Source organism: Triticum aestivum, chromosome 1B (assembly GCF_018294505.1).
Source record: "Triticum aestivum cultivar Chinese Spring chromosome 1B, IWGSC CS RefSeq v2.1, whole genome shotgun sequence".
In the NCBI taxonomy this organism is placed as follows: Eukaryota; Viridiplantae; Streptophyta; class Magnoliopsida; order Poales; family Poaceae; genus Triticum; species Triticum aestivum.
In genome coordinates, this window is record NC_057795.1 from 43887443 (window position 1) to 43957720 (window position 70278).

General features: G+C 45.4%; 6 protein-coding genes, 1 long non-coding RNA gene and 2 other non-coding genes across 10 annotated transcripts in view; 5 read left to right on the plus strand and 4 right to left on the minus strand.

Moving 5' to 3' along the window:
* The window catches only part of LOC123085986 (uncharacterized), a 1751-nt gene extending 1506 nt beyond the window's left edge, over positions 1-245 (minus strand). The window contains exon 1 of the mRNA XM_044507690.1: positions 1-245. This exon is cut by the window's left edge and continues 933 nt beyond it. Coding sequence (XP_044363625.1) covers positions 1-209 — 209 coding nt within the window. The 5' untranslated portion in view covers positions 210-245.
* A 22233-nt stretch (positions 246-22478) lies between these two features.
* On the plus strand, positions 22479-24450 carry LOC123105763 (uncharacterized). Its single transcript, XM_044527911.1, has 2 exons — positions 22479-23287; positions 23423-24450. The coding sequence occupies exons 1-2, from the start codon at positions 22865-22867 to the stop codon at positions 24242-24244; spliced, it is 1245 nt and encodes a 414-aa protein (XP_044383846.1). The 5' UTR covers positions 22479-22864; the 3' UTR covers positions 24245-24450.
* A 2882-nt stretch (positions 24451-27332) lies between these two features.
* On the minus strand, positions 27333-28583 carry LOC123105775 (uncharacterized). Its single transcript, XR_006451003.1, has 2 exons — positions 28356-28583; positions 27333-27772 (listed from the first exon to the last, which is right to left on the minus strand). It is a non-coding gene; the product is annotated as an uncharacterized lncRNA (long non-coding RNA).
* TRNAE-UUC (transfer RNA glutamic acid (anticodon UUC)) lies at positions 28574-28647 on the plus strand. Its single transcript has one exon. It is a non-coding gene; the product is annotated as a tRNA-Glu (tRNA).
* A 3843-nt stretch (positions 28648-32490) lies between these two features.
* Positions 32491-32564, plus strand: TRNAE-UUC (transfer RNA glutamic acid (anticodon UUC)). The gene has a single exon. It is a non-coding gene; the product is annotated as a tRNA-Glu (tRNA).
* Positions 32565-46924: 14360 nt separating this feature from the next.
* LOC123076683 (metacaspase-9-like) lies at positions 46925-49839 on the plus strand. Its single transcript, XM_044498808.1, has 3 exons — positions 46925-47468; positions 48319-48893; positions 49627-49839. Exons 1-2 carry the CDS (start codon positions 46925-46927, stop codon positions 48366-48368), a joined length of 594 nt encoding a protein of 197 aa, XP_044354743.1. The 3' UTR covers positions 48369-48893; positions 49627-49839.
* Positions 49840-59784: 9945 nt separating this feature from the next.
* On the plus strand, positions 59785-62158 carry LOC123105781 (uncharacterized). Its single transcript, XM_044527926.1, has 8 exons — positions 59785-59952; positions 60444-60617; positions 60708-60842; positions 60949-61027; positions 61225-61293; positions 61387-61462; positions 61539-61583; positions 61715-62158. Exons 2-8 carry the CDS (start codon positions 60450-60452, stop codon positions 61860-61862), a joined length of 720 nt encoding a protein of 239 aa, XP_044383861.1. The 5' UTR covers positions 59785-59952; positions 60444-60449; the 3' UTR covers positions 61863-62158.
* Positions 62159-63750: 1592 nt separating this feature from the next.
* On the minus strand, positions 63751-68996 carry LOC123085994 (uncharacterized). Of its 2 annotated transcripts, none has more exons than XM_044507699.1 (9): positions 68686-68996; positions 67314-67544; positions 67133-67207; positions 66438-66953; positions 65735-66082; positions 65390-65481; positions 65256-65305; positions 65106-65167; positions 63751-64872 (listed from the first exon to the last, which is right to left on the minus strand). In XM_044507699.1, the coding sequence occupies exons 2-9, from the start codon at positions 67473-67475 to the stop codon at positions 64261-64263; spliced, it is 1917 nt and encodes a 638-aa protein (XP_044363634.1). In that variant the 5' UTR covers positions 67476-67544; positions 68686-68996; the 3' UTR covers positions 63751-64260. The 2 variants fall into 2 exon arrangements, with proteins under 2 accessions (XP_044363634.1, XP_044363630.1); XM_044507695.1 differs by having other exon boundaries at positions 67314-67584.
* A 779-nt stretch (positions 68997-69775) lies between these two features.
* Positions 69776-70278, minus strand: part of LOC123086005 (laccase-25) — a 3973-nt gene continuing 3470 nt past the window's right edge. Inside the window, exons 4-5 of the mRNA XM_044507706.1 lie at positions 70166-70278; positions 69776-69949 (exon numbers count right to left, since the gene is read on the minus strand). The exon at positions 70166-70278 is cut by the window's right edge and continues 847 nt beyond it. Coding sequence (XP_044363641.1) covers positions 69819-69949; positions 70166-70278 — 244 coding nt within the window. The 3' untranslated portion in view covers positions 69776-69818. The remainder of the gene's footprint in view (positions 69950-70165) is intronic.

Below are 70278 nucleotides of genomic sequence, written 5' to 3' on the forward strand. Positions count from 1 at the left end.
CCCAGCACGGGGGGCGCTCCATGGAACTCGCCGTAGCGACGGCGGAAGCGAGGGCCGGAGAGGAGGCCGAGCCAGAACTTGCTGGCGAAGGAGGCGCGCGCGAGGAGCGCGGGCTCCTCCGGCGGGAGGCGGAGGAAGACCTCCTCGAGGAGCTCGTACGGCAGAGACGGTGCCGTCGCCGATGTCATCGTCGTCGGCGGCGGCGGCATGGTCGATGGAGGCGAGTGTTTCGGGTGGTGTGGGGAAATTTGGGGAGGAAGGAAGGAGCCTCACTCACGGTCACGGATTCGGTTCATCCAGCGAACGCTCCGACGGTGGGACCACAGTGGCAGTGAGAGTGGGCTGCGCCTGCCGTTGCTCAGTGTTTGGTAGATCAGCTATTCTTCGTGGCTCAGTTTTCAGTTTTTTTTTTCTTTTTTGCAACACATACATAATTCTATTATTTATCTGCCAACATATTACAATTGTTTTGGATACATCTTGCAAGGAAAGGAGGAGCAGTTCCATCCCACAAGGTACACACCTTCTCACTACTACCCTCTTGCGCGCATAAGTGGGCAACAAAGTTAGCCTCACGTCTTACAAAGATCAAATTACAATGTAGTAGCAATTGTGAAGTGATCTCTTCGAGTCTGACGGAGGATTCCCATAATTTCAAACCAGTGATGTTGATGGGCCTCCTAAAGCTGCACCATATTATGACAGCCAGTTTCGACCATTACTCGCTGGAAGTTCAAAGTATTTGCAAGATCAACACCATCGCGGTATGCGAGCACTTCCACCGACAGGGCATTGGCCACAAAACTGCACCAACGACCTCTTGCGGCAAGGAGACGACCCATACTATCTGGCGCGACACATCCAGTAGCCCCAGTACCAGATATAGGAATGAACTCATGAAGTACTCTCCACCAAAAATGATTTATCTTTGGGAGAACTTTAAGTTTCCAACATAGCCTCCACATGGGATGATTAGAACCTCGTGATGATGTTGGATCAATGTGCCGGCGTGCAGCTGCATTATTCGATAGACAGTATAAGATGAGTGCACTAAATACATACCATGTTTCTCGAATTCCTAGGTTAAAGTGTCACATTCCAAACTGCCTAGAGGAATGGAGAGGATTGCATCAGCATCAGGAGGGAGAAAAAAGTTTCTTATGAGATGATCATCCCATGTTCCATCTTCCCTAATGTGGTTAGACACTAGATTTAGGTGAGTATTATCAGGTTTCCACATGGCGCGTAGTGATGGATTAGACAGGATTCATTTGTCTTCCCAAATATTGATCTTTGTGCCCGTTCCCACCCTTTTGATGAGGCCCATGTTTTTTATCTCAGTTTTCAGATTTTGGCATGTTTCACACACACGCGCGCGTAGCAACATAAACATTACACGATTCTTCCACCTGCTCGTGACTTGAGATGATTTCCCAAAGATGGAGTCTATCATTTTTAATGAAACAACTCCATACAGTGAAGTTTCATTCATCACATACAATAATACACTACCTTCAAACTGCAAAAACATCTTATATTTAGGAACAGAGGGTGTACTAGATTAGAGGCGCAACACATATAATATACTCGAGCTTGCCCTCGCCAAGTGCCAGGTCACCGCCCCTCCTCCTTCATGGCGCCACGCCAGGCCATCCACTAATGGCCCTATGTCGGCAGGGATCTCTCATCTCTGGGTGGCCGATGTGGCTTCGGGGCTGATGAATTGGCCATGGGCCGTTGAGTGGGAGAACGACCGTTGCTTTTGGGGTGGACTTGTAGACATGCAGGACCGTGTGTCTCAATAGTCGGCGGTCACGTGGGTCCCCATGTTGTTGTGACGTCCTAGGACAGGCTGCTGCCACGAGGTAGGTGAGCGTCAAAGTGTAGGTTGTGGCAGTGAAGATTTCGTGATACGATGGAGAGGCTAATGTCACAGGTGAGGACAAGGAAGGTGGCAACGACCGTTTTCTTTTTCCAGGTGCTTGTGTAAAGGGCGAACATTGTTGAATTCTGCTCAAAAGTCGAGGAGGGGGAGGCTTTGAATTGGGGCGAGTGAGGCTGGGGAGGGGGGAGCGCAAGTCGTCGAATATCTTGTTTAGTTTTCCATGCATCAAATAACCACCCAATCAACGGTACTTGGACCACCCGAATATCGTCGCCCATCCCCAATATCAGCATCCAGGTGGCGCTCGAGGGAAATCATAGTATCTGCAAATCATCCATTAAGTCTCTTATTATAAAGATCCGCCGATGCGACAACCTGGATGCCGCAGCTAGTAGTTCATGTCCGTGATGATCAATTTATGGAAGCTACGGAAGAGGATGTGCTCGATCTCATGACAATGACCTCCAGGCGACAATATTAGATTCCTGTGTGAATCTACGGGCAAGAGTTGTCGGAGACAATGAGGGAACAACGGGGAAGTGGAAGGGATACGTGAGAGGGACAAGGCAGACGGCAACCAATGTATGTTGTGGTGAAACTTTATAAAGTTGGACTAAGTTCATAGAAACCAATATGAACATTTACAACAAGCAGCGTATATGATGTGAAAATATAATGATGAATCTGCGATTATTGATTTGGTACCGTAGATGTTAACATTTTTTCTTAAACTTGATCAAATTTAACGAAGTTTGACTTAAAGCAGAGAGAAAATGCAGAGTAGACAAAAGCGAAAGGCGTATTAGGAACTTGGAACAACGTGGATCCAATTACACTCATAAGATTAAGGACTCCTAAGGGCATCTCTAATCCTTACCTTAATTTTTAACTCCCTAAAAACTTAACTCCTAAGGGCATTCCTTTATTTTACTCCCTTGTTTTCTATTTTTCTTAGTTACTTTTTGTTGCTTGTTATTTTGCTTTTCTGCATTTTCAAATACTCAAACAAAAAAATATTTAAATTTGAGCAAATAGTGTTGGAAATATGCCCTAGAGGCAATAATAAAATGGTTATTATTATATTTCTTTGTTCATGATAATTGTCTATTGTTCATGCTATGATTGTATTAACTGGAAACCGTAATACATGTGTGAATACATAGACCATAACATGTCCCTAGTGAGCCTCTAGTTCACTAGCTCGTTGATCAATAGATGATTATGGTTTCCTGACCATGGATATTGGATGTCATTGATAACGGGATCACATCATTAGGAGAATGATGTGATGGACAAGACCCAATCCTAAGCATAGCACAAGATCATGTAGTTCGTTTTGCTAGAGCTTTTCTAATGTCAAGTATCATTTCCTTAGACCACGAGATTGTGCAACTCTCGGATACCGTAGGAATGCTTTGGGTGTACCAAACGTCACAAAGTAACTGAGTGGCTATAAAGGTGCACTATAGGTATCTCCAAAAGTGTCTGTTGGGTTGGCACGAATCGAGACTGGGATTTATCACTCCGTGTGACAGAGAGGTATCTCTGGGCCCACTCGGTAATGCATCATCATAATGAGCTCAATGTGACTAAGTAGTTAGTCACGGGATCATGCATTAAGGAACAGTAAAGTGACTTGTCGGTAACGAGATTGAACGAGGTATTGGGATACCGACGATCGAATCTCGGGAAAGTAGCATACCGATTGACAAAGGGAATTGTATACGGGATTGATTGAATCCCCGACATCGTGGTTCATCCGATGAGATCATCGTGGAACATGTGGGAGCCAATATGGGTATCCAGATCCCGCTATTGGTTATTGGCCAGAGAGGTGTCTCGGTCATGTCTTCATGGTTCCCGGACCCGTAGGGTCTACACACTTAAGGTTCGGTGACACTAGAGTTGTTATGGGAAATAGTATGTGGTTACCGAAGGTAGTTCGGAGTCCCGGACGTGATCCCGAACATCACCAGGAGTTCCGAAATGGTCCGGCAGTGAAGATCGATATTTTGGACGAAGGGTATTGGAGTGTGAAAGTGTTCCGGGGGTACCAGGCTATGGCCAGCATGACCGAAAGGTGTTTCGGGAGCCCCGACAAGTGTTGGAGGACCTCATGGGCCAAAGGGGAAGGAGCAAACCAGCCCATTAAGGGGTGGTGCGCCCCCCACACCCTTTCCCACGTTATTTGGGGAGGTGGGGTGCCTCCACCTGGCTTGGGAGGCAATCCTCCACCTGCTTGGCTTGGGGGGCAAGTCTCCCTAGGATTTTCCCTAGGGAGATCCAATCTGCTTGGCCGCCGCCCCCTAGGGGAAACCCTAGGGCGCCTCCCCCTCTCCCCTTGCCCCTATATATAGTGGAGGGGTGGGAGGGCAGCCGCACCTCTTCCCTGGCGCAGCCCTCTCCCTCCTCCAACACCTCCTCCTCCTCCTCCGTAGTGCTTGGCGAAGCCCTGCTGGAGAACCACGAGCTCCACCACCACAACGTCATCGTGTTGTCGGAGTTCTCCCTCAACTTCTCCTCTCCCCTTGCTGGATCAAGAAGGAGGAGATGTCCCCGGGCTATACGTGTGTTGAACGCGGAGGCGCCGTCCGTTCGGCGCTTAGAACGGAATCGGCCGCGATCTGAATCGCTGCGTGTACGACTCCACCAACCGTGTTCTTGTAACGCTTCCGCATCACGATCTTGAAGGGTATGAAGATGCACTCCCCTCTCTCTTGTTGCTAGTCTCTCCATAGATTGATCTTGGTGATGCGTAGAAAATTTTGAATTTCTGCTATGTTCCCCAACAGTGGCATCATGAGCCAAGTCTTTGCGTAGATTCTATGCACGAGTAGAACACAAGTAGTTGTGGGCGTTGGTTTTTTCAATATGCTTACCGTTACTAGTCTTATCTTGATTTGGCGGCATCGTGGGATGAAGCGGCCCGGACCGACCTTACACGTACGCTTACGCGAGACAGGTTCCACCGACTAACATGCACTTGTTGCATAAGGTGGCTAGCGGGTGCCAGTCTCTCCCACTTTAGTCGGATCGGATTCGATGAAAAGGGTCCTTATGAAGGGTAAAAAGCAATTGGCATATCACCGTTGTGGCTTTTGTGTAGGTAAGAAACGTTCTTGCTAGAAACCCATAGCAGCCACGTAAAACATGCAACAACAATTAGAGGACGTCTAACATGTTTTTGCAGGGTATGCTATGTGATGTGATATGGCCAAAAGAATGTGATGAATGATATATGTGATGTATGAGATTGATCATGTTCTTGTAATAGGAATCATGACTTGCATGTCGATGAGTATGACAACCAGCAGGAGCCATAGGAGTTGTCTTAATTTATTGTATGACCTGCATGTCATTGAAAACGCCATGTAATTACTTTACTTTATTGCTAACCGTTAGCCATAGTAGTAGAAGTAATAGTTGGCGAGACAACTTCATGAAGACACGATGATGGAGATCATGGTGTCATGCCGCGCCTCAAAGATGAGGATCAAAGGCGCGAGATGATATTGGCCATATCATGTCACTCTATGATTTGCATGTGATGTTTGTCATGTTTACATCTTATTTGCTTAGAACGACGGTAGCATAAATAAGATGATCCCTCATAAAATTTCAAGAAAATGTTCCCCCTAACTGTGTACCGTTGCGAAGGTTCGTTGTTTCGAAGCACCACGTGATGATCGGGTGTGATAGATTCTAACGTTCGCATACAACGGGTGTAAGCCAGATTTACACATGCAAAACACTTAGGTTGACTTGACGAGCCTAGCATGTACAGACATGGCCTCGGAACATAAGAGACCGAAAGGTCGAACATGAGTCGTATAGCAGATACGATCAACATGAAGATGTTCACCGATGATGACTAGTCTGTCTCACGTGATGATCAAACACAGCCTAGTTGACTCGGATCATATATCACTTAGATGGCTAGAGGGATGTCTATCTAAGTGGGAGTTCATTAAATAATTAGATGAACTTAATTATCATGAACATAGTCAAAAGGTCTTTGCAAATTATGTCGCAACTTGCGCTTTAGTTCTACTATTTTAGATATGTTCCTAGAGAAAATTTAGTTGAAAGTTGATAGTAGCAATTATGCGGACTAGGTTCGTAAACTGAGGATTGTCCTCGTTGCTATGCAGAAGGCTTATGTCCTTAATGCACCGCTCGGTGTGCTGAACCTCGAACGTCGTCTGTGGATGTTGCGAACATCTGACATACACGTTTTGATAACTACGTGATAGTTCAGTGCATAATGTTAAACGGTTTAGAATTGAGGCACCGAAGACATTTTGAAACATCGTGGAACATATGAGATGTTCCAAGAGCTGAAATTGGGATTTCAGGCTCATGCCCACGTCAAGAGGGATGAGACCTCCGACGATTTTCTTAGCCTACAAACTAAGGGAGAAAAGCTCAACTGTTGAGCGTGTGCTCAGATTGTCTGAGTACTACAATCGCTTGAATTGAGTGGGAGTTAATCTTCCATATGGCATAGTGATAGTTCTCCAAAGTCACTGCCACCAAGCTACTAGAGCTTCATGATGAACTATAACATATCAGAGATAAATATGATGATCCTTGAGCTGTTCGCGATGTTTGACACCGCGAAAGTAGAAATCAAGTAGGAGCATCAATTGTTGATGGTTAGTAAAACCACTAGTTTCAAGAAGGGCAAGGGCAAGAAGGGATACCTCATGAATGGAAAATCAGTTGCTAGTCTAGTGAAGAAACCCAAGGTGGAATCCAAACCCGAGACTAAGTGCTTCTATAATGAGGGGAACGGTCACTGAAGCAAAACTACCCTAGATACTGGATAGATGAGAAGGCTGGCAAGGTCGACAGAAGTATATTGTATATACATTATATTAATGTGTACTTTACTAGTACTCCTAGTAGCACTAGGGTATTACATACCGGTTCGGTTGCTAAGTGTTAGTAACTCGAGCTAAAAGGGCTACATAATAAACGGAGACTAGCTAAAGGCGAGGTGACAGTAAGTGTTGGAAGTGTTTCCAAGGTTGATGTGATCAAACATCACACGCTCCCTCTACCATCGAGATTGGTGTTAAACCTAAATAATTGTTATTTGGTGTTTGCGTTGAGCATAAACATGATTGGATTATGTTTATCGCAATACGGTTATTCATTTAAGGAGAATAATGGTTACTCTGTTTATTTGAATAATACCTCCAATGGTCTTGCACCTAAAATGAATGGTTTATTGAATCTCGATCGTAGTGATACACATGTTCATGCCAAAAGATATAAGATAGTAATGATAGTACCACATACTTGTGGCACTGCCATTTGAGTCATATTGGTATAAAACACATGAAGAAGCTCCATGTTGATGGATCTTTGGACTCACTCATTTTTGAAAAAATTGAGACATGCGAACCACGTCTATTGGTATATACGCATGAAGAAACTCCATGCAGATGGATCGTTTGGACTCACTTGATTTTGAATCACTTGAGACATGCAAATCATACCACATGGGCAAGATGACTGAAAGGCCTCGTTTTCAGTGAGATGGAACAAGAAAGCAACTTGTTGGAAGTAATACATTTTGATGTGTGCAGTCCAATGAGTGCTGAGGCACGCAGTGGATATCGTTATGTTCTTACTTCACAGATGATTTGAGTAGATGCTAAGTATATTTACTTGATGAAACACAAGTCTGAATTATTGAAAGGTTCAAGTAATTTCAGAGTGAAGTTGAAGATCGTCGTGACAAGAGGATAAAATGTCTATGATATGATCATAGAGATGAATATCCGAGTTATGAGTTTGGCACACAATTAAGACATTATGGAAATTGTTTCACAACTAATACCGCCTGGAACACCATAGTGTGATGGTGTGTCCGAACATCATAACTGCACCCTATTGGATATGGTGCATACCATGATGTATCTTATCGAATTACCACTATCGTTTATGGGTTAGGCATTAGAGACAACCGCATTCACTTTAAATAGGGTACCACGCAATTCCGTTGAGACAACATTGTATGAACTGTGGTTTGGAGAAACCTAAGTTGTCGTTTCTTAAAAGTTTGGGGCTGCGACGCTTATGTGAAAAAGTTTCAGGCTGATAAGCTCAAACCCAAAGCTGATAAATGCATCTTCATAGGACACCCTAAAACAGTTGGGTATACCTCCTATCTCAGATCCGGAAGCAAAAGGGATTGTTTCTAGAATCGGGTCCTTTCTCGAGGAAAGTTTTCTCTTGAAAGAATTGAGTGGGAGGATGGTGGAGACTTGATGAGGTTATTGAACCATCACTTCAACTAGTGTGTAGCAGGGCACAAGAAGTTGTTCCTATGGCGCCTACACCAATTGTAGTGGAAGCTGATGATAGTGATCATGAAACTTCAGATCAAGTCACTACCAAACCTCGTAGGTCGACGAGGATGCGTACTACTTCGGAGTGGTACGTAATCCTGTCTTAGAGGTCATGTTGCTAGACAACAATGAACCTACGAGCTATGGAGAAGCGATGGTGGGCCCAGATTCCGACAAATGGCTCGAGGCCATAAAATCCGAGAAAGGATCCATGTATGAAAACAAATCATAGACTTTGGAGGAACCACTTGATGGTCGTAAGGCTGTTGGGTGCAGATGGATTTTAATAGGAAGACGGACAATGATGGTAAGTATCATCATTAAGAAAGCTCAACTTGTCGTTAAGATATTTTCCGACAAGTTCAAGGAGTTGACTACGATGAGAGTTTCTCACTTGTAGCGATGCTAAGAGTCTGTTAGAATTATATTAGCAATTACTGCATTATTTATGAAATCTTGCAGATAGGATGTCAAAACATTGTTTCCTCAATGATTTTCTTGAGGAAAGGTTGTATGTGATACAACCAGAAGGTTTTGACAATCCTGAAAGATGCTAACAAGTATGCAAAGCTCCAGCAATCCTTCTAAGGACTGGAGTAAGCATCTCGGAGTTTGAATATACGCTTTGATGAGATGATCAAAGATTTTGGGTTTATACAAAGTTTATGAGAAACTTGTATTTCCAAAGAAGTGAGTGGGAGCAATATAGAATTTCTGATGAGTATATGTTGTTGACATATTGTTGATCAGAAATGATGTAGAGTTTCTAGAAAGCATATAGGGTTATTTGAAAAGTATTTTTCAATGGAAAACCTGTATTAAGCTACTTGAACATTGAGCATCAAGATCTATAAGGATAGATCAAAACACTTAATAGTACTTTCAAATGAATACATACCGTGACAAGATTTTGAAGGAGTTTAAAACAGATCGACAAAGAAGGAGTTCCTGGCTGTGTTATGAGGTGTGAGTATTGAGTAAGACTCAAGACCTGACCACGGCAGAAGAGAGAGAAAGGACGAAGGTCGTCCCTTATGCTTTAGACGTAGGCTCTACAATATGCTATGCTGAGTACCGCACCTCAAGTGTGCCTTGCCATGAGTCAGTCAAGGGGTACAAGAGTGATCCAGGAATGGATCACATGACAGCGGTCAAACTTAATCTTAGTAACTAGTGGACTAAGGAATTTTCTCGATTATGGAGGTGGTAAAAGAGTTTGTCGTAAAGGGTTACGTTGATGCAAACTTTGACACTAATTCGGATGACTCTGAGTAGTAAACCGGATTCGTATAGTAGAGCAGTTATTTGGAATAGCTCCAAGTAACGCCTGGTAGCTGCATCTACAAGATGACATAGATATTTGTAAAGCACACACGGATCTGAAAGGTTCAGACCCGTTGACTAATAAACCTCTCTCACAAGCGAGATATGATCAAACACCATGGGTGTTGGATTCAATACAATCACATAATGATGTGAACTAGATTATTGACTCTAGTGCAAGTGGGAGACAGTTGGAAATATGCCCTAGAGGCAATAATAAAATGGTTATTATTATATTTCCTTGTTCATGATAATTGTCTATTGTTCATGCTATAATTGTATTAACTGGAAACCGTAATACATGTGTGAATACATAGACCACAACATGTCCCTAGTGAGCCTCTAGTTGACTAGCTCGTTGATCAATAGATGGTTATGGTTTCCTGACCATGGACATTGGATGTCATTGATAACGGGATCACATCATTAGGAGAATGATGTGATGGACAAGACCCAATCCTAAGCATAGCACAAGATCGTGTAGTTCGTTTTGCTAGAGCTTTTCTAATGTCAAGTATCATTTCCTTAGACCATGAGATTGTGCAACTCCCGGATACCGTAGGAATGCTTTGGTTGTACCAAATGTCACAACGTAACTGGCTGGCTATAAAGGTGCACTACAGGTATCTCCAAAAGTGTCTGTTGGGTTGGCACGAATAGAGACTGGGATTTGTCACTCCGTGTGACAGAGAGGTATCTCTGGGCCCACTCGGTAATGCATCATCATAATGAGCTCAATGTGACTAAGTAGTTAGTCACGGGATCATGCATTAAGGAACGAGTAAAGTGACTTGCCGGTAACGAGATTGAACGAGGTATTGGGATACCGACGATCGAATCTCGGGCAAGTAACATACCGATTGACAAAGGGAATTGTATACGGGATTGATTGAATCCCCGACATCGTGGTTCATCCGATGAGATCATCGTGGAACATGTGGGAGCCAATAGGGGTATCCAGATCCCGCTATTGGTTATTGGCCGGAGAGGTGTCTCGGTCATGTCTTCATGGTTCCCGAACCCGTAGGGTCTACACACTTAAGGTTCGGTGACACTAGAGTTGTTATGGGAAATAGTATGTGGTTACCGAAGGTAGTTCGGAGTCCCGAATGTGATCCCGAACATCACGAGGAGTTCCGAAATGGTCCGACGGTGAAGATCGATATATTGGACGAAGGGTATTGGAGTCCGAAAGTGATCCGGGGGTACCAGACTATGGCCAGCATGACCGAAAGGTGTTTCCGGAGCCCCTGTTGGAAATATGCCCTAGAGGCAATAATAAAAGCATTATTATTATATTTCCTTGTTCATGATAATTGTCTTTTATTCATGCTATAATTGTATTATCCGGAAATCGTAATACACGTGTGAATACATAGACCATAACATGTCCCTAGTGAGCCTCTAGTTGACTAGCTCGTTGGTCAACAGATAGTCATGGTTTCCTGACTATGGACATTAGATGTCATTGACAATGGGATCACATCATTAGGAGAATGATGTGATGGACAAGACCCAATCCTAAGCATAGCACAAGATCGTGTAGTTCGTTTTGCTAGAGCTTTTTCAATGTCAAGTATCTCTTCCTTAGACCATGAGATCGTGTAACTCCCGGATACCGTAGGAGTGCTTTGGGTGTACCAAACGTGACAACGTAACTGGGTGACTGTAAAGGTGCACTACAGGTATCTCCGAAAGTGTCTGTTGGGTTGACATGGATCAAGACTGGGATTTGTCACTCCGTATGACGGAGAGGTATCTCTGGGCCCACTCGGTAATGCATCATCATAATGAGCTCAAAGTGACCAAGTGTTTGGTCACGGGATCATGCATTACAGTACAAGTAAAGTGATTTGCCGGTAACGAGACTGAACGAGGTATTGGGATACCGACAATCGAGTCTTGGGCATGTAACGTACCGAATGACAAAGGGAATTGTATACGGGGTTGTTCGAATCCTCGACATCGTGGTTCATCTGATGAGATCATCGAGGAGCATGTGGGAGCCAACATGGGTATCCAGACCCCGCTGTTGGTTATTGCCCGAGAGCCGTCTCGGTCATGTCTACGTGTCTCCCGAACCCGTAGGGTCTACACACTTAAGGTTCGGTGACACTAGGGTTGTATGAATATGAGTATGCAGTATACCGAATGTTGTTCGGAGTCCTAGATGAGATACCGGACGTCACGAGGAGTTTCGGAATGGTCTGGAGGTAAAGAATTATATATAGGAAGTGGTATTTCGGCCATCGGGAAAGTTTCTAGGTCACCCGGTATTGTACCGGGACCACCGGAAGGGTCCCGGGGGTCCACTGGGTGGGGCCACCCATCCCGGAGGGCCCCATGGGCTGAAGTGGGAGGGGAGCCAGCCCATAGTGGGCTGGTGCGCCCCCCTAGGCCCACCCCCTGCGCCTAGGGTTGAAACCCTAGGGTGGGGGGGCGCACCACATGCCTTGGGGGGCACTCCTCCCCCCTTGGCCGCCGCCCCCTTGGGAGATTGAATCTCCTAGGGCCGGCGCGCCCCCTGGGGGCCTATATAAAGGGAGGGGGAGAGGGGCAGCCGCACCCTGAAGTCCTGGCGCCCCCTCCCCCTGCTACACCTCTTCCTCCTCCGTCGCGTGCTTGGCGAAGCCCTGCCGGAGTGCTGCTGTTCCACCACCACCACGCCGTTGTGCTGCTGCTGGAGCCATCATCATCAACCTCTCCTTCCCCCTTGCTGGATCAAGAAGGAGGAGACGTCACACGCACCGTACGTGTGTTGAACGCGGAGGTGCCGTCCGTTCGGCGCTAGGATCTCCAGTGATCTGAATCACGGCGAGTACGACTCCATCATCACCGCTCCATCTAACGCTTCCGTACGCGATCTACAAGTGGTATGTAGATGCAAACTCACTCCCTTGACTCGTTGCTTAGATGAACTCATAGATGGATCTTGGTGAAACCGTAGGAAAATTTTAATTTTCTGCAACGTTTCCCAACAGTGGCATCATGAGCTAGGTCTATGCGTAGTTCTCTATTGCACGAGTAGAACACAATTTTATTGTGGGCGTAGATTTTGTCAACTTGCTTGCCGCTACTAGTCTTATCTTGCTTCAGCGGTATTGTGGGATGAAGCGGCCCGGACCAACCTTACACGTACGCTTACGTGAGACCGGTTCCACCGACTAACATGCACTAGTTGCATAAGGTGGCTGGCGGGTGTCTGTCTCTCCCACTTTAGTTGAAGCGGATTCGATGAAAAGGGTCCTTATGAAGAGTAAATAGAAGTTGACAAGATCACGTTGTGGTTATTCGTAGGTAAGAAAACGTTCTTGCTAGAACCCAATTGCAGCCACGTAAAAGATGCAACAACAATTAGAGGACGTCTAACTTGTTTTTGCAGCAATTGTCATGTGATGTGATATGGCCAGAAGTTGTGATGAATGATGAATGATATATTGTGATGTATGAGATCATGTTCTTGTAATAGGAATCACGACTTGCATGTCGATGAGTATGACAACCGGCAGGAGCCATAGGAGTTGTCTTTATTTTTTGTATGCCCTGCGTGTCATTGAAGAACGCCATGTAAATTACTTTACTTTATTGCTAAACGCGTTAGCCATAGAAGTAGAAGTAGTCGTTGGCGTGACAACTTCATGAAGACACGATGATGGAGATCATGGTGTCATGCCGGTGACGAAGATGATCATGGAGCCCCGAAGATGGAGATCGAAGGAGCTATATGATATTGGCCATATCATGTCACTATTATATAATTGCATGTGATGTTTATTATGTTTATGCATCTTGTTTACTTAGAACGACGGTAGTAAATAAGATGATCCCTTACAAAAATTTCAAGAAGTGTTCTCCCCTAACTGTGCACCGTTGCTAAAGTTCGTCGTTTCGAAGCACCACGTGATGATCGGGTGTGATAGATCCTTACGTTCACATACAACGGGTGTAAGACAGTTTTACACATGCAAAACACTTAGGGTTAACTTGACGAGCCTAGCATGTACAGACATGGCCTCGGAGCACGGAGACCGAAAGGTCAAACACGAGTCGTATGGAAGATACGATCAACATGAGAATGTTCACCGACGATGACTAGTCCGTCTCACGTGATGATCGGACACGGCCTAGTCGACTCGGATCGTGTAACACTCAGATGACTAGAGGGATGTCTAATCTGAGTGGGAGTTCATTAAAATAATTTGATTAGATGAACTTAATTATCATGAACTTAGTCTAAAACTTTTTGCATAATATGTCTTGTAGATCAAATGGCCAACGCTCATGTCAACATGAACTTCAACGCGTTCCTAGAGAAAACCAAGCTGAAAGATGATGGCAGCAACTATACGGACTGGGTCCGGAACCTGAGGATCATCCTCATAGCTGCCAGGAAACAATATGTCCTAGAAGGACCGCTAGGTGACGCTCCCGTCCCAGAGAACCAAGACATTATGAATGCTTGGCAGTCTCGTGCTGATGATTACTCCCTCGTTCAGTGCGGCATGCTTTACAGCTTAGAACCGGGGCTCCAAAAGCGTTTTGAGCAACACGGAGCATATGAGATGTTCGAGGAGCTGAAACTAGTTTTCCAAGCTCATGCCCGGGTCGAGAGATATGAAGTCTCCGACAAGTTCTATAGTTGTAAGATGGAGGAAAATAGTTCTGTCAGTGAGCACATACTCAAAATGTCTGGGTTGCACAACCGCCTGTCCCAGCTGGACATTAACCTCCCGGATGAGGCGGTCATTGACAGAATCCTTCAGTCGCTCCCACCAAGCTACAAGAGCTTTGTGATGAACTACAATATGCAGGGGATGGTGAAGACCATTCCTGAAGTATTTTCAATGCTGAAGTCAGCAGAGGTTGAAATCAAGAAAGAACATCAAGTGTTGATGGTCAATAAGACCACTAAGTTCAAGAAGGGCAAGGGTAAGAAGAACTTCAAGAAGGACGGCAGAGATGTTGCCGCGCCCGGTAAGCCAGTTGCCGGGAAGAAGTCAAAGAATGGACCCAAGCCTGAGACTGAGTGCTTTTATTGCAAGGGGAAGGGTCACTGGAAGCGGAACTGCCCCAAATACTTAGCGGATAAGAAGGCCGGCAACACCAAAGGTATATTTGATATACATGTAATTGATGTGTACCTTACCAGTACTCGTAGTAACTCCTGGGTATTTGATACCGGTGCCGTTGCTCATATTTGTAACTCACAGCAGGAGCTGCGGAATAAGCGGAGACTGGCGAAGGACGAGGTGACGATGCGCGTCGGGAATGGTTCCAGAGTCGATGTGATCGCCGTCGGCACGCTACCTCTACATTTACCTACGGGATTAGTTTTGAACCTTAATAATTGTTATTTGGTGCCAAGTTTGAGCATGAACATTGTATCTGGATCTCGTTTGATACGAGATGGCTACTCATTTAAATCCGAGAATAATGGTTGTTCTATTTATATGAGAGATATGTTTTATGGTCATGCCCCGATGGTCAATGGTTTATTCTTAATGAATCTCGAACGTAGTGTTACACATATTCATAGCGTGAATACCAAAAGATGTAAAGTTGATAACGATAGTCCCACATACTTGTGGCACTGCCGCCTTGGTCACATTGGTGTCAAGCGCATGAAGAAGCTCCATGCTGATGGACTTTTAGAGTCTCTCGATTATGAATCATTTGACACATGCGAACCATGCCTCATGGGCAAAATGACCAAGACTCCGTTCTCCGGAACAATGGAGCGAGCAACCAACTTGTTGGAAATCATACATACCGATGTGTGCGGTCCAATGAGTGTTGAGGCTCGCGGAGGATATCGTTATGTTCTCACTCTCACAGATGACTTGAGTAGATATGGGTATGTCTACTTGATGAAACACAAGTCTGAGACCTTTGATAAGTTCAAGGAATTTCAGAATGAAGTAGAGAATCAACGTGACCGAAAGATAAAATTCTTACGATCAGATCGTGGAGGAGAATATTTAAGTCACGAATTTGGTACACACTTAAGAAAATGTGGAATCGTTTCACAACTCATGCCGCCTGGAACACCTCAGCGAAACGGTGTGTTCGAACGTCGTAATCGCACTCTATTGGATATGGTGCGATCTATGATGTCTCTTACCAATTTACCACTATCATTTTGGGGATACGCTCTAGAGACAGCTACATTCACTTTAAATAGGGCACCGTCTAAATCCGTTGTGACGACACCGTATGAATTATGTTTGGGAAGAAACCTAAGCTGTCATTTCTAAAAGTTTGGGGATGCGATGCTTATGTCAAGAAACTTCAACCTGAAAAGCTCGAACCCAAGTCGGAAAAATGCGTCTTCATAGGATACCCTAAAGAAACCATTGGGTATACCTTCTACTTAAGATCCGAGGGCAAGATCTTTGTTGCCAAGAACGGATCCTTTCTGGAAAGGGAGTTTCTCTCGAAAGAAGTGGGAGGAAATTAGAACTCGATGAAGTACTACCTCTTGAACGGGAAAGTAGTGCAGCTCAGGAAAATGTTCCTGTGATGCCTACACCAACTGAAGAGGAAAATAATGATGATGATCAAGGTACTTCGGATCAAGTTGCTACTGAACTTCGTAGGTCCACAAGGACACGTTCCGCACCAGAGTGGTACGGCAACCCTGTCCTGGAAATCATGTTGTTAGACAACGGTGAACCTTCGAACTATGAAGAAGCGATGGCGGGCCCAGATTCCAACAAATGGCTAGAAGCCATGAAATCCGAGATAGAATCCATGTATGAAAACAAAGTATGGACTTTGACTGACTTGCCCGATGATCGGCGAGCGATAGAAAACAAATGGATCTTTAAGAAGAAGACGGACGCGGATGGTAATGTCACCATCTATAAAGCTCGACTTGTCGCTAAGGGTTATCGGCAAGTTCAAGGGATTGACTACGATGAGACTTTCTCTCCCGTAGCGAAGCTTAAGTCCGTCCGAATCATGTTAGCAATTGCCGCATACTATGATTATGAGATATGGCAGATGGACGTCAAAACGGCATTCCTTAACGGGCATCTTAAGGAAGAACTGTATATGATGCAGCCGGAGGGTTTTGTCGATCCTAAGAATGCTAACAAAGTATGCAAGCTCCAGCGATCCATTTATGGGCTGGTGCAAGCATCTCGGAGTTGGAACATTCGCTTTGATGAAATGATCAAAGCGTTTGGGTTTATGCAGACTTATGGAGAAGCCTGCGTTTACAAGAAAGTGAGTGGGAGCTCTGTAGCATTTCTCATATTATATGTAGATGACATACTTTTGATGGGAAATGATATAGAATTCTTGGACAGCATTAAGGCCTACTTGAATAAGTGTTTTTCAATGAAGGACCTTGGAGAAGCTGCTTATATATTAGGCATCAAGATCTATAGAGATAGATCGAGACGCCTCATAGGTCTTTCACAAAGCACATACCTTGATAAGATTTTGAAGAAGTTCAAAATGGATCAGTCCAAGAAGGGGTTCTTGCCTGTATTGCAAGGTGTGAGATTGAGCTCGGCTCAATGCCCGACCACGACAAAAGATAAAGAAGAGATGAGCGTCATCCCCTATGCCTCAGCCATAGGATCTATTATGTATGCCATGTTGTGTACCAGACCTGATGTAAACCTTGCCGTAAGTTTGGTAGGAAGGTACCAAAGTAATCCCGGCAAGGAACACTGGACAGCGGTCAAGAATATCCTAAAGTACCTGAAAAGGACGAAGGACATGTTTCTCGTTTATGGAGGTGACGAAGAGCTCGTCATAAAGGGTTACGTCGACGCTAGCTTCGACACAGATCTGGATGACTCTAAGTCACAAACCGGATACGTGTATATGTTGAATGGTGGAGCGGTAAGCTGGTGCAGCTGCAAGCAGAGCGTCGTGGCGAGATCTACATGTGAAGCAGAATACATGGCAGCCTCGGAGGCAGCACATGAAGCAATTTGGGTGAAGGAGTTCATCACCGACCTAGGAGTCATACCCAATGCGTCGGGGCCGATCAAACTCTTCTGTGACAACACTGGAGCTATTGCCCTTGCCAAGGAGCCCAGGTTTCACAAGAAGACCAGGCACATCAAGCGTCGTTTCAACTCCATCCGTGAAAATGTTCAAGATGGAGACATAGATATTTGCAAAGTACATACGGATCTGAATGTCGCAGATCCATTGACTAAACCTCTCTCGCGAGCAAAACATGATCAACACCAGAACTCTATGGGTGTTCGATTCATCACAATGTAACTAGATTATTGACTCTAGTGCAAGTGGGAGACTGTTGGAAATATGCCCTAGAGGCAATAATAAAAGCATTATTATTATATTTCCTTGTTCATGATAATTGTCTTTTATTCATGCTATAATTGTATTATCCGGAAATCGTAATACACGTGTGAATACATAGACCATAACATGTCCCTAGTGAGCCTCTAGTTGACTAGCTCATTGGTCAACAGATAGTCATGGTTTCCTGACTATGGACATTAGATGTCATTGACAACGGGATCACATCATTAGGAGAATGATGTGATGGACAAGACCCAATCCTAAGCATAGCACAAGATCGTGTAGTTCGTTTTGCTAGAGCTTTTTCAATGTCAAGTATCTCTTCCTTAGACCATGAGATCGTGTAACTCCCGGATACCGTAGGAGTGCTTTGGGTGTACCAAACGTCACAACGTAACTGGGTGACTATAAAGGTGCACTACAGGTATCTCCGAAAGTGTCTGTTGGGTTGACACGGATCGAGACTGGGATTTGTCACTCCGTATGACGGAGAGGTATCTCTGGGCCCACTCGGTAATGCATCATCATAATGAGCTCAAAGTGACCAAGTGTTTGGTCACGGGATCATGCATTACAGTACGAGTAAAGTGACTTGCCGGTAACGAGACTGAACGAGGTATTGGGATACCGACGATCGAGTCTTGGGCATGTAACGTACCGAATGACAAAGGGAATTGTATACGGGGTTGTTCGAATCCTCGACATCGTGGTTCATCCGATGAGATCATCGAGGAGCATGTGGGAGCCAACATGGGTATCCAGATCCCGCTGTTGGTTATTGCCCGAGAGCCGTCTCGGTCATGTCTACGTGTCTCCCGAACCCGTAGGGTCTACACACTTAAGGTTCGGTGACGCTAGGGTTGTATGAATATGAGTATGCAGTATACCGAATGTTGTTCGGAGTCCCGTATGAGATCCCGGACGTCACGAGGAGTTTCAGAATGGTCCGGAGGTAAAGAATTATATATAGGAAGTGGTATTTCGGCCATCGGGAAAGTTTCGGGGTCACCCGGTATTGTACCGGGACCACCGGAAGGGTCCGGGGGTCCACCGGGTGGGGCCACCCATCCTGAAGGGCCCCATGGGCTTAAGTGGGAGAGGAGCCAGCCCATAGTGGGCTGGTGCGCCCCCCTAGGCCCACCCCCTGCGCCTAGGGTTGAAACCCTAGGGTGGGGGGGCGCACCACATGCCTTGGGGGGCACTCCTCCCCCCTTGGCCGTCGCCCCCTTGGGAGATTGAATCTCCCAGGGCCGGCGCCCCCCCTGGGGGCCTATATAAAGGGAGGGGGAGAGGGGCAGCCGCACCCTGAAGTCCTGGCGCCCCCTCCCCCTGCTACACCTCTTCCTCCTCCGTCGCGTGCTTGGCGAAGCCCTGCCGGAGTGCTGCTGTTCCACCACCACCACACCGTTGTGTTGCTGCTGGAGCCATCATCATCAACCTCTCCTTCCCCCTTGCTGGATCAAGAAGGAGGAGACGTCACACGCACCGTACGTGTGTTGAATGCGGAGGTGCCGTCCGTTCGACGCTAGGATCTCCGGTGATCTGAATCACGGCGAGTACGACTCCATCATCACCGCTCCATCTAACGCTTCCGTACGCGATCTACAAGTGGTATGTAGATGCAAACTCACTCCCTTGACTCGTTGCTTAGACGAACTCATAGATGGATCTTGGTGAAACCGTAGGAAAATTTTTAATTTTCTGCAACGTTCCCCAACAGCCCCGACAAGTGTTGGAGGACCTCATGGGCCAAAGGTGAAGGAGCAAACCAGCCCACTAAGGGGTGGTGCTCCCCCCACACCCTTTCCCACGTTATTTGAGGAGGTGGGGCGCCTCCACCTGGCTTGGAAGGCAATCCTCCACCTGCTTGGCTTGGGGGGCAAGTCTCCCTAGGATTTTCCCTAGGGAGATCCAATCTGCTTGGCCGCCGCCCCCTAGGGGAAACCCTAGGGCACCTACCCCTCTCCCCTTGCCCCTATATATAGTGGAGGGGTGGGAGGGCAGCCGCACCTCTTCCCTGGCACAGCCCTCTCCCTCCTCCAACACCCCCTCCTCCTCCGTAGTGCTTGGCAAAGCCCTCCTGGAGAACCACGAGCTCCACCACCACCACGCCGTCGTGTTGTCGGAGTTCTCCCTCAACTTCTCCTCTCCCCTTGCTGGATCAAGAAGGAGGAGACATCCCCGGGCTGTACGTGTGTTGAACGCGGAGGCGCCGTCCGTTCGGCGCTTAGATCGAAATCGACCGCGATCTGAATCGCTGCGTGTACGACTCCACCAACCGCGTTCTTGTAACGCTTCCGCATCACGATCTTCAAGGGTATGAAGATGCACTCCCCTCTCTCTCGTTGCTAGTCTCTCCATAGATTGATCTTGGTGATGCGTAGAAAATTTTGAATTTCTGCTACATTTCCCAACAAGTAGTTACTTTTGTTTTAACATGAAAATATGTATACCACACCTAAAAATACCAAACTTTGTGGTTTCATGAGTGCTAATAACAATGATTATATTAGTACACCAATTGCTCCATCAACCACTAGTGTTGAATCTTAGGAAATCAAACCTGCTTCGTTTAACTTGATAATGGAAGAACAATTTTTTGGTTCTTATATTGAGGATGATGATTCTTATCTCAATGATTTTGTTGATCTATGTGATATGCAAAAATATAAATAAGTGGAAGCTCATGTGGTTAAGTTAAAACCCTCCCCTTTTTTATTATGAGAAAAATCAAAAGAATGGTTTCCATCATTGCCTACAAATAACATTGATTCTTGGACTAAATGTCAGAATGGGTTTATCGGTAAATATTATCTTCCTGCTAAAATCATAAAATTAAGTAATCTTATCATGAACTTTTAACAATTTGAGCATGAGCATGTGGCTCAAGCTTGGGAAATGTGAAAAATCTATGACTAAGAATTTTCCCACTCATGATTTAAGCAAGTGGATGATTATACAAAATATCTAGACTGTCATTAAGTATATGCCCAGAAATCTTCTAGACTTCGCTACATGTGGTATTTTTATGGCTACTAATTTGCGGAGTGCCATCAGACTTTTGATGAAATTACTTCAAACTGCACCCAATGGTATACTGAAAGAGCTCCAACTTGTAAGAAGGTCAAATTTGTGGGGAGATCTCGAGTTTGAATGATAAAATACATATGATTGTTTTATGCTTGCTTCTAAACATGCTCCTAGTGATGTCAAGGATGTTTCTCTTCTTGCACTTGTTGAACAAAGTACTCCCCGCGATTCAGTTCAAAACCATGTCACTTATTATGGGTCGGAGGTAGGAATGAACAATTGGATGTTAAACAACTTTGCTAATAATGCTTATAGAAACAATTTTGATGGTAATAATAATTATGCTAGACTATTCTCAAAACAATTTTAGAATTTTTTATGGTAATAAAAGTGTGCCTTATGAACTAGAAAGTGTTATGAAGGACTTTATTGATAGTCAAAAGGATTTCAGAAATGTTTTAGCAATAAATTGGATAATCTAGAAAATGGGATGCTTAAGATTGATACTTTGATCCTAATGCTGAAATACTTGAGATTAAAGCTTTGCCCAAATATGATATGTCTAAATCTCTTAAAGTTATTCAAGTTATTTTTGATAATAAATTAATAATGATAGGATGATTGCCATTCTTACAGCTAGACGTGAGAGAGAGAGAGAACAACAAGAAGAGATGCTACATATTTTGAAAATTCTGAAAGTAGGGGTATTGAAATGGTAAAACTTGAAGTAGCATTGAAACCCCTTCGGTGGACGAACTCACAAACTTGCGGCTAAACCAACAACAATAGTAGCCTATCAAGTATACTGGGATGCACCTTTGCATCTAAACCAACAATTATAGTACCATATAGAGTTTTTTTATGAGGATGAGAAGCTCCAATCTGCGCGAGGGCGATGCTCCCCGACACCATGGGTCGCGTGCGAACCATGGCCTCACCTTGCGAGAGAGCTCGTGTGGTGGCAAGCAACGTGGAGGCACGTTGGCGATTGGGGGAGGGGAGGGGGATGGGCCGCAACCAGCTCGAGCTAGGGTTTGGGGGAAGGGGATGGGCCTCGACCGGTTCAGGTTAGGGTTTTGTGGGGGGAGGGGAGGATGGGCCGCGACCGGCTCAGGTTAGGGTTTTGTGTGTGTGTGTGGGGGGGGGGATGGGCCGCGACCGACTCGGGTTAGGGTCTTGTGTGTGTGGGGGGGGGGGGGGGCGACCGGCTCGGGTTAGGGTCTTGTGTGTGTGGGGGGGGGCGACCGGCTCGGGTTAGGGTCTTGTCGGGGGGGGGGGTGGGGGGCCGCGACCGGCTCGGGTTAGGGTTTTGTGGTGGTGGTGGTGGTGGGAGGGATGGGCGGCGGCCGGCTTGTGGTGGCGGGAGGGAGGGGGCGTCGACGCCGAGGATTTATACCGGGTCCAATCGGGCATCGTCGTCCATTGCACCATTAATTTTGGGGAGAGGAGGGGAAATAGGATTTAGGGAGGACTCGAGTGATTGTCCGAATTGGAGCAGAAAAGGGCATCTTTTGAGGCTTAACCCCTCAATTTTTTGAGAAGTTTCTTTAGGGGTGGTTTAGTCAGGGTACAACTCCTCAAAAGGTTCCTTATTGAGAAGTTAAACGATTGGTTTCCAGGGATAGAGACTAGAGATGCCCTAAGTTTGGGCCGCCGCCGGCGGTTCCTTCCGCCGAACCCTACTCCGCTCCTTCCCAACACCATCCCGCCGGCGCGAGCAGGTTAATCCATGGTCGGTTAATTAGATTCCGCGTGAGGTTTTCGTCGGGGGTCGTGTTGGATTCCGCGTCGGTTCCGAGTCGATCGAGGAGCCCTTTCCATATCGAACACGCCGCAACTCGATCGGCCGAGTTCGCGTCGCCCAAGAACTCGGCGCCCCGACTCGCATCGGATCGATCCCTCTCGCCGAGATTATATATACGGCCGCGAGCTCCAGGAAATCCCCCGTGATTGCGGCGGCGCACAAATCCAGAGAGAACTCATGAGAGGGGATCGATCGGCCATGAGGGTCACCCGAGGTATGCACCTGGAGGCGAAGATCTTCATCGACGCGGCGGGTGAGGTGTACGCGTGGCGTGCCGGCGAGGTGATCTGGGGCAACGGACACTCGTACGTGCTGCGGTGGTTCGATGGCGGCCCAGACTCCGAGCGCATCCGGAGGACGGACGTCCGGCCGCTTCCGGATCCATCCGTCAAGCTGCCGGCGGACCTTGCCGCCGGCGACTCCGTTGAGGTGTTGCACAGCAACCTGTGGAAGCGCGCCAAGGTCGTGGGCGCCGCCGGCCACGGTCAGTTCGAGGTCAAGATCGCCGGCTCGACCGAGGTCCTTGCGGCGGACCTGAGCGTGCTACGCCCCCGTATGGCATACGAGGGAGGGGAGAAAGGCTGGGTTGTCATTCAGAAGGTAACGCCATCGTCGTCCCCTTCATCTTCTCCACACGCGCGCGCGGCCTCCTCTCTTAGATTCAGTTACGTACGTCTGCAGATTCTTGTTTTCACTGACGGCGTCTTGCCCTCTTCTTCTTTCTCTTCGCTCCAGGGTGAGAAAATCCCCGTCGAGAGCGCCCAGCCATGGCGCCCCGTCGCCGGCAAGAACATCAAAAGCAAAGCCAATATCAATGGAGGCGGCAAGTTCGCCGCGCATGCCACCAATCTCAATCTGGGCAAGACAAAGAGGAGCAACTACGCGGTGGACGCCGACATAGTCAGGGACGTCAAGAGATTTCAGGGCAACGTCTTCTTGGCCAAGAGAGAGCCCGCAGCAAGGTACCATGACAACAACATAGAGGTGATGGATGAACACCCAAGCCATTACCTCAAGAAACGGGAGCAGGAGACTAGCAATCATGATAAACCCAACAATGAAGAAATTGACGTGGTCGGAGGAGGAACGGACAGCGACAGCGACGACGATTCCAACAGTAGCAAGTCTGATCCGTCGTCGTCGTCGGACGGAGACAGCAGCAGCAGTGGGGGAAGCAACAGCAACAGCAACGGCGGCGCTCGTGCAGTTCCCCCGACCGCCGAGCATTGCCAAGAAAATCAAGAAGTGCAGTCGCCGCCGAGCTGCAAGGAAGAGGAGCAAGATTCCGAGGAGAGGACCGAGTCCCGTGGCAGCGCGGGAATGCGCCACCGCCCGGCGGCGGACGAGGAAGAGGAGCAGAATGAGCAAGTGGAGGAGCATGATCACCGCGTCCATGGCCTGGAGCTGGAGGCCTACGTGAGCGTCATGAAGGCCTTCTACTTCACGGGGCCGCTGACCTGGGCCAAGGAGGAGCTGCTGTCCGACCTCCGCCTGCAGCTCCACGTCTCCAGCGACGAGCACCTGCAGGCGATTTGGCGTCTCAAGGGGAAGAAGTAAAAAAAACTGCAGGCGTTTCAATTCAACGGCGGCTATTGCTGATTGCTGTAGTTTGTAACCTGTCAATCTGTGATAGATTACTACTGTACGTAGTTGTGAGTGTCAAGTCAGTCATCAGTTGACTGAATTTGATTTGGATCTCAGTCAAAGTTTGATTTTGATTCAGTCAAATTTTGATTCTGAATTTGGGTCCCAGCCATCGATCAGTTCCAGCTTAATTTCAAACTTATTGCCGATTGCTATATAATTTGTCACCGGTGATATATAGATCATTGTAGTTGGGAGTGTCTAATGATCATTAGACTGAAATTGATTTGGGTCTCAGTCAAATTGTGATTTTGATTGCTAGTTTGTCACCCGTGAATCTGTGATAGATTACTATAGTTGGGAGTGTCAGTCATCAGTTGACTGAATTTGATTTGGATCTCAGTCATATTTTGACTTTGATTTTGGGTCTCTGTCATGTTTTAACTTCCAAACTTATTATTGATTGCTAGTTTGTCACCGGTGATAGATCATTGTAGTTGGGAGTGTCTAATGTAAACTTATTAGACCAAGTTAGATTTGGGTCTCAATAAAATTTTGATTTTGATTTGGATCTCAGCCAAATTTTGATTTTGAATTTGGCTCTCACTCATCAGTTCCAACTTCCAAACTTATATCTTAGATTCTGTGGCGTTTGGGATAGCCCTGACGGTGGACTCAACCACTGAGATCTTTATATTAGCAGCTCACCAAATTGGAAGGCTCCAAATAATAGACAAAATCCAAAAGTCTCCACAAAAATGTATGGAAAACTAAAGAAAAGATTAGTAGAGCAGCAAGAAAATAGTGAAAAAATAGTGGAAACTGAAGATTCATCTGCTGATGGAGAAGATAGTTGACATATATTGTGATGTGAGTATGTGACAAAGACCTGACATATTGTGATGCAAAATTCTTCAATAAAGAGAATGATCAAAAGATAAAGACCGAAGAAAGAGAATGAAAAACAAACCCATGACAAGGGAAAAAGAATGAGAAAATCAACTGAAGGTCTGATGACTGGTAACATAAGTAGACTGTCTAGGCTGATACACTGCATCCTACCATAACTACAGCTGAATAATACACATCCAATCCAATCCTATTAACTTAGAAATTTATCTTCAAGTCAATAGAGCAAGTTGGGTTAAAAAATAGAGCCATGGGTCATAGAAAATCATGAAAGACAGATACTCCGATACAAGTGATGGACTGAACAACGACTGAAGTAATAAACTGATGGAATGAACAAAATATTCGAGCATTGACTAGAACATTTCCAGTAAATCAGAAGTTCAAAAAGATTATCAAATTCATGATGCAAACATGAAAAACATCTATCAATCAAGAGCAACGAGTGGGTCAAGATTTGTGCTATTTAAACATAATTGGCGCAATTTGCAAATATTACAAATGATTTGCATGGCATTGTTTAGTTTCTCAATATTTACTGCATTGACAATACATGCACAGATGTTATTACAGCCTTACAGGAAAAAAAGCAGAAAATCTCATTCACTTACAAGTTACACCAGGTTAAGAAAAGTTAGGGCCTCCAGACCGACGCCACTTACTGAGTTGCTGAGCTGATAACATCCTCAGAACCCAACATGCACAGGACTGGCTAGCACATATTGTCTCAACTTGTGTCTCTAAAACTACAAAGATCTGATGGAGTTCCTCAGATTCTCAGCAACTCTGGTATGTCCTAGACAGTATGACTTATTCAGGTATTGACGAAAGAACACCGGTATTTTGTCAACCAATTGAAAGGTCAGAAAGGAAAACAATCAGACAAAGCATACCATATAATCATTTTGTTCTTTAGTCTACCTACATTTTTCTCGGCTAATGTATTGATGCTACCACAAACATGAGCAAAAATGGCCTTTAGCTTCAAGAAAAGGGATTAATGCCGCAAAGTGCAATATGCAGGTGAGCATCAGCAAAGTGAGGAGCATGAGCACCGCATCCATGGTCTGGAGCTGGAGGCCTACGTGAGCGTCATCAAGGCGTTCCACGCCAAGGGGCCGCTGACCTGGGCCAGGCAGGAGCTGCTGTCCGACCTCCGCCTGCACCTCCACGTCTCCGGCGACGACCACCTGCAGCTGCAGGTGATATGCCGTCTCAACAGCAAGAAGTAAACTGCAGCCGTTTCAACTGCAGTCTGTAACCAGTGAATCTGCGACAGATTACTGTAGTTGGGAGTGTCAGTCAGTCATCAGTTGACTGGATTTGATTTTGATCTCAGTCAAAGCTTGATGTTGATTTTGGGTCTCGGTCAAATTTTGATTCTGAACTTGGGTCTCACTCATCAGTTCCAACTTCCAAACTTATTGGCTGATTGCTAGTTTGTCACCGGTGATAGATCATTGTAGTTGGGCGTGTCTAACGATCATTAGACTGAATTTGATTTGGGTCTCAGTCAAATTTTGATTTTGATTATTGTAGGCCTGCTCTGGTTCCAAATCCCAAACTTAGCTTTAAATTCTGTCTGTTTGGGATAAGCTAACGCCTGAAAACTGAAGTGATCCACTCAAAAGCCACTGCTCTCTCTCTCTCTCTCCCCTTCTGCTCTGTTTATTCGCACCAAATCGGAAGGCAGCAAAAAACCGACAAAATTGGAATCCAAAAGCCCCCCAAAAATGCATTGACAACTGAAGATTGTCATCTGCAAAATAGTGGAAACTGAGGATTGTCATCTGCTGATGGAGAAAAGATCTGGCATACATTTTGGTGAGAGAAGGATGAAGTAAATGCATAATACTTCAATAAAGAGAGCGAGAAAAAGATAAAGACTGAACAAAGAGAATGAAAGCCAAACCCAAGACTGAAGGGAAAAAAGAATGAGAAAATGCACTGATGGTCTGATGAATGGTAACATAAGTAGACTGTCTGATAGACTGCATCCTGCCATAACTACAGCAGAATAATGCACATCCAGTCCTATTAACGTGTAACTTCTTTCAATTCAATAAACAACATACTATAAGGATAGTGATGAAAAGGACAGCAAGTTGGGTAAAAAATAGAGCCATAGGCATAGAAAAACATGATAGGTAGATACTGGAAGCAGTATGTATAATGAACTGAAGAATAGAGGTACTATAGGTTGAATAGTGACACAGTGTAACGTAACTTGTAATAAAGCAGTATGAAAGGGTCATGATTTCCATTGTTACACATAGTTGGCGCAGTTTGCCAATATTACAACCGGTTGGCACGACATTGGTCGGTTTCTCAATATTACTGCATCGATAATGCACAGATGTTATAGCCTTAGAGAGAAACAGAAAACCTCAGTCACTTACACCAGGTTAAGAAAAGTTGGGGCACTTATTCCAGACCCACGCCACTTATTGAGTTGATGAGCTGACAACATTCTCAGAACCCAAGATATGCAGGACCGGGTGCACATATTGCCTCAGCTTGTTTTTTGGAATGTAAAGGATCTGATGAAGTTCCTCAGATTCGCAGCAGCTCTGCTATGTTCAGGTATAACCGCTGATGAAAGGTCAGAGAGGACATGGATCAGATGAAACATATATCATATAATCATTTTGTTCTTTCTTGATAAATAATCGACAAAAAAAGCGTTTTTTTATATAACCTGCTTGTTTTATTATAATTATAAGAAGTCCTATATGGAAATGCCCGCTAAAGAGAAAATCTAATTGATTGTCTCTCGGCCAATATCTATTTTTAGAAAGAAAAAACAAGAATTTTCTTCTTTTTTTATTAACATACAAGATTTGCTCAGGTAAGTAGCCAAACAAATATTAGCTTTCGAAAAATGTATTATGCTACTATACATAATCATACAACATGAACAGAAATGGCCTTCAGAAAAGGGATTAGTGTCGCAAAGGAGAACATGCCGGTGAGCAAACTAGGCAAAATCAGAAACCCCAATCCATTTGAACAGAGAAACTGAGAGAACAGGGATGAGACATCTTTCCCCATGAGCTTAGGGCGGCGCCGGCAGCTCCGGGCCACGTCTCGCCCGGCTGCCTTTCCCCATGTCGCATCCTTCTCTCCGCCGCGCTCAGAAAACAAAGGGAATCGACCGCTGAGACCGGAGACAAACCTCCAGGAACGGGAAGAAGGACCTCCGGTGAGGCCCGACTTGACGGTGCCCGGCCTGTTGGCCGGCGCTCACTCTCCAGGGACGGGGAAAAGTAGCGGAGCGCCGCCCGGCACCTCGCTCCGGCACCACCAGACACGCCTTATCCCTACGTCAGACATGTCATCAGTCCAAATTTATGGGCGGAGTTAGATAATTTGAAGATCGAAATACGTCACCAGTCCATTGTCGTCCAGCCCGGTTAGGATACCTGGCTTTCACCCAGGCGACCCGGGTTCAAATCCCGGCAATGGAGCCTTTTTTTTAATTTCTTTCTCGTTTCAACTTTTATTATTGAATATACCCAAAATTGCTGCCCTTGTGTAGTAGTACTAAATATTTATGTTAAGTTTAAACTTGACATTCTTCCCTCGAAAAACAGCTTGGCTGCTTTTTATTTTGGCTATACTCAAACGGTAGCAATTGTGCCGTACAATGGCAATCCAACAGCAGATTCTAGAAAACAACTTGATCCTTAGCTGGATATTATTCATAATTACCCATGATAAAATCATAATTGAGGGGAGGTGAGATAAGCCAGCTCACGTAGATTCTCTTGACCGTCCGATCTTTTCTTTGGTGGTCAATAGTCCTTTGATGCTCAAGTGGTAGGTACATATAAAGGGGGGGGGGTGTTAGAAACCCTAGTCCTTGCCTCTATCTCCATTTCACCCCATGCCGCCGCCACATACGCTCCTCTCTCGCCACTCTCACACCCCCTCCTCGCCGGGATCTCTTGATGCTTGCGCCCATGTCCCCGCCTCTTTCCATCCTTGGCTCATTGCCTCGTAAGAGCCCTCGCATGTGTGGCGACATGCAGATACGGTTTCGCCACGCTAACAAGCAAGAAGACGGAGGACTCCTCGGTCTAAATAAAGTCAGTAAAGTATCAATAATTGGAGAGTAATAAGAGGAACGCTGATCACCCTTCCCCCTAAATTTTCACTCATAACCCATTTTGAGGAGGGGGCGTCCCTACTTTGGGGACCTCTTCTTTTACGGACACCACAACCGTCCCTGCCCCCTTAACTCATACTATTTTTTTCTCCTTTTCACATTAAAAGGGGTAAAAATAACGGACGACAGCCGACTAGCTCCAGCGGCAGTCTCTGGCGAGCTCTGATGAACTCCACGGGAGTGGCAGGAGGAAAATTTTCATGGTGTTTAGTGGCGGTTGGGGTTAGGGGAGTGAGGAGGCACCTTGTTCCTAGATGAAAGAAGAAAGGAGATGGAATCCTGGGAGAGGGGGGGGGGTCTCTACTTTTGGAGGTCAATAGGGAGATAGTTCAGCTGCATTTTTTGGTCCAAAACCCTAAAATACAACATAGAGTACGAGTTCAGGGGAAATGTTGGAGTTATTTATTTTTTTCCTCAAGGAGATGTTTAGAGTTCTATAAGGCACAATCTAAGAAATTGCGCACGACCTGTGTTACAGTGACTTTCTACAATGGCATAATCAAGAATAACCACAAGAATGTCATAATCACATTCGGTGTGAATCTAACATAAGCCTGAAGGACTTACGAATAGCCCCAAGTCCTTGACAAAAAAAAACAAATAATGAAAATGAAAACATTGTGAATGAATGTCAATCTCACAACTGTAAGTCCATTTGTGGAGGTGCATTCGCATGTCTATGTTTGAAATATTTGGAATTTAACCTTAACTGTGGCATGTGAAATCGCGAAGCTCTCACAAATCAGCCTCAATCTTCAAGTTATGACAGAAAATACGCATGGTAGTTAAAACGAAAGCATTGAAACTTGAAACTTGCCTGCGACACGAGTCTTCAACACCAGGAGAACCACCTTTCTACTCCATCCGCCACGGCTTAAATCATGGTGCTGACATTTTTTATTGCACGAGTCTCTCATAGTCTTTTAAGATGTGTTACCCCTTGTTAACAGATCGGACGACCGCGACCCGGGGCACATGCCAGCTGAGTAACAATTTCAGATCCGTCCCTCGACTGCACAACGGTGACACCTTTTCTCTTTTTGTTCTCCCCGATATAGGCTGGATCCGAAATTATTCTTTCTCTTGATGGCGCCAAAACAGGGGCGACGACACCCGAATTGCCGCCGTCCGGTGCCCCTTGTACTTCTAAAAACAGGAGGTAGTCGAAACTAAAAAAAAATACTGGAGGTAGACGCCCCTTCATTTGGCGAGTTGCTGTTCAGATATCCTCCTTTGGCGTGAGGACAATGTTCATTTTTCTTTCTTTCTTCTTTTGTTCCAGTTTTAGGCTGAATCTTGCCATAGAAAGGGGATAATTTGTTGTTTTGTCGAAAGGGGATTTTGATGTGCAGCCTGTAGTGTCGGCATGTGCATTACTGCATTGTTGAAGCCGTGGTGTGTTGTTAGCGCAGTGTTTTTGTTCGCAGAAGGTGGTAATGTACATGCGATTTCGGTGATGTAAGCAGTTATTTATTTATTGGGATAAGTATATTTTTTGTCCCTCAATTCTCTCGAAAATGTAGAAATGGTCCTTCAACTTTGAAACCAGCAAACGTTAGTCCCTCAACTGTTTAAACTGAATATCTTTAGTCCTTCATACCGCTTCATTGATACCGTTTCATGATGTGGAGGCGGCCGGTCGCCTGGCCGTGAAAGCCATGCTCGCCAGCACCGGTCTGCTGCTCCCCTGACCGTGCTCCCTTTGAGCACGCCGAGCAGGCACACCCGGCCGGCTGGCCATAGACGTTGACCCGTTGTGCCTCAGTTACCATCCCAAGTCTGCCCCATCCGTGCTAGCTGGAGCTGCACTCGGCCGTCCAATGGTCACCCTGTCTGCTATGCTAACCACTGTTTTAAATAGCCCACTATAGCTCCGCTATAGCCCGCTATAGCATTTACAAAAGATCTTGCGTTAAGAGACTTTGGTCCAAACAAATGAACAAACATTTTAAATAGCCCGCTATAGCTCCGCTATAGCACGCTATAGCATTTGGAAGAGGTCTGCTGCTAAGATGCTTAGCGCGCTATTTAAAACTATGATGCTAACACTTGCAGATCGCAGCACGCTGATACTTGTTGCTGCGTGCGTCGCTAGCCCAAACACCGCCAGCTGCGACCTGCGAGGCTGCTCACCATGTGAGCCGTCGCGTCCGCGCAGCCATACCTAGCGCTCCTAAGCCCCACCGCAAGACTTCGCGGTGAGCCGCGCGTTGTGCCTGACGGGAGGAGGAAGGCCGCAAGCTCGAGAAGTACGACGGGCGCGCGAATTGTGACGGTGTAGTGAGCGGTGGCATGGCAAGGCGGAGGAGGGCAGCGGTGGCTCTTGTTCCGGAGCCGCGTCGTCGCCGCTGGCGGCTGGCCGCACGCACAGCTCCGCCTCAGCCCTGCTGGGCTCACTGTATTTCATCTCCCCGGCCCAGCAACCGGCCAGCTCCTCCCACCTATCCATGCATGTCTTTCTAACCTCCTCGATCCCAGCTCTGTTCCGCCTAGACGAGGAGAACGAATGGACTGAGCGTCACGCTGGAATGTCGCGGTAGATCGCCACCGGCGTCACCGCCTCGTGCAGGTGCCAGAGGTCCCTGGTGGCGCCATGCACGATCTTGACGAGAAGCCGCTCTTGGCCCTGGGAGGCTGGGAGCAATAGCAAACGAGGGAGACAAGGTTGGGGTGCCGCGTCTAGGTTCGTCCGGTGGTGTGCTCCTTGCCGGTGCGGCGTAGCCGGACACGATGAGGTAGTGCCGGTGGCAGAAGTGCAGAGGCGCACGCGAGCTGCTCGATCAAATGCCCATGAGAGAGAGATATGTGAGAAAAAAGAGATAGAAAAAGCAGGAGAGAGGAATTTGCCACATCAGCAAAGACTGGTCAAAACCGGGCTGAGTCAGCAACATACCGGGTCAGCTGAGACGAGGTACTAAACTTGTCTGATTTAGAGAGTTGAGGGACTAAGTTTTGCCGGTTTTAGAGTTGAAAGATCAAATCTAGACTTTCGAGAGAATAAGAGGGACAAAAAATATACTTTTCCCTTATTTATTTCTCGTAGGAAAATATGAGTGTGAAAGGAAACGGCTATAGAATTATATTACATCTCACGTACTGCACATAGGTGATATAGAGTCCGGAGTCCACAACTATTCATCAATCCATTGTCGTCCAGCCCGGTTAGGATACCTGGCTTTCACCCAGGCGACCCGGGTTCAAATCCCGGCAATGGAGCTTTTTTTTTAATTTTTTTGACCCAAATTGCAGCTCTGGCCTCTTGTCAGCTCTATATACAAAAACCACTTGTAGCGCTAAATCTTCCCGAAATCTTTTTGCTACTTTATTACACTTGTTCTGTTTTTAACAAAAAAAAATAACTTGCATAATTTCCATGGATTGATGAATGAAAGTGAGCGTACGAAATGTTTTCTCTCATTTTATGGAAGAGAGACAGAAATATAGGAGTTGTTTGGTACTTCCGTCCAACACTTGGCCATTTTGGAGGGAAACAATTTTCCATTTTTTGCAATTTTGAGCGTGGCCTGGCTTTGTACATTTTTATTTTTATTTTTTCTTTCATAATTTAAGATAAAACTAATGTAGATTAATTAGATCAATACAAAGTACATATATCAATCAATATATGGTGCGGTTATAAGTGCAGTCGATACAAATCCTAATTAAAGGGCTACACAAATCAATAGTACGACGTCGTTTAAAATCTTCTCAACGGAAGGTTAGGTCCCAGGCGACGCAGTTTTGTTCCTTCTGCTAGTATACCCTTCTCCGTTTTAGTCGTCATCTTCTTCCATGGGGTCGACGCCAGATTGGTCAAAGTCTTCTGATGGATCACACGACAACACGGCTCGACATTGTCGGGTCGGTTGTGTACAAGCGTTGGCCCAACTATCCTTCTTGTCCGTCTTGATGATGTTCGCTTCTTGGTCCTTCCCTCCTTTCGGCTCTTTGTCGAAATGGTTTCTCGCTTCCTCATCTGCCGGCCCTTTGATGTCGGAAACAACATCCTCCTCGTCCTCACCATGCCTTGTCCACCCTATATAACCAGGCATGAAATCATGTTCGGGCAAGTGCATCCTCGCATGACAAGTAAAACGGTTGATCAAAACTTTGTTCTTGCACTTCTTACAAGGACATAACATCTCCGTTCTACCCATTCGAATCATATCTTCCACCGCAACCTTGAAGAACCCATTTATAGTTCGATCTGTAAGGATCAAGAGTATATCGACCAGAGGGTGGGGGTGAATAGGAGATTCAAAAATTCTTGCGAAAGTTGTACCAAACCCAATCACATCAGCGGAAATATTTTAGTAGATCAAGTACAGACTAATAGATCAGAGCTAAGCAAATCTTTTGAGGAAAGATGCTATAATCGTTCGCGCATAATAGCTCACTGTTTTGACAATCACGATGGTAATGTAGTATGCTACCAGATAAAATAACATGAGAAAGCAAGCAGGGATGAACTAGAATGCATGGGAGTAAATGAGATACGAAAAACTACTGAAGAACAAACATAGACGAGGGCAAGAAGAGTTAAAGCACAGTACCCGGCGAGATCAAACTGCCGCGAGATGTTACTAAGAATATTACTCAGTTGAATGACAAAGTAACACCATAGAACAAGGAGACGCACATACAAACAAACAACCTTGAGAACAACCAACTGAAAGATACTAAACAACATGGACGATATAGATGTGGAATAGATGGCAGATATAGTAGATCATAGATATCTATCGACAAAGCGCCAAAAGTAAACTGCTGAAGGAAATGCAGTAGAGTAGAATGAACCGGTGGTGCTCAATGGCGACAGATGGATTTGGTAGACCAGTTCGCCCTTCTGCCAAAGGATTACTTCTGGTCGGAGGGACTTGTGATTGAACACAAGAGCAAACCTCTCTTCGTTGTATTCTCCTTCAACTCGAAGCTGATCAGACTCCGGTTGATTTCACTCATGGTAGATACTTGTCGGCGATCTTGGACCTTCGACAGACTTCTTCACGAACCACAATTACTCTTGGCTGCAGAAGACTTTGCTTGGTGAAGACAATTACTCTTCATCACTCAAGCCAACACCTATCCGTCTAGAGAGTGCGCGGCTCTTAAGAGTAATAGGTACAAGAACTCTAACTCAAATCTACTGTGATGCTCAACCACCGTCTAAGTTTTGGCTCTTGGTTTTCTCTTGGTGGATCTTAAACTCGAATCTTTCGAGAGGGGATGCTCAATCAATCTTCTCAGAAATCTCAAGTGGAGCAGCCAATGGACATCGTTGGAGCGGGGTGGCTATTTATATCTGCAACCTTCCCTGATGAGAAATGACCAAATTGGACACACGGATCAGCGAATGGCCGAACGACACGTTTCCAATGGTCGGATTTTGAGCACAACAGTAACATTCCTTGTAGAGCAAGATATGCTAACTCCTCGGTCCGAAAGATATCTCATGTAGCACCGAAGAACAACGTCTTCTGCTGATAGGTAATCATCCGTAATCAAAGGGATTTCTCTCAGTCTATGATAGGTTTGGGCTAAGCATCACCACAGACCTAATTAAGCATCGAGAACCTATACCCCTCTTAATAGTACGGATATCCTATGACTCAAATAAGAGAAAGAAGAACAATGGAAGGAATAATACGCCTTCTTTCTCCTTCAATCTTCTCGACTGCAATCATATTTCCTCAGATGAACCTAACAAATATTGCTTCATGCCATCAATAATTTTAAGGGGTCAATTCCTTCGATACACTCTTCTCGCTTTCACATCTTCTCAAAATGTAGCTCATCCTTCTCTGCAATGCAGATAATCTTCAGTGAAGTTCTTCAAACTTTACAATGAATGCAACATTCTCCTCGGGCTTGCTTGGACTATTTATCTCTGTGTGCACTAGCAAACAAATCAGTCCATGTCTGTTTCTTACAACAATCTCCAAAACACAAGGGGGCAAACCTTTACACCAACACGATCCATATTGTTCAATCGATCAAGCTACCTCCAAGGACATAAGGAAAATATATAGTCAATGAGGTCATAGAAAATCTCCGCATTACCTTTGCTAAAAATTGGACAAATTGGGTGCTAGAAATTTGTTGAAACAAAAATTTCGGCATGACCTAGAGAGATGGAGATGACTGAGCTAGTCCTCGACAGATCGAGGCGGAGAAGTCAACTATATGTATATAGGTTGTGGGCGCGTGGGGATCGAAGGAGAGTTATCTATATAAAGGATTTAGAGTGAGGAGTGGTAGCTATATAGTATTCCGGAAAATACATGTGGTGTGGATTAAAAGTGGCGTGCCACTAACTAAAATGGCTTGTAAGCATTTCTACACTAGTGCAAGCTGGAGCCCGACCACAAAGCTGCCGCAAATAGTGACGAGCTGGGTTCCACCATCATGTGATCAACCTTGATCATCATAGTGTGATCTAACCATACTGAGTAGCTCCCTTTTTCTCTTCTCTTATCTATGTCTCATGTCCACGATGAGGTGATTGTAGTGCTGACACGCGTAGCAGGCCTCCTGAAAGAACATGTGGTTCCTCCATGTTTGGTTTCGATAATTGATGACATTCTCTATGGACTAATGGTTGCTGTCGGTGTCAAAACCGGCGGATCTCGGGTAGGGGGTCCCGAACTGTGCGTCTAGGCGGATGGTAACAGGAGACGAGGGACACGATGTTTTACTCAGGTTCGGGCCCTCTTGATGGAGGTAAAACCCTACGTCCTGCTTGATTAATATTGATGATGTGGGTTACAAGAGTAGATCTACCACGAGATCAAGGAGGCTAAACCCTAGAAGCTAGCCTATGGTATGATTGTTGTTCGTCCTATGGACTAAGGCCATCCGGTTTATATAGACACCGGAGAGGGCTAGGGTTACACAGAGTCGGTTACAAAGGTAGGAGATCTACATATCCGTATCGCCAAGCTTGCCTTCCACGCCAAGGAAAGTCCCATCCGGACACGGGACGAAGTCTTCAATCTTGTATCTTCATAGTCTTGGAGTCCGGCCGATGATGATAGTTCGGCTATCCGGACACCCCCTAGTCCGAGACTCCCTCAGTAGCCCCCGAACCAGGCTTCAATAACGACGAATCCGGCGCGTATGTTGTCTTCGGCGTTTGCAAGGCGGGTTCTTCTCCATGCTCCATGTGTTTGCCGGATAGTGTCCGGTTGCTTCATAAATGCTGCGCTCCTTGGCTTCCGCGTCCAATAATGGCCTTCTTCCACGCGTCGTACGAATGCGAAAAGCCAGGGTATTTTTATGTTTTACCCCCTAGCTGCGCAAATAAGCTGCCTATAAGAGAGGCGAGGATCCAGATCCAAATCACACCATCCTCCTTCCGCAAGTACTCATCGAGGCGCATCTGACACCAAACCCATTCCAACATGGACAGTCGACGCGGCTCCTCTTCTCGCGCTCCCAGCCCTAAGCCAGGAGATTGGAGGAGATGCTCAGTCCCGCACAGCGAGTTAGTGACGCTCCAAGCAGAGGGATATCTTCCCCCGGCCTTCATGGTTCCGGTTCGAGCCGGACTGGCCACCTACAAGGGTGGGAAGCAGGCGGAGAGCGCCCCCAATCCCTCCAAAGGAGAGCGGGTGTGCTTCGTCCCCTACTTAATAAGGGGACTCGGATTTCCTATACATCCGTTTCTCCGGGGGCTCCTGGAGTTCTACGGACTCCAGCTTCATCATCTTACACCTGCCTCCATTTTGCACATCGCGGGCTTCGTAGCTCTGTGTGAGCTGTTCTTGGGCATTGAGCCCCATTTTGCGCTGTGGAAGAGGCTGTTTTGCCTCGTACCCCGCTCTCACGAGGGGTCGATATATCAAGTGGGCGGAGCCGAAATATGGCGCATCGCCGGGACCGGATACCTGTCCGGGACCCCGAAGAAGGCGTCCGAAGACTGGCCTTCGGAGTGGTTTTATATGGAGGACGCTCCGCTGCCGGATCCAGTCCGAATCGGCCTTCCGGAGTTCAGCAACGCTCCACTGAAGAAACGCCTGAGTTGGCGCCCACGGAGCCCTCAACGAGAAGATGATAGGAGCGTCCATTACTTGATGGGCCGGATACGGCTGCTAGCCCATTCCGGATTAACCATGATCGGAGTCATGGCCACATGCATTATGCGCGGGGTGCAGCCGCTCCAATATAGGGGCTACCCCATGTGGGACTTCAATGGAGACGATGACGCCACCCGTCACGGCCGCAAGGGACCTGGCTCGGCCGACGACCTGGTGAAGATCCTGTCCGGCTTGTACAAGGGGGAGAAGGAGGACTTCCTCCGCACGAATCCTCTGAACGGGTTTTCCATGAACAACCCTCGGAGCTGGGTAAGCGGTCGCATGCATATCTGATCCGTGCCTTTAAAGGCAATTGTCTTATTGTATGATTTTGACACAGGAACTGCGTCGGGATGTGGAGGGCATAAAAAGCCCAGCTCCACAACCCGAGGATCCAGAAAGGTCCCTTGATCCGGCCTCCGAAGAGGATCCGGACTTAGCGGTGGAACTGATCGACGGGGTGTTCCACCAGCTCAGCATAGACAATGCTTTAGTCGCCATTATGGCTGACTACCCTGGTTTGTTTCCGGCCTCCCAGGTGACTATGACCGAGGTCTTGACACCATCATTTAATCCGTGCTCAATTCTGACCATCCCATACTGATGGTGCATCGTAGGAGGTGCCTTTAAGGCGGGAAGCCGAACCCGCGGTGGCCGGCCAACAAGGGTCAGTCCGGCCCAGCAGGCGGAAGAGGAGTGCGACGCGAACTGAAACGTCGCCGCAACGGTACGGAGCACCGCTATTTTTAAGGGAAGGATTCCCAGGAGGTATATTAATGCTCATAACTTTTCCAGAAAGAGCGCTCGCCGGACAATGTCCGGAGAGGTTGCCAATCAAGCCTCCGTCAGCCATGCTCCAACGCATGGCCCGGGAGGCGAGGCGAATACAAGGCATGAGCCGGACGCTCCTCCGACGGAGGATGCCGACAGGCTGTCCGCCACCCGGTCTGAGGTGGAGAGCGCCATGAATCACAGGCGTCGCCGGACAGTTCTTCGTGACGCGTGTTTCTCCCCGGAGGCGTTAAATGCCTTTGATGCGGGAAACGCGCACCTCCGTGCCGCTCAAGATGGGTTAACCAGAGCCACGGAGCAGTATGTGAAAGACATACGTGTAAGTAATTTTAATAGTTATATATGCCAGTAGCCCCCGAGACTTAAAATAGTTAAAATAACTGATTTAAGGATCAATTTCTATGCAGGATCTTACGGAGAAGAATACCCATCTGTCCCAGGAGCTCCAAGAGTGCAAGGCCCAACTTGAGGCCGCACTGGCCGCCACAGGGGGAGCCACAGAGACCCCCGCTGGTAAGACGTACTTTGAAAAGATAATTAATTAACAAAGTGCGGCGTGAATCTGACAATAATATTGCAGAGGGCGCCGGACTAGATCCGGACAAGCAACAGCTACTGCGTCAGCTAAAGGCCGGCGAGAGGGTGCTTATGAAGGTGCAGCAGGAGAGAAACAAGCTCCAAGATGCCCACACCCAGCTAGGAGAAGAGCTGAAAGGTGTTCGGGCCCAGCTGTCTGGCTCCGTGAAGGAGAATCAGCGGCTTCGTCGCGGCATTTATAGTAAGTGCTTGAGCAAATTCCTTTGAAAAGAAGAATTCGGCGAGGAAGTCGATTGACAGAAATATGTCTTTAGGTGTGCTCACAGGTCGCCCTGCGGAGGAAATGCCTGGGTCAACGGGTGACCAACTTCCCGAGCTGGTGCAATTGTTCGAACGTGTTCGGCAGGCGATGAGTGGCGTCGTTCAGGCTTTATGGCCATCCGTCTCCCTACCCGAGGGCCTTGGTGAGCTTGCTGAGAAGCTTCAGGGAGCACGGCGACGCCTCCGTTTGTGGAAGATATCGGCCTGCCGTCAGGGCGCCAGGGAGGCCTGGGCCATGGTGAAGACGCGATACCCGAAGGCTGACCCAAACCACATGGCCGAGGTCGGACCTGCGGGGCCTGATGGGAAGGAGATCCCTGTGAGCTTGATGTACGGCCAAGTAGAACTGGCCGCGAAATATTCCCAACAGGACTGTAAATTAGACAGCCTGTTAGATGGGATTGAGGAGGAGTACAATCAGTCGGTTTGACGATGTAATTTGAAATGACATGTAAGATGCCTTCTAGCCGGATTGTAGATCGTTTGTCTTTGCGGACCGTTTCGCTTCAACCTCGGGACCCAACAGTCCGGAGTGTGTCCGAATACCCTTACGGTTATAAAAGAACCGGGGCATGCATGGAGACAAGGCGTCGGGGTCATAATTGCTTTATCAGACAAGTGCCCAACTAGTTATGTTATATTACATGGTTAGTAAGAAACATCTTCCAGGGAGAATAGTTCCGTTAAGGGTTCCTTTCCCTGGGAGGCATGCCCTAAGGTGCAATGCCGGACTGCGAAAATAGCAGAAAAAGCATCTGGGGGCAGATAAATAAGTAAGTAATAAATCATCTTTCAAGTCACCGACCGAATATTCTCTTAAGAACGCTAGCTTTCGGCTTCACCCAGTCTGAGGTACACATCCGGCTGACCCAGCAGTAATAATCACAGAGGTGCTCCCTTTACCTCCTAGCCGAACAATCGGGAACGTAGGGGTAAGCACAGGAGCCAGGCAACCCAGCTTGGCCAAAACTTAAGTCATATCGATGCATATAATGGTGAATAAAAGGTACATGCGGAAGTATGACACATGTATTGGGCGTGAAGCCCATATGAATAAGCTTCTGGTAAAGAAGCCCCCAGGTATAATGAGTGCTAGGAGCACATCAAGTGTGTGCGAACAAAGCGCAAATCAGCCTATAAAAGGTATTGAAAAAAAGTGGGAAGAAGGAGGGGGACAAGAGACAGTAAAAAATATAAAAAGGTGGACGGGGGAGTGAGACGAACTCTGAGTCCGGTGTTTAGGCGTAGAATCTTCGGAGACGGGCTGCGTTCCATGGGTTCGGCTCGAGTCGGTTGTCAGATGCTTTACGTAGACGGTATGCTCCGCCGGTCAGGACTTGGTCGATGATGAAGGGACCTTCCCACTTGGGCTTAAGTTTGTCCTTTTTCTTGTCCGGCAGGCGTAGAACGAGTTCGCCGACATTGTAAGTTTTGGCCCGTACTTCTCTGCTTTGATATCTTCGAGCCTGCTGCTGATAAAATGCGGAACGAGCCTTTGCCACGTCCCGCTCCTCCTCTAAGGCGTCCAAACTGTCCTGCCGATCCAACTCGGCTTCTCTTTCTTCGTACATGCGCACACGAGGTGAGTCATGAATTATATCGCAGGGCAGAACTGCCTCTGCGCCGTATACCATGAAAAATGGTGTGAATCCAGTAGTTCGGTTTGGCGTGGTCCGCAGTCCCCAGAGTACGGAGTCGAGCTCCTCTACCCAGTGCGTGTTAGATTCCTTGAGGGACCGCACTAGTCTGGGTTTGATGCCGCTCATGATTAGACCATTTGCTCGCTCGACTTGACCGTTAGTTTGGGGGTGATAGACTGAAGCGTAATCGAGCTTGATGCCCATGTTTTTGCACCAGAGTTTAACCTCGTCGGCCGTGAAGTTCGTGCCGTTATCAGTGATGATGCTGTGGGGGACGCCAAAACGGTGTACTACCCCGGATATGAAGTCTATCACCGGTCCGGATTCTGCCGTTTTAACCGGCTTGGCCTCAATCCATTTGGTGAATTTGTCCACCATGACCAATAAGTATTTGTGCTTGTGGGTTCCCCCTTTAAGGGGTCCAACCATGTCAAGCCCCCAGACCGCGAACGGCCAGGTAATGGGTATAGTTTTGAGGGCGGTGGGTGGCATGTGGCTCTGATTAGCAAAGAGCTGGCAACCGACGCATCGTTGGACTAAGTCCTGAGCATCTGCCCGGGCTGTCGGCCAATAAAATCCTGTACGGAAGGCCTTGCCTACAAGGGCCCGGGCTGCAGCGTGGTGCCCGCCGAGTCCGGCGTGAATTTCAGCCAGGAGATTCCGCCCCTCCTCTTCGGAGATACACCTTTGAAGGACTCCGGTTGTGCTTTTCTTATAAAGTTCTCCCTCATGGACCTTGTAGGCTTTAGATCGCCGAACTATGCAGCGGGCCTCATTTTGGTCTTCGGGAAGTTCCTGCTGAATTAAGTAGGCTAGGAATGGTTCTGTCCACGGGGCAATTACTGCCATTATTTCGTGAGCTGAAGGTGTTATTTCATTGGCTGAGCCGCCGATTGTGTCAGAATGGTCTGAGTTAGGTGATGCAGCTGGCTCCGGATTGTTATTTCCGGACTCCTCTTCCCATAACACGGATGGCTTAAAGAGCCGTTCCAGGAAGATGTTTGGAGGGAGGGTGTCTCGTTTCACGCCGATGCGCGCTAACACGTCTGCTGCCTGGTTATTATCCCGGGCTACATGGTGGAATTCGAGTCCATCGAACCGAGCTGACATTTTTAGGACGGCGTTGCGATAAGCTGCCATTTTTGGATCTTTGGCGTCAAAGTCTCCATTTACTTGGGATATTGCAAGGTTTGAATCCCCGCGCACCTCTAGGCGTTGAATGCCCATGGAGATTGCCATCCGAAGGCCATGCAGAAGGGCCTCGTATTCGGCTGCGTTGTTGGAGTCCATGTACATTATTTGAAGTACGTATTGGATTGTGTCTCCAGTTGGGGACGTCAGGACGATGCCAGCCCCCAAGCCAGCCAACATTTTGGATCCGTTGAAATGCATGATCCAATTGGAGTATGCGCCGTACTCTTTAGGGAGTTCGGCTTCGGTCCATTCGGCGACGAAGTCAGCCAGAACCTGCGACTTTATAGCTCGCCGTGGTTTATAGGTTATGTCAAATGGTAAGAGCTCAATAGCCCATTTTGCAATCCTGCCCGTTGCGTCGCGATTGTTTATAATATCGTTGAGAGGTACTTCGGAGGCCACCGTTATGGAACACTCTTGAAAGTAGTGTCGCAGCTTCCGGGATGCCATGAACACCGCATACGCTATCTTTTGATAATGTGGGTACCGGGACTTGCATGGAGTTAGAACAGTGGATACGTAGTACACTGGTTTTTGAAGAGGGAATCTGTGCCCTTCTGTCTCTCGCTCGACGACGAGTACCGCGCTGACAACTTGATGTGTTGCTGCGATATATAATAACATAGGTTCGCCCAGGTTGGGCGCGGCCAGGACCGGATTTGTTGCCAGTATGGCCTTTATTTCTTCGAGTCCGGCTGTGGCAGCATCCGTCCATTCGAAATGTTCGGTGCGCCGGAGGAGGCGGTAGAGGGGCAGAGCCTTTTCTCCCAAACGGGAGATGAAGCGACTTAAGGCCGCTACGCATCCGGTTAGTTTTTGTATTTGCTTGAGGTCCTTTGGAATATCCAATTGTGACAGAGCTCGGATTTTGGCCGGGTTTGCTTCAATTCCTCTACCGGATACGATGAAGCCCAAGAGCTTTCCGGCTGGTACGCCGAAGACGCATTTTTCCGGATTGAGCTTAATGTCATATGCTCGGAGGTTGTCGAATGTCACCCTCAAGTCTTCTACTAGAGTTTCGACGTGTTTGGTCTTGACGACCACATCGTCTACGTATGCCTCTACTGTTTTGCCTATCTGGGTAGCCAGACATGTTTGAATCATGCGCTGATATGTTGCGCCGGCGTTTTTGAGTCCGAAGGGCATTGTGTTGAAGCAGAATGGCCCATATGGAGTAATGAATGCCGTTGCGGCCTGGTCTTTCTCCGCCATCTTGATTTGATGGTATCCGGAGTATGCGTCGAGGAAGCACAATGAATCGTGCCCTGCGGTAGCATCGATGATTTGGTCGATGCGAGGGAGGGGGAAAGGGTCCTTTGGACAGGCCTTGTTAAGGTCTTTAAAATCGACGCAGAGGCGCCAGGATTTGTCCTTTTTTGGTACCATTACTAGATTGGCTAGCCAGTCCGGATGTTTTATATCTCTGATGAATCCGGCTTCTAAGAGTTTGGCTAGCTCCTCTCCCATTGCCTGTCTTTTGGGTTCGGAAAATCGCCGAAGAGCTTGTTTGACCGGCTTGAATCCTTTTAGGATGTTTAGGCTGTGCTCTGCCAGCCTGCGTGGGATTCCTGGCATGTCTGAAGGGTGCCAGGCAAAAATGTCCCAATTTTCCCGAAGGAATTCTCGTAGTGCGGCTTCGACATCAGGACTTAATTGTGCCCCAATGGAGGCCGTCTTTGTGGGGTCCGTTGGATGGACCTGAAATTTGACTATTTCGTCTGCTGGTTTAAAAGAGGTGGACTTGGACCTCTTATCGAGTATCACATCGTCCCTATCCACCGTGGAGCGCAGCGTAGTTAGTTCCTCTGCCGCTAGGGCTTCGGACAATGCCTCTAGGGCCAGTGCGGCTGTCTTATTTTCAGCGCGGAGTGCTGTATCTGGATCACTGGCAAGAGTGATTATCCCATTGGGTCCGGGCATTTTGAGCTTCATGTACCCGTAGTGGGGTATAGCTTGGAAGATTGTGAATGCCTCTCGCCCTAACAAAGCGTGATATCCGCTGCCGAATGGGGCCACTTGGAACGTGACCTCCTCGGACCTGTAATTGTCCGGTGAGCCGAACACTACATCTAGTGTGATTTTTCCTGTGCAGCGTACTTCTCGACTAGGGATTATCCCTCTGAAGGTTGTGCTGCTTCGCTCGATGCGGCTCCAGTCAATATCCATTTTTTGAAGGGTTTCCTCGTAGATGAGGTTTAATCCGCTGCCGCCATCCATGAGTACCTTGGTAAGGCGAAAGCCGTCCACTATCGGACTGAGGACCAATGCGGCTGGTGCTCTAGCTGTTCGGAATTTAGGTTCGTCGCTGGCGTTGAAGGTGATAGCCGTGTCACTCCATGGATTTGCTGTTGCTACTTGGTAGACTTCGGCGAGGCCGCGGATTGTTCGTTTTCGCATGTTATTTGATGCGAAAGTCTCGAAGACTGTTAATACCGTACCGGTACTGCTGGGCTGTTTGCCCGGGGCTAAAAAGCCTTCGCCACTTTTGGCCACCTGCCGTAGTATCCAACATGCTCGAAGGCTGTGTGTTGGAGTGGCGCCCTCCGTACTGTGGATTTTGCAGGGTCCGTTGAGCCAGCCCTCCAGTACGGTTCCATGCCCTTTAGGGGGTTTTTGCTTTTTGGTTTTTAACCCAGGTGCTTGAGTATGGCGCACCCTTTTACTTCGGACTAGGGTTGTAGTCAAGGCCGGACTGTCCCAAAACCTAGCTTCGGTGTTCCTGGCACTCTCCACCGCACAGTATTTTTGTACGATGGTCGCTAGGTCGACGAAGCGTGTAACTTCGCGACGACTTATGGCGTTCATGATTCCCTTGTCCGTGCAATTGTTGCAGAAAATTGAAATCGCGCTTTCTTCGCAGCAGTCCTTTATCCTGTTCATAACCAGGAGGAATCTGGCCCAGTAATGATGTACTGTTTCATCGGGCTCTTGCCGTATTCGAGAGAGATCGCTTATGTTTGGGTGGGCGGGTGGAATCAAGTTCGGAACCCCGCCCGATCTGAGGCTCAAAGGCCAAGAAGTTTCCGGATTTGGAAGCTTGACTTGCTGGATGCTTTCCAACGAATCTAGTCCGATGCCTGACTCTAAGTTCAGTATTTGATTAGCGTCCGTCCCTCCGCGGGAATCCGGCTTGGAGGGATCGGGAATCCGGACATAGTTGGTTTTCAACGTAGAAGAAGGGTTGCCGCATTGTTCCTCTACCACGACAACGTGGTGGGTAGCCTGAGGAGAGTTAATCTCTCTCAGATCGGTTTTAAGCCCAATCTGATCGTAGTCTGTAGCGACTCCCAGGGCGGCGATGCGATCCAAGAGCTCGTTTACAGAGGAGAGCTCAATCGGATCTAACTGCTCGGCGAATTCCGAGCTGACGTGAAGATCGCTTTTGATGACCTGAGAGGTCATCGTCGGAGCGGTGGCCGAACAGGCGGTCATAAGAAAACCACCTAGCCGGACAGTTTGGCCGGCGGCCAAAGCTCTCTTGACGACGGTGCCGTCTTTAAAGACGGGAAAAGGCATCCTTCCTGATCGCGACGGCACAGAGGAACTCTCATTGAAAGCACCAATGTCGGTGTCAAAACCGGCGGATCTCGGGTAGGGGGTCCCGAACTGTGCGTCTAGGCGGATGGTAACAGGAGACGAGGGACACGATGTTTTACCCAGGTTTGGGCCCTCTTGATGGAGGTAAAACCCTACGTCCTGCTTGATTAATATTGATGATGTGGGTTACAAGAGTAGATCTACCACGAGATCAAGGAGGCTAAACCCTAGAAGCTAGCCTATGGTATGATTGTTGTTCGTCCTATGGACTAAGGCCATCCGGTTTATATAGACACCGGAGAGGGCTAGGGTTACACAGAGTCGGTTACAAAGGTAGGAGATCTACATATCCGTATCGCCAAGCTTGCCTTCCACACCAAGGAAAGTCCCATTCGGACATGGAACGAAGTCTTCAATCTTGTATCTTCATAGTCTTGGAGTCCGGCCGATGATGATAGTTTGGCTATCCGGACACCCCCTAGTCCGGGACTCCCTCAGTTGCCTTGAGTTATATTTGAAGGATTTGTCCATAGGCATTTCTTAAGGTCTATGTGTTGGTTTCAGGGAGTTTATGAGATGACGAAGGTGATATTCAAGGAATTATCCAAAGAGTGGTCTTGTAGAAGACACGATATAAGGTTGATCAAGACTAAGTCAAAATGTGAATCAAAGTGATAAACATGCAAAGCATAGAATATGTATCAAAAGGGATCAAGTGATCCCATGGTATGGTAAGCATTGTTCATTACGCTTTGTGTACTAACCCATGGTCTACATGTGAGTTCTATGCGGGGGTAGGTTGCGGTGTGCAAGTTCAAGTGGAGCATCACAAAAAGATCAGCCTTGAAGCTAGCCGTCCATTATAGTTACAATGGACTTGTGAAGATACGTCTGTCGGTGTCAAAACCGGTGGATCTCGGGTAGGGGGTCCCGAACTGTGCGTCTAAGGTTGATGGTAACAGGAGGCGGGGGACACGATGTTTACCCAGGTTCGGGCCCTCTCTATGGAGGTAATATACCCTACTTCCTGCTTGATTGATCTTGATGAATATGAGTATTACAAGAGTTGATCTATCACGTTTTCGTAATGGCTAAAACCCTAGCAGTCTAGCCTGTATGATTATGATTGTAATTGCCTCTACGGACTAAGCCCTCTGGTTTATATAGACACCGGAGGGGACTAGAGTTGTACAAACTCGGTTACAGAGAAAGGAATCTTCATATCCAGGCGCCAACACTACTAGGAAAAACCTTATACACAGAAGCTTATGAGCAGCGAGGTCTAAAAGAGGGCGGTACTGCTAATTAGTAGTAGCGAGAGGTATAAAACCCGCGCTACTACTAAGTTGATAGTAGTAGCGAGGGTTATAAACCCACGCTGCTACTAAGTGATCTCCACCAATGCCCACGATACAAGCCATAGTAGCAGCGAGGGGTATAAAACCTGCGCTACTACTAAGTAAGTAGCTACAGCGTTGGTATGACCCCCACACTATTACTAAGCGTGTCCACTCCCACCCGCCCCGGCCGGCCCGATCCACTCCCACCCCACCACTCTCTCTCTCTCTCATCCCAAAAAAAACTCTCTCAAGAACTCACGATCTCCTCACGATCCAGCCCAGCTCCTCTCCCCACGATCTCCTCGCCACCGCCCCCACCCACGCCGGCCGGTTCTGGCGAGCACCGGTCGCGCACAACACTCCCCCAAGCGCGCCCCTCCCTCCGCCCACACCCTGATCCAGTAATATCCCTTCCTCCCCTCGTCGACCGCTTCGGCTTCGACGACGATGGCGCCGCCATCCGCATCCTCTCCGACGCCGACCCGGCCGCGCCGTGGCAGCAGCAGCCCACAGGCGCCAACATCCGCCGCGAGCTCGCGCGCCTCGTCGCCGATGCGCGGCCCGGGGACTCCCTCTTCTTCCACTACAGCGGCCACGGCACGCGCCTGCCCGCCGAGACCGGCCAGGACGATGACACCGGCTACGACGAGTGCATCGTCCCCTCCGACATGAACCTCATCACAGGTGTGCAGATCCGGAGACGCCCTTCCGGTTTCGTTTTGTCTCGTGCCATGTTGCTCCTGTAGCTGTTGTTCTGTCTCAAACTACCGGTTAGCAGTGGGGATCGAACTAGTGGTTGGTGAGATCTGAGAGAGGGATGTTATTTGATTGATTGTCACGTTTCTACGGCTTAGCGGATTTAGCACTATGGTAATTTCTGAATTTCTGATTGGATTAGTTTTTAGGTGACTATGATTTTGGGTTTGCTGACCCTTTTGACCTCAAGTACTACTACAAAGCAGAAAGGATCCCTGTAAGTTACTTTGTAGTAGCTTTGTACAAGACCACTGGTAGCTAGACTTTGTGTTGTGGTAAGGACTTGACAGCAGCTAAAAAACCTTTTTTGGGGAATGCTTAGTGTGTCAAGACAAGTTTTTTGTGGGATGTGGGTGGACGCAACAGATCGAATTTGGTAGTGTTCGTCTTATTTTGTTTTAGTACTCAATTGTCAGCATAGCTCTCTAGTCTCTCTGGTTCGTCCAACTGCAATTTCACATAAAATGCATATGCATATTATGTTGTTGTTGTCTGCATGAATTAAATTAAGGTACATAGTCATGCATGTGTTTCAACTCGTACGAACTCACTACTCATGCTCACTCCACTCTTCTCTCTCTACCATGTAATGTCACTGGCACTGAAATTATTCAATCTCTGTATAAAAGGACTCACCAGTATATGCCACATTAAACTCCAACAGTATATATGTGTACAGTGTACTACAGGTTTAGCATAAAAAAACAAAACTGCATTCCAGCAGCCTTCAGTAGGTTTCTTTCTACCTACCTCAATTAACTTTTCAGTTATTATACAGGTGATCAATTTGCTCCTCTTCACTACACCCACCAGGTAATTAATCAGTAGACTACAGTTGCTGAGAAATTAAACTAACCAAGGCTGTGTTTTTTTAGATCATGAAGGAGAGATGTATAAGGCTGTACTTATATACTGATAGCTAATTAAGAAGCTGGGAAATATATGCAGACAGAGATATATGTCAAATCAGAGATGAAACTGGCCGGATGATTAGCCAGAGACCGAGTCTAGGTGCAGTGATCTGTGCTGCCGGCAGGCCACTTGGCCGGTTGCAGTACTCGTTAATTAGGCTCTACTGAAGAAGTGCACCTGTGGAGAGATTCAGTTATCCAATGGTTGTCAAGCCGTAGAGAACATACTGTCACTTCTACTCCCTTGTAGCGTGTCAGCGATCTGCACTGAAGCAAGGGATGGAACTCAGGCTGGTACTGACCAAACTGAAGATGTAAGGCAGAACAGAAGAAGGGCGCCAAGGTGCCAGCGAGTGGGTGACACGGCAGGAATTGATAAGGGCCAGCCTATTAGTGAATAGAGACAGACCGCGATCGACCACAACAATGACACTGTTCACATGTGCGTAACAACTTGCTTGCCCTAACTCTCTTCCTATTTTTCCGCATGTAGATTAATGTAGTTTGTCGATGCATAGTTTGTAGCATGTCCGGATCCTCGCCTCACCCGACATGCACAATATATTATCTTCATATTGTCTACCAAATGGTAGGAAAATATGTATCCATAGGGCAATTTTACTGCCTGGTGGTTGTTATGAAGCCGTAGAAGTTTTTTTTAAGGAAACCTGCAGGGGAGAAATGGTAGTCACTAGAAGGGAACGCGCGCCTTTATTGCACCGTTCTTCTTTCCAGGATTGTGAGCTTTTTAGCTGTCCAGCATCACCCTATGGCAGATAATCATTTCTATTATGTGTTAATGCTTTCCTTTTAAACTACTTCAAAAAAACAAAGAAATTGGATTCTTTTAGCCGTATTATCCTTTGAACATCTATATGAAATGATCTAAGTTTAAGTATATTTAGTTTTGAAGAAAACTAAAGGCAATTAATGTGAAAATTAGATATGTCCTATTACCTGGCAATATATAGTTCATCTAGGCTTGGTTGGCAATATATATTATCTAGACATTAATTTCATTTGTTTGTAGCTATTACATAGGCGATCTCTTGTTAATAGAAATCACTCACTTTTTTGTTTTCGTATATTTATTCCCGTAGCTACTATACATCACAACATGCAAGGAAATATATGTCTGCTGAAATTTAATTTTATTTGTTCTTTGCTCATTACAGAAATCTTGGATTCATATGGGAGAAGCACATAAGGGAGAAGAAGACGATTGAAAGGATGGAGAGGGAGCAAATCATTTGGAGGGATAGAATGCCACTGTTTGGTGTTTTTATGCATTTTTGTTTGCTTTCAACTATGTTTGCACTAGCTGGGAATAAGTGACTAGGCAATAAGTGTAGATGTATGGATATGCTCTAATGCTCCTGGTTTACTATAAATCTTCGATTTGGAATGATATGTAATGCTGCTGGTTTATTACAAATCTGGGCTTGTTTTAGTTGTTAGAATTATATGCATAAAATGGAATTGATGGATTTTATTTTTTTAATTCCTAATTAGTTAGTAGTAGCGTGGGGGTGAAATGGAGCGCTACTAGTATTTAGGATACTAGTAGTGTGTGGTACTATAGACACACTACTACTATTTCGTTAGTAGTAGCGCGGGTGACATCCGCGCTACTAGTAAAATGTTAGTAGTAGCGCGGTAGCGCGGGTTTACCCCGCGCTACTACTAACTATTAGTTGTAGCGCGATACTAGTAGCGCGGGTACCCGCGCTGCTAATAGCCATTTTACCCGCGCTGCTAGTAGCCTTTTTCCTAGTAGTGCAAACTTGCCTTCCACGTCAAGGAGAGTCCCATCCGGACACATGTGAGAGTCTTTGGTCTTGCATCTTCACAGCCCATAAGTCCGGCCCATGTCAACATGCCGGACGCCCGAGGACCCCTTAATCCAGGACTCCCTCAATGCCAAAGAGTGGATCTCCCATAGTGGAGTATGGGGGAGCAATCTACTAGTCCTCATCAAGCCGGCACAATCAAGAAAGGTGGTCCAACTTGAGAAAGTCAAGATTGTCACTATCTAGCTCAAGCAGTCTATGTGCAAGGCAAAGGTTTGCCCTTGATAGGTTTTCTATTTTACTGGTCTCATGGTGGTAGTTGGGAGACCGGGTTGTAGGATCAAGTGTTGTACTATCAAGGGGGGCTCTTAAGTGAGTAGCTTGATCGTGCCGTTCGTCGAGATCTCAAACCATTGCATCCTTGCATCATCTTTCTTGGTTCTTGTTTGGTGTTTCTCTTTGTGAGTTTTAGAGCTTATGGTCATCTTCATGACAAGCTCGACGTCATCAAAAATGGAGTTCATGTGCATCTTCTATGATGTTTTCGATGATGGAGTTTATGATGGTTCCTCATTCATAGAGTTTTCACATCGTTGTTGGATAGTATTTTTCATCATCTATCCAACAAGTTGAGTTTGCTCAATTAGGAGCTCATATGCAGAAGTTATGGCAGTTCTAGTTTTCTTGTTGCATCTGTTTGGCTCAGGGGCTTGCTTGTTGCACCCCTGCGGTAGTACCTCTCTAGGCAGCGGTAGTACTGCTTATAAGCGGCGGTACCATTCCCAGTCGAGCGGTAGTGCCGATTATAAGTAATACTTCTATTGTTCCAGTACCGCGCACACTTCCGCTTCTTCTGGGGGTTCTGTTTTTCGTGTCGGGTTCAGGGGTAGTAGGGCGGCAATGAGGTGCGGTAGTACCACCTATAAGTAGTAGTACCATCCCGGTCGGGCAGTAGTACCGCTGCTGTAGTATAGTCGTCGTGCTCTGCTCTGCCGTACCCCCTCTGCTCATGTGTTTTGCTTCTCTCCCGCGGTAGTACCACAGGGATGAGCGGTAGTACCGCTTCGATGGCTCTACCGCCCTGAGTTTCCTTGCCTTTGCTCTTTTTCCTGGATCTACCACCCGAGTGGTAGTACTGCCCCATGGAGCGGTAGTACTGCTTGTGTGCGGGCTGAGCACATAACAGTGGGATTCGGGAGGTCCTATAAAAGAGGGTCTTCCTCCCCATTGAACCTAATCCTTTGAGCTCGTGTTTTTCCCCACTATTGACCTTCTTCGAGCTTGCTATCTCTCAATCCCTCCATGGATTCTTGCTAGTTGTTGGGGAAAAAGAGAGAGGAGATCTAGATCCACATTCCCACCAATCACTTTCTCCTCTTCGTGAGGGGAACCCCTTGGATCTAGATCTTGGAGTTCTTCATGTTCTCCTTCTTGTCCTTCCTCTCATTTCCTCCATAGCTTTCGTTTCTTTGGTGGGATTTGAGAGTGAGGGACTTGGGCACTCCGTGTGCCCTTGCCATTGCATTAGTTGCATCGGTTTGAGTTCTCCACGGTGATACGTGGAAGTGAAAAGTTAAGAAACTTATTACTCTTGGGTGCTTGGTACCCTAGAGCTTGTTCCTCTTGGGTGCTTGGGCGCCCTAGACGGTTGGTGGTGCTTCAGAGCTCAATCATTGTGGTGCAAAGCTTTGGGCAAGCATCGAGGTCTTCAATTAGGTTGTGGAGATTGCCCGAGCAATTTGTACGGGTTCCGGTGACTGCCCCCAAGGGTTGCCAAGGTATACAAGTTTGGTACCGCCCCCAAGGTTTGACATTTGTATGGGTTCGGTGACCACCCTCAAGGGTCCCTTAGTGGAATCATGACATCTTGCATTGTGCGAGGGTGTGAGGAGATTATGCTGGCCCTAGTGGCTTCTTGGGGAGCACTGTGCCTCCACACCGCTCCAATTGGAGATTAGCATCCGCAAGGGTGTGAACTTCGGGATACATCATCGTCTCCGCATGCCTCAATTATCTCTTACTCGAGCCCTTTACCTATGCACTTTACTTTCTGATAGACATAGTATGACATGTTATATATCTTGCTATCACTTAGTTGTTTAGATTGCTTAGCATAAGTTGTTGGTGCACATAGGTGAGCCTAGCTGTTTTAGGTTTTGTTCTTGACAAATTAAATGCTAGTTTTATTCCGCATTTGTTCAAGCCTAAACCAATTTTTTTTCAAAACGCTTATTCACCCCACCCCCTCTAGGCGACATCCACGATCTTTCACCTCCAAAGCATGACCGTCGCTGACAAGGCACACATGCTCATGATTATGTAGGTTGATGCATTCATGGGTTCCTCCTTTTGTTTGCAATTTTTGGTTTTCGAATTTAATCAGGGTACATTTGTTTTTACCAGTAAACATGTGTGTGCAATGTGTGTCTCAATCAATATAGACCTTAAAACACATTACATGCCCATTAGCAATAGACGTCAAGAAGCACCAGTATCTTAGTCATGCTCATCTTGTAGAATGGCAGTTCAGTGAGCATGCATAGACAACAATTAGTCATTAGATCGAGATTTTCCATAATTACCCACCAGTAATAACTAGGGGAATGGGAGGAAAGTGAGGCAGGCCAACTCACCTAAATTATCTTGACCGTTCGATCTTTGTTTGACAGTCGATAGCCGTTCGATTCTCAAACAGGGGGTAAATAAAAGGCAGCACGATAGAAACCCTAGCCCTTGTATCTCTCCATTCCACCTCCTGCCGCCGCCGCAAACATTTCTTCTCTCGCATCTCTCGCGTCGTCGCTCCCATGCCCCTCTCCATAGATGTCTCTTGCTGTCGCCATCCTCATCCCCTCCCCTTTCCATCCTGGGCTCCTTGCCTCTTCAGAGCGCACACGGGTGTGGCCAGATGGTGGTGCAACCATCGCATCACCGTCAAGCAATAGGAGGACCCTCGGGTTCAACCCGGGGAAATTGGTGAATGCTTCATGTGAGGCCTGGGCCTCCTTCCCAGGGAAGGTAGTGGCATCGACGCTGGCTCCTAGTCAGGGTTGTCCTTAAGGGTGTGTGGGTTCATTGACCGCACAACCCCCCCCCCCCAATCTTATCCTCGAAGTGGGGGAGAACTCGGTAGGGCGACCCTTATGCCTTGATTTTTCTTTTTTTTACCCAAGATATAATGCATTCATGAAAAAGTTCAGGTTTACAGCGCCACCATGGAAACCTTACTATGAAGTCTAAACTATCGGTCATGGTGGAAGAAAGAAACTAGGAATAAGGTAGAGTCATGAAGCGTTATTGGGCTTGTGGGGGTGTGGGCTGAAAACATTTCCTGAAGACTATGGACTTATTGGGTTAGACTGAACATGTAGTAGCGACTGAGTCAACATTCATCACCCATCAAACATGACCCAATTGATTCAATTCAACAGTTTGGGAAATCATGAGTCAAGAGGAAGAATACTCGGCGCTGGCATGGTAAGCTCCAGATTGCAGGGGGCGTATGGATGGGGGGCGACAAGAGTAAAAGTTGTTGGCTTATTCCTTGTCTCCCCTCCCTCATTCCCTGAAGGAGCGATGAGACCACAAGCAAGGCAGTAGGCTGAGGCTAGTGGTAAGCAGTCAAATAGAAACACAAACATAATCAAAGGTATTGCAATTTTTTGCCTTCATATAATTGAGCATTTGTGTGCTTGAATTAATTGAAAGTGAAGTGCACTTATTTTCTATACAGGTTACCGAACAAATTACAATAAGTGAAAGGGTGATTTCTTATTTCCTTAATTTTGAACCAAAGGTTAGATCTTCCATCTCGTAGAAGATTAACTATGAACACATAATTGAACATTTTCTTTCAGAAAATATTAGAAATAGCATGCTTTGTAGTAGAACATATGCTTGAATATTACTTATACTCATTTATAATTAATATTTATATTCCTAAGCATTATAAAAATAACATGCCTTTTGAAGTTATATAGGGAAACACAAATATTCCTAAGCATTTCTCAGTTTGAGGGCCCCATTTTCTGTTTCTCATGGGGTCCTGCTCCTGGTTGTAGTGCAATGGCCCAATAAGGGGGGGGGCATGGCACCTACAATGGAGAAGTCAAAACGACAGCGAGGACCCAAGGGGCATCCCAAGGCATTACCACGATAGTGGTGGCTTCCCTAAGCAGAGAAGAGCAGCGAAAACAAGGAGGCTCTCAACTCATATCTGGGGAAAGCGAGCGTAGTTGTGTGAGCCTTCAAGAAAGAAGAGCGGCGAAAATAAGGAGGCTCTTGGCTCATATCTGGGAATACTTAAGGAAGAAGGATCCCTCTAAATATGGCCTAGTACAAATGGGGCTAGAGCTGCTGGTTGTCCCTAGGACCTAGCAACAGTCTAGGCCTTGCTAGCTCAACGCCCCTCTGCTTTCATCATCTCAATGTCTCATTAAAGGCCCAAGGTGAGCTCATACCATATTGATTCATAATACATATGTCAAGAATTAGCTATCCTTCACTAATCCGATCAATATGCATTTATTTTGTCCACTAATCTCCTGGTGTGACCGATGGCCATCCTGCTCATCTCTAATACCCTTTTTTTTCTTGTTCCTATGTATGGCCGCATCCTCTCTATTCATTACACATTGTGTATTTTCCGAGTTAGTGTGCATAAGATGCTTATTAATAGTGTGCAGTAGCAAAAAAATAAATTAAAGTTCCATTCAAGATAACATCCAACAAATTAGTTACATAGCCCATGCCATCATGACATCATATTATACATTAGTTGGATAAAATCCAGTAGCATTGAGAAATCAATAAGCTAAACATGATAGCACAAATATTAATCTGATTCCCTTTACTCATTCACTTTTAGTTGTTCAATACCTAAAGCATAATGTGAATATTGTTATTATTTCATACAAAATAATATTTGTAGCTTTGTGAAAGGGTCATCAACAAGGGAGGGGGGAGTGGGTGATCCGTCAAATCTCCAAAACTGAATAAGGCCCAACCTACATGCATGTTCATTCATCTGCTGGATTGCTAGTCTCTACCAAATTGAGATGATGCACGTTTGCACCATCTTCCACGTGAGTACTCAAGCCGAAGGAAAAGCCAAAGTATTGTGAGACCCCAAGCCAGCAATTTGCCTCGTGCCGCTGCATGAAGACATCGCCATGGAACACTTTTTGCCAATCAATGCCTTTGTTCATCGCCCCAAGTCTATAGGCTTCTTGTTGTTGATACACACACCACCGTTGGTAAGTTCCTCATTCCTACTGTGCTCCTATCGATACTACTATCAATAGTGAAATTATTGGCGAGTTTATGTCAAGATAAACTTAAACGGTGACGTGGTCTTGACTTTTGGTTTCCCGTTGAGAACATACTAGTAGTAATACTAGTTAGGCTATCGTTCCATCTTGGAAGATCAGAAGGACAATCATGACTTTGTATGTGAAAACCACATCAATCATCAATCAATTTGTTATTCATCAACTGAAAATGTACCATACCTCATCTAGTTATTGTCGGTAATGCATATTTTTCATTTTTCTTCTCCATGTGTAGTTGCCTTGATGAAAATCGCTGATCTAGTCCTTATTTGTTCCCAATCATCAATCGACACTATATTTCTTTGACTGTTTCAGATATAATGATTTTGTAGACAGTTGCTCGTTCAAGATTTGGAAGAAGTTGTTCATCCAAATTTCAAGGTTCGGCATCATTTTCTTCTCTTATCTTGATAAGCCTACAATTCATGTAAATATACTGTTAGATCCTATGTGCATTCTACTTTCACTCAAGACTCAATGGATTGTCTACAATAACACTAAAACATGATTTTGGTGAAAATTAGTTATGAAGATAGGATTGGAAATTTCCTTTCAAGAAATACTAGAGGGATGATGCTTTTCCATAGCACGAGGTTGGTTTGTTGCTTTAGTGCTACCTTCAGCAGTACTTTATATTGTCACACTGATGAAGATAAACTAATGTACATGTAGTTTATATTGTCTCTACATCAAGAAACCTACAAAGAATATTCACGCATACAAACTTTAGCATTTTGTGATCAAAATCCTTGAGTAAGTGGTGAACAATCTCTTTTCTGTCATCATCATCAAAGTCATTGAAAGGAAGCAAACAAGTAATCTGTGTGGACAAAATGTAACATTGGCATAAGAACATTAAGTAACATATCTTTAACTATTATGCATTATCCATCTTTCCCCATCATTGGGCTATATAGTTTATCCATATATGCATGAGACCTTACAGAGAGCATTGCCTTATGTCAAGAAATGCTTCACCTTGGACGCAGAAGGTGGAATGTGCCCCTTGTTTGAAGCCAGTAGATTTGTGAAATCATTTGATAGTTGTGAAGGGTGTGGTAGCTTTTTGGATGGAAAGCAACTCGTTGTGAAATAACAATGGATATTTCACAATAGCGATAGAACATTCAATCGGGATGTGATGAACATTCCTATATTCTACTTCAAGTAACCTTTCTCCATTGTAAGTTATGGCAACCTTCTACAACCATGGAGAAAAGTTTACTGGAGTAGAATGTATGAAGTTGGATCCCATCGCAATCGAATCTTTTGTCACTTTTGCACAATATTCATTGGTGTTTCACTGTGAATTACTTCCACCTATAGTGAAGCTCCCAGGTTCAAAGCTATCAAATGATTTTGCAATTCTACTAGTATCATCAGAATGGGCATTATGTCACCCTCTGCATCCAATGTGAAGCTTTTACCTCACATAGGGTAGTTCTCACAACAAGTCCCCTATATTTAGGGCACAACTCTTGCCCAAAGATGGTGAAAGATAGATCATGCATAACGGTGGAAGATATGTTGCTTGTTGTTTTTAGGGGGCTCTTTATAGTTTGTCTACACAATCTACATGTTGCTTTCATTTCAATGATTGATGATCATGGTAGAAAACATATTGTTAGTCACTTACTCAGATGTTGTTGATCGCTACACAATACAAATGTTGAAGCTCATATGTGAGACTAGTTATTGCGGGGTGTCTTGATGTAGATGTAGTGAAAGTACATAGACCATAACTGATCAACAGTAAGTGTAATAATCTCAAAGTACCATGCCTCAAATTTATGACATCTCCAATCATGAATTGGTCAGGTGATGGGAAGCCATTAATATGATAGCTTCAAGAGAAAGAGTGAAAATCTAGCACTAAATTTTGAGAGTTTTCGTAAGTTCGAATGATTGATACACTGCACCTTTTGATTATCTAGTATGCTAGATCATCGTAGTCCTATGATTGATACAACATGGCCTTCAATTATCTTATCGAATGGTTTTATGTAGCCATATATGCCTTGTTTTTTTGTCATGTTTGACTTGCTATATTTCGAGAACTAAAGAACAATCCATGTTGTGCAAGTCTATATGCTTTGTTTATATTCCAACACTAGAATGCCATGTGGTAAAACTAACATACTCAGATATCTTCATGTTTCTTTAATATAGAGTAAAACATAGAACGCGACATGATTTACTAATATCTTAATACTCATGTCATTCAGTCTAGTATGTCATGCCTTAAATCTAAGATAACACCAATGTACATTGTTGATGATGTGTTGCACATTTCAAATAAGATAACATACATTTGATAACAAGGATTAAAATATCCAATTACTTATTATGTAGTTACACGTGTATATGAGTCTTTGGCTTTTCATAGAACAAATACTTTTGTATGGCTGTTGTAGCGTGTAGGGTATGTATGACAAACCATTCTTAAATAACAATGTACCTAGTTACAATAGCCACCATGGTCTTTTAATACAACAACATATGTATACGAAAACAACTTAAACTGTGGGCATGTTTCATATATCCTCTTGATTTCACGTTAAACAAAAAAAAGATAAAGCATGTCTATTAACTTTCTAGCATATCTCTTTATGTGTAAGCCTGATCCTATGCTCCGTGATGCTATACTCTGCATTATAAATCACAAAATCTAACTAAAAAACTATTGAAGAATTAATAATTGGAGCAATTAATAAGAGCAGATCCAATCCCCCCCTCCCCCAAATTCCCTTCAAAACACCTTTTGGGGGGCTCCCTACTTTGGGGGTCCATTTTTATGGGCTCACCCACCCCCTTTTCCCCAAATCCTCACTTGTACTCTTTTGTTCTTCTTTTTCACATTAAAAGGGGATGAAAAAATAGCATACATTAGTAGGCGAGCTTTGACAAACTCCGAGGCGATGGCGGGAGGAGAATTTCACTATGCTTGGTGGATATTAGGTTGGGAGGGAGGGAGGGAGGAGACACTCTATTCTCTCTCTAGATGTAGGGTGAAAATGAGATACATAGTCTCTAATTTGGGAGAGCGTTGAACTGAAATCATTTGTCTGAAACCTTGGAGTAGGAGATAACATAGGAGTTCATCGAGAGGTACAAGAGTTATCTAAGCTATAATTTGATAAATTATTTACTACTTGTGCTACTGTGATTTATAATAATTAATAATAACCATGTCAATCTTTTTGTAAGGGAAATAACCACCACAATCTTACAAGCATTTAGTAAGGAGTTAACATGACCGTGAAGCTAGGCCCTTCAGTGGCCCCACGGCTATGGAGACGTGGTGGCCCCTGACCCTTGCCAGCGGGGAGGGACCTTGCTTTGTTTTTAGGTGTTTTTTTGAGTTTGTTTAGGGTCTGTGTCTTGCTCAGGAAGACGAGGCGGTGATGACCCCCTAAAGATGGAATAAGGTTCTCTCCGCCTAGCCACTGTTCCGGTGATGGGTATAGCATCATCGGATGGCGCGTGGAGGTATGTCTTCGGCAGATCTCGTGGGATTCAGTCGGAGCTGGTCTTTGGTGGATCTGCTTCGACCCAGTCTTCCTTCGTGTGTCTACATGTTGGACCCTTTCAATCTATACTTCTTTTCCTCGACAACAGTTCTTGTTCTGATGCGCTGGGCCTTAGCACGACGACTTTCCGACTGTCCACTACAACAAGCCCGGCTGTGCTGAGGGAGGGATGATGACAAAATCGCGCTTGTAGTCATCGCAAAATGGTCTACGAACATGAATGCTTTTTTCTAATTATTTTTGTGTTTTTCATACTGCCATATCATGATAAATACTCCCTCCGTTTCTAAATATTTGTCTTTATAGAGATTTCAACAAGTGACTACATACGAAGCAAAATGAGTGAATCTACACTCTAAAATATGTCTATATACATCTGTATGTGGTAGTTCATTTTGAATTTCTAGAAAGACAAATATTTAAAAACAGAGGGAGTAGATCGAGAATTTCCTCAAAGAAAAACATGGCCGTGAAGCTCTCACGGGTCACCTCGAGTCCCCGAGCTAGGAAAAAGGAAACACGCAAATGAAAACGGAAATGGAAAGCATTAGAAGCCGTCTTCAACATTAATGACGTTAGCAGATCGGACGGCCGCGACCACGGACACGTGGCAGCCGATTAACGGCTCCGGATCCGACCGGGCCGCGGTCCCCTTTCCCCGACTGCAGAACGGTGACGCGTTCTTTTCTCTTTTTATTGCTCCCCGATATAGCCTGGATCCGAGATTATTCCTTGCCCTGTCGCCTCGATCGAAGCCGACGAGCTCAGCCGGCGCCGGAGCAGGGACGGGGACGCCCGTCGCAGGCCGCCTCGCCGTCCGGGTTGCCGCCGTCCGGGGCCCTTCTCGCCTGGTGAGCCCCCGTACCGAGATAGGCAATTTCCCAAGAAAAGTAGCTCCTGTCGCCCCTTGATTTGGCGAGTTTCTGTTCAGATAACCTCCTTGATTCTTCCAAGGAAGGTATCTCTAGATAAAGCCGCTCCTTGATTTGGAGAATTTTCTGTTCAGATTTCTTTCTTCTCCTTCCTTTCCAGTTGTAGGCCGAATCTTGCTGTAAAGATTGCCCCTTCGCTTGAGCAATTATAGTTTAACGGACGTTTCAAAAAAAAAAGTAGTTTAACGGAGCGATTAGGGTGTCTGTTCATCGAAAATTCAGGATTGGCCTGACGGGTTTCCCTGGAGAGATGATTTGTTGTTCTGTCAAACGAAAGAGGATTTTGATTTGCAGCGTATCACGTCGGCGTATGTCAGGAAATTGTTAGTGGAATGCTCTGTTTAGTTTTTGACAACAGGATTCTGTACATGTGATTTCTGTGATAAGCATTGAGTTGTTCTTTCTGGTAGGAAAAGATGGAGCCTGGAAGGAAACCTCTGAGTCTTCTGGACCTATGCATCCGGAGCGCCGTCGACAACCTCAGGACCCTCAACAGCGTGGACATGGTGCCTGACGAGCTGCTCAAGAGAATCCTGCCCCACTGCACCTTGGAGCAGCTGATCCACATAGAGAGTTGCACACATGTATGCTTGCTTCTCGCGGAGCAATTCATCTTCACTTACTTGCAGATCTATCAGGATGTGTTTCTGATTTCTACTCTTCTGCCCCGACAGGCGGACCTTACCGACGTTACCGATGTGCTGTGGAAGAGATTCTTCCAGCGCGAGTTCGGCGAGGATAATATGAACCTCGCCATCAAGAGAATGAAGGAGAACGGGGTGCGTTACAAATGGAAGAAACTCTTTGAGGTACAATGATTCTCTAGTTGTTTGCTCTTTTCTTGATGTCTGTTTCGTTAAAATTCATGTTGCCTTCATTCTTGAAATAATTTGACCCTATATAATACGTTTTCAGGCAAGAACAGAAAAGCAAAAGCAAGTTGAAGCAAGAATGTCGGCAGGGCTCAAAAACAAATATCAAGCAGCAAACGCTGGTAAGTAGATCGGTTGGGTATGGCATGACACATGTAACGTACCAACGTTTATGTTCTATAACTTCAATTTATAGCAACTAAAAAACAATGGTTTACAAAGAAATGTAACATCTAATTCTTTTTCTGACAGCCTGGTTTATGATTCACGATCAGTATGACTCATGTGCAATATTACTTTCTGTCTCATTTTTATCCAGCGAAACAAAGCAAACAAATTAAAGTTTGTACCAAGATCCCACCCAACAGCAAAAGAAGTTTTTGGGGAGGTGATTTGCTGTCCCTTTTTCTGCTGTATTCTCTCCCTCAGTATGCTACGCTTTCCACTTTTCCAGTTTTTGATAAGATGCAAATCTTGACAGGAAGTGGATCCAGCAGCCTATCCAACTCCAGCTACAAGAGCCCTATACTAAAAAAGGCAAGGATGGAGGTTGACAGGTAACTTCACTCTTGGAATGATGACCCTAAATGAACGCTTCTCAAATTATTGTTTAACACACTATTTCTGTAACAGCCGGGCGAAAATGCAAGCTGCTATCCAAAGGAACACTTTTGCAAGGTTTGTCACACAGCAATGCACTCTCATGTTACGCAATTTTGCCACATATTTCACCTATAGTGTGTTCCTTAAATCCCTTGCAGTTTTTACCTTTCACATTGTATCAGTAAACCTTAGCTCTGAATTTACAGGTCATCACAGCCAGCAAGGCTGACCTTTCCTAGCGAACAGACATCAAGGACGACGACAATTCATCGACCTAATTCAACAATAACCATCACCAAACCAACTGGCCCAAACAGGCCGATTCAAAAGCAGAACACCAGACCCAAATTTTAGAGGCCACTGCCATGACATCATGCTTTGTGACCGGGGAGTTCGCCATGATTGCGCGGAAATCTTCTTTCCTGTGGACAAGTTGGCACTGCTTGCCATTCACCAAGTCTTTGTGAGACAGGAAAGAATCTTGTTTGTAGTTGCCCCAGCTGAGCACCTGTATCTTCCTTCAGGGGAGCAAACAATATCTGCACCAAACATTTTTTTTAATATGATTCAATCAAATCATTGAAGTGTCGAAAAATTGTGATTCTGATGAGAGATCCAGTAATAATGGCACATGACGAGTTAACTACTAACAATTGCCATCTCGAGCTCTCCTTACAGTTAATTCTGCAAGAACAATTCAGTTCTCCCTTTGTGTTGCCAGCTGATACTCTGACCTCAGAAGCTTCTGAATATTTGATATATCAGCAGCTAGCTTATCGATTTGTAAGTCAAATATAGTACTCCCTCTGTAAACTAATATAAGAGTGTTTAGATCACTACTTTAGTGATCTAAACACTCTTATATTAGTTTACGGAGGGAGTATCTGACAAATTAAGTCTCCATCTGAGTTCAAGGTGTTAGCAGTGTCTAAAACAAAACCAACCTTAATAAGTAGTACTTGCTGTATGTATTTCAGAGTAGAAAATGGTGAAAAGCTTGTTCAAATAAAAATGTGGTGATGCATACTGATCAAGATAGCTGCAGCCATCTGCCCAGCTAGCTAGTCCACCAAGCTCTGTCAGTGGTACTGAAGATTGAGAAGATGCATATTAGAGTAGAGGGTGGTCGATGCTCTTTCTGAATTCTGATGGAACAGGACAATGAAGATGACCTTGTCACACCACACGGTCAAGAACTCGACATGGCACGCTGTCTTAACCGCCTGTCGATTGCACCTCCTGCAAGAGGTTTGCTATGTGTTAACATCATGGCAGAACAAATTTAAGTATGTTGATTCATGCACAATGCTGCTTCTTTTGTCTGAACTCTGAAGTCCTAGAGGTGGCAGCCAACAAACTTTTCTTCTCCCTAAAAGACGACGTAATTAGCTAACTGAAACTTCTAGATTAGTTATATGCAATTCCATAATAGGGTTTTGTGAATAATATTTAGTCATCTGGATTCGAAAAATGTTCACAAATTCAAAAATGTTAACAAAAATAAAAGAATGTTTGTGAGTTCAGAAAAAGTTCCCGATGTCAAATAACCATCCCGGTTTAAAACAATGTTCATGAATACAAGAAAAATACCAGTAATTTGAAAATGTTCTTGAATAAAAAATTTATTTAAATTTTGAGAATATTTTTTAAAAAAAAATCCGTGAATAAAAAATTCAAATAATGTTTCTGAATACAAGATTATTTTCCAAATTTAAAATATGTTCATGAATAAAACAATGTTATTTTTTTTGACAAAATGTTCATTATTTCAAAAAATGTTACTATTTTTTTTTAAATGTCAATATATTCGAAAACAAATGCGCAGTTTCAAAATGTTTTATGAGTACAAAATTTTGCGATTTCACATATTGTTCGCAAACTTGCAGAACAATGTTCATGAAATTGAAAAATATTCACCATTATAAAAATGTTCACAAAAATTAAAAAAAATCATGATTTAAATATTTCTTTCATGAAACCAAAAACCCTTTATGATTTAAAATAATATTTGGGGATGAAATTTTTTCCATCAATTCAAAAAATGTGTCACAAATTTGAGAAAATATTCATCAATTGTAAAAAAATCAGGATATTAAAAAAAATCCGCCACTTAGTGTGAACTGCTAGTGCTATCAGAAGGGCAGTCGGTACACTTTTGGTATTGCTTTATTTGTGCACAGCATACTGAATACATATGTGATGGGGATTTTAAGATTAAGGCTGGGTAGTGCACCTCCAGACCGCACACCTTGTCTGTCCAGGATGAGTGCTTTGGAGTAGTCGACCAGGAAGTATGCAGAAGAACCCACGAAAGGTGTTGTATGGCCAGCACTTGGGTTGAATTTCGATTCACTTGGTGAGGAGATCGGATTCAGTATTAGATATGGTAAGAGCAGACTCAATGCCGAGAGATCGAAATGCATGGAGGAGATAGTCTGTGGTTGCTCGGTGAGTGCCCACCTCTGGTAAACTGACTAGAGAATGTTATTGCTGAATTTTGTTGTCCAGTCATTCTGTCATTGTGTGGCGGTACTGATCTTTGGTTTGATGATGCGCACGCAGGGAAAACCAGAGGTAGAAAATAGTAGATCATGCAGGCGTGAGTGGCCGATGTGATTGGGTTGCTGCGAGCGTCAGACAACAGCTGGTACAGCACTGAGAAGGTGCAGTGGCCATCGCACAAACACATCAACGTCTACAGCAAAGAGTTGATAAAGCAGTTGTGGGAAAACAATGTGAACCTTGGGAAGGTTTACAACATAATTGGCAGTTTCTCAACTGATCCGAAGAAACTGCCAGTGGGCGTCACCTCTGTTTCCTGGGCCCCAGCAATGGCGCCGGGCGCTCTAATCAGCCCAGGGCCTTCTGGGCAGTTCGAGTACGTCCAGAAACTTGCTTCTGGTGGCTGCGACAACACGGTCAAGGTGTGGAAGCTCACCAACGGGAGTTGGAGGATGGGCTGATAACTAACCGCTGTACTAAACAGCCTTCTGGATTGCCTTCTCTGTTGTTGCCTCATGTATTTGGGTATATCATCGAGCGGTATTGTAGTAAACAGCTCACCGGGCTTGCTACTATATACCACCATGGGAAATCGGCCCATCACGCCGGGAGCTGCAGCAGCAGCAGAACCATCCTGCTGGGCGGTTGCCTTCTTCGAAGCTGTCTCACCATCCAAGCCTTGAGTAGGTTTCTTCCAAGCCATCTCGAGATCCAAGCATTCAGAAGGACGTGCCCATTTGTGGGGGGTGATCCTGGCATTAGACCGGGCAGATAACACCGATCTCCACCATGGGAAGAAGCTTCTCCTGGCGAGTATGAGCTCCCATCGTCTCGGTTTTCTCTTCCTCCTCGCAGCCTGGCTCTTGAGCGTCAATAAACATCTGAATGTTAGAAACATCTTGAGTGAAACCTACTGGTAACAATGCCTTGAGATATTAGATGTTTTTTGGACGATTATGGAAAATGTAATATCAATAAACTTACTCATAATTTTGTTTTGAGTGGGGATTTTATTATTGACTAAAGGTACAAACCACAGAGAGAGCTCTTGAGCATCAGATCAATTCTTTGGACCTAATGTTTTCATATATTTACCTTATTCACTACTGTGGGTAGATAATCCATTTCTAGAGCCTCCCTGTTTGTGTCACTTTCGCCTGATTTTCATCATATCATATCCATAAAAAAAATGTTTTTTCTCACATCTTGAAAGAAATGCTTCAATCAATACACGCAGATACATACCAGATATGTTAGGTATATCCTCACTGGACAACACATCCTCATAGGGGCAGCTTCAAGAACAAGTGAAAGAACTAGTGAAATAAAGATCATATCAGTTATGTATGCATACAAAACAGTCAGTGATTAAAACGTACAGGTTTCCAATTTCTATCCATTCACTAGTAGGACTAAAACCATTATCCTTGAGAATCGACGAAACACGTTCAGTGACCTCCAAATGCGGCACCTGCATGAAATACAGCACCTGAGTGACCGTTTTAACTTGTGAGATATATGTCATGAGCTCCATGAATCGTGATGACTAAGATATGACAGAAAAAATTATTTGCAGTGGGAACAGTATTAGATATATTGCAAAAATTTTGATCAGTGTTTCTAAAAATATTATATGGATCAGATAATGTAGGGATTACCAAAATGCAAATATACTATACCAATTTATGCAATTTTTGTAAGAGCAAGCGCCAACAGAATGATACCTCTAGATGTTTCTTAATGTATGAATTAAGACATTCACCAGCTTTAGAAATTACATGAACAAGCATCAATGCCATATTATTAAGCCGTATCCTTGCCTCCTCTTGCTGACCCTTCCCAGAATGCAAAGCAATACTGTTGTTCAAAATACGGTCACGGATAATAGCAAACCCATCTGGCTTACTATCTCCATTTCTCTTGCGAGAAGTTCCCTTGCGTATCTGCTCTTGAGCTGCCAAGAGCAAAACGGCTGTCTCGGCAAGCTTTCCCTCTTTTATGTAGTTCCACAGCTCATCCAATAGATTATCTATGTATTTTGCAATCAGCCGAGTCGTATCCAAGAAGATCTTCTACAAAAACCACCAACACACAACAAAAGCAGAGTCCTTATAGAATTTATTATAGGCAAGAAGGTAGTGCTGAACTGCTGATTAACTTAAAACTGTGTTCTCACCAACAATCTAAATAAAATCACAATCTTATTTTCTCTGTTAACAGCAAAATAGAGTTTGTTTTCTCTCAACAAAGAGTTGAAGGCTAAAAAATGTCACTACAGCACAGTAAACTAGTCCGACTATGGCAAATGGTGATGTAGGAATTTATGGTTCCTTGAGTATTATTGCTACGTCAGTTATTTAAGATATGTAACTTTATTATGCTGGAGTAGTAAATTCTAAACTGTGAAGGGGTGGACGTGAGACAAACCATTTCAGGTAGGCACAGAAGATGGATGAGCTTGAAGATAAAGTTGGCATCTGCCTCACTGTAATCCCGATGCTCGTGGTTAGGAAATAGACAGTCTTCGAGATACTTATGCATGCACGTGTTCTCGACTGCAACATGGAGTGGGAGAAGGCCCTCGATGACCTCAGCACCGGCTGTGCGTAGATTGGCGGATGCGCCGTGGCGAACGAGCAACTGAATCATGTCAACCAAAAAAAATTCAGCAGCTCGGTGGAGGGGATAGTACCCATACTGGTTCATGCAGTTGGGACTGGCTCGGCACCCATCAAGCTCAGGTGCCTGGCCCTCCAAGGCCACTTTGACACATTTAACAGCATTTTGTGAAATCATATGGTTCAAAGCCTCTGGTGTGATGACCGAACCCCATTGCATGCCCTGCCCATTCACCCACATATAGCTGAGAAAGCGCCGGACGCTATCCTTATCCAGGATGGGTGCCAAATTGTGCACTTTATCTTGGAAGAGAAGATTCACTGCCTAAATTGACCCATTCAGAATCAAAAGAGGTGAGGAAATCGCTTATCCGATTAGCAAAGCAAAATGAAATAAGCAATGCACTATAGGACAACAAAACAAAATATTTGCATAAGTAGCACACACACACAGTACTGCAGGAAAAGTAATTAACCAAATGATTTTTTTCAAATGCAGAGAACCTTAGGGATGCGTTCTGGGACAATTATACTGGATGCTCTAAGGGCACCAATTGCAGCTTCTTTCTCACGTGACCACTGCAAACGGAGGGAGACGGGCGTCAAGAGCTATACTAGGGAAAGCAAGCATGATAAGATAGAAATTCCATGAAGTTCAAAAAGAAAAGTTGGTTAGTTGCCGCACCTTAGCTACTAAACGGATAGAGTCACTTAAGCTATTTCCAACAGCAGGAGGGCATGGAGGATACGGAGGATTACATGGATCATATTCATCCGTGCTTCTTGATCCATCAGCGCTGTTAGTATCTTCATGACATGTGGTTTTCATTGCCTCCTCCTTGTGCATTGTCTCTATGGTTACCGAACTAGCTTGTAATTCCAGTTCCACTGTTTGTTTGGTTGAAACAAGTTTAACCTGGAATTGCCGAAATCAGTTTCGCACCTTGTTTGATTCCCTGTTCAAGAATTCATCCGATTAACCAGTTAACTTGCCGATTAATCCCTACTCGTAGGGTCACCGAGTAGCCTATAAACCGATAAATCGTCCGATTAATCGATTAAATGGCCGATTAACTTGCCGATTAGACGATTAATCCCCTACTCACCAGCCAACCGAGCAGCTACCAGTTAACGATTTCCTCAACAATGGTTTGATTCAACAGTTTTTAAGAGATGGTGGGGCAATACCAAGTTGGGATGCTAGAATTTTCAAAGAAACCTCCAAACTTCACGTAAATGTCAAATGTGTCAATCTCATCGGATAGGTTACAAAACATATTTCATGAAAAAGACTTGCAAGTATTACAATATGAAAGTGCTGTATTATTTATATTGTGCACAATTTTACGGTGAGGCATTGCAAACGTCATTCATAACTGCTTCAACTCTGCAATGGCTTTGTCCCTGCAAACTGCTAGTGCCAGTTGATTCAACTGAGAAATACTGTACTTTGTCAAATAAATTTGACATTACAAGCATCGTTCAAGCACTGATGTTAAAGACAATGATGAAAAACAGGAGGCTCATATTTCTAGACAAAATCAACACATGTCCTGCAAATTAAACAAGAAGCTCCTTCCCTCCGCCATATAACATGAAGTCAACACATAGGTTAGGCACACGCCAAGTGAACTAAAATGTAAGCGGTCCATAGCAGTAGTTCTGTTACATAACTTGATTAAAGCATACATGCTTAGCAGCCGTGGAAGTTGAACAAATTAACCAATATCCAGGGCTCATTTTTGCACAGGGAGGGAGAAGTGTGAAGCTTAAATAAAGCTATTATTTTCAACGGACAAGAACTCTTGGTAATATCAGTTAGGAACTAGTGTAGTAGTACTGTATGTATCTCCACTCAAGCACCATGAAAGAAATAAACTTGTGTGATAAGAAAACCCACAAGGGTCCCAGCAATAATCCAACAAAAGAAACAGCTGCAGTAGTTGAAATTCGGAATAGCAATGTAACTATCATAAGGATTTGCTTTTGATAACAACCATGGATGATCAGGCCGTTAAATCAAATCTAATTTGAGGAAACGAAGAGAAGATACGTACGAGGCATGAGGTCCAACCGTGGTTTATTTACTAGAGCCGAAGATCGATGTGACCACCACCGTGGGCTGCAGGTCAGATCTGTACGCAATGACTCAGGAGCTGCGGCAAAAAGTACAGATCGCAGAAATTCTGAAGGTCAATGGCCAAAGCTTGAGGGCGGGGTGGAGGCGCGCGGCAGGGACGCGATGAGGAAGAACGCGAATGGCGATGGCGGCCGGCGACACGAGCGAGAACCAGGGCCGTCGAGGGGCTGCGGCCGCACAGGGCCATCGAGGAGGGGCACCAGCACTGGGCCTAATTCTCAGGGTATATTATTGTTATCTGGCTGGGTTCTACTTTTTTTTTTTTTTTTTTTTGAGAAAGGGCTGGGTTCTACTGGGGAGCAGTAAGCGACGCAGGCCTGACTTTTCAGCTAGCTGCGTCCAACAGGGTGCGCAAAGGGGCGACTTGACTGGCCGGCCCACCAGTTACTCAAAAAACAAAAGACTCACCTGCCCACCAGCGGCTGTAGCAAGTTGCGTTTTTTGAATTATTTGTCAATTTTATGAAAAATATGGACAATTCTTTTTGAAAAAAATAAAAAAAATTCGAAATTATACACAGCTTTTGGAAACATGAAGAAATTGTGAAATTCTCAATATTCTCTGAAAAGCATGAACAAAATTTGAAAACATGCGTTTTTTTATTTCCAAACAATTTTGATTTTCTTTTAAAAAGGAGCGGTTCTAGAAAAAAAGTGAACAATTCATTAATGTTCTCCTATCCTCCAAAACAGTTTGATCAATGGCTCAATCAAGATGGTGTTGACCTACATTCCTTCTTCCTTGGGTTGCGGAATGTGCAATTCCAGGATAGAAACAAGAGGCCCTAGGTCATTGTATTGTTTTGGAGGGTACGTCTTTTTTTTTTGTGTGTGAATTTGATGCTTCAAGAAAGTGTCATTTAAAAAAATCACCAAAGATAATTGACAAACACGCACCACAATCATATTACAGCTGAACTTGCAAACACTAACAAGTAATGCGCAACTATTAAACACCAACCAATCATATGGTAGCCTCTTCAGCTCTTATTGTCGACATATCGTTTATTTATTTACAAATTAAAATAAATGACCCTAGCTAGGTTATCGATCAACATTGCGGCAGGTCTTTAGGTGGCGCCGGCAGAGAAGTATCTGGTGTGGGCCCGTCCTGAACCTCAAACACCATTCCCAAACCGAGATCAAGATGAGCCTCGAAGTGACAATGCATGTACCATATCCCTGCAATTAACAAGCACGCACATTTAGTTAGCATATGCTCAAGCTCAAATCTTCTTAGCAAGCTAACAACATGACATCATGATTCTAACTTCTAAGGAAATGAACTCCCCCTTCTCAAAATAAGTGTCGCCGATTTAATACAATTTTATATTAAAGTTGTACTAAATTAGCGACACTTGTTATATAGTAGGAATATCTTCAATGCATGATGTGTACCTGGATTGTCGGCGATGAAGCGGATGACAGCCCAACCACCGGTAGGGACGAGGACGGTGTTGCGCTCTTGGGGGTTGACGAGGTTGAATTGCGGCGCCGCGGTTGTCTGGTTG

What these genes read in the sequence shown, in the direction of transcription:
- LOC123085994 (XM_044507699.1), bottom strand. Translation starts at nt 67,475, where the DNA reads ATGCACAAGGAGGAGGCAATGAAAACCACATGTCATGAAGATACTAAC. An exon ending in ACATTAAGAAACATCTAGAG is followed by an intron (nt 65,482 to 65,734) that starts GTATCATTCTGT and finishes TATTTCATGCAG; the next exon opens with GTGCCGCATTTGGAGGTCAC. An exon ending in TACCCACAGTAGTGAATAAG is followed by an intron (nt 64,873 to 65,105) that starts GTAAATATATGA and finishes TTGACGCTCAAG; the next exon opens with AGCCAGGCTGCGAGGAGGAA.
- LOC123105763 (XM_044527911.1), top strand. Translation starts at nt 22,865, where the DNA reads ATGAGAGGGGATCGATCGGCCATGAGGGTCACCCGAGGTATGCACCTG. An exon ending in GCTGGGTTGTCATTCAGAAG is followed by an intron (nt 23,288 to 23,422) that starts GTAACGCCATCG and finishes TCTTCGCTCCAG; the next exon opens with GGTGAGAAAATCCCCGTCGA.
- LOC123105781 (XM_044527926.1), top strand. Translation starts at nt 60,450, where the DNA reads ATGGAGCCTGGAAGGAAACCTCTGAGTCTTCTGGACCTATGCATCCGG. An exon ending in GCAAGGATGGAGGTTGACAG is followed by an intron (nt 61,463 to 61,538) that starts GTAACTTCACTC and finishes TTTCTGTAACAG; the next exon opens with CCGGGCGAAAATGCAAGCTG. An exon ending in CAAAGGAACACTTTTGCAAG is followed by an intron (nt 61,584 to 61,714) that starts GTTTGTCACACA and finishes CTGAATTTACAG; the next exon opens with GTCATCACAGCCAGCAAGGC.
- LOC123076683 (XM_044498808.1), top strand. Translation starts at nt 46,925, where the DNA reads ATGACCCCCACACTATTACTAAGCGTGTCCACTCCCACCCGCCCCGGC. An exon ending in CGACATGAACCTCATCACAG is followed by an intron (nt 47,469 to 48,318) that starts GTGTGCAGATCC and finishes GTTATTATACAG; the next exon opens with GTGATCAATTTGCTCCTCTT.